The following is a 72089-nucleotide window of genomic DNA, read 5'->3' on the forward strand; positions in this document are numbered from 1 at the left end:
TAGGCTTCTAGATGGCCCATCTCTGTGCAGTATGGTCTCAGATGGTCTTCACATGCGTGCAGAATATAATCTACACAGTAATGAAACTGGTCTTGGGCCACCCTGATGACCCAGAGAGTACAAAGGGGGGTTCTCAATCTGCAGCCCTTGTCACTCTACCTAGTACCCTGTGACATGGGACCCTAAGAAATGAGGAGTGAGTGGTGGAGACCCCAGATTTGCCACATGGAGCTAGAAAAGCATTCACTGGGTTACTAAGAATGGGGCATTATTTCAGGGCTAAGGACACCAAGGTCATCATCTCAGAAAACCTAAGGGAGACACTTGATCCACAAGAAACTGATTGTTTTGAAAAGAATATGTGTTTTGGAGGTAAATACTCCTCCAATACACAGCTAACTGTGTGAGCTTGAGTAAGTAACTTAGTCCTTCTGATTCTCAGTGTTATCTCAAAACAGGGGTACAGCACAGGGAACTACATTCAACATCTTATAACAATCTATAATGGAAAAGAATCTGAAGAAAAATAAAAAATATATATATATATACACATATATTATGTAGAACTGAATCAATTTGTTGAACACCTGAATCATTGTAAGTCAACTATACTTCAATTTAAAAAAACAGGGATGAAAATATCTACTAGGCAGGATTGTTTGGAGAATAAAACAAGATCTCACAGTTTCCCTCATACACACCTAATAAATGTTAGAGGTACTGATCTCAGACTTCTAGATTTTGGAGTACTGGTCTGTCTGGCTCCTGGTTCATCAAAGGAAAGCAGATATGGAACTCCATAACACAGCCCCGAACTATAGAAAAGCCGTGATTTTTAATGAGCTTGTAAATTACTTTCAAAAATTAATGATGAAGCTGCTGCTGCCCTACCCCTCACCCCCACCTCTGCACGCCCATCTCCATTTGGTTCTGCAAACTGTCTCTCCCTTCTTATTCACAGTGAGAAGATTCGCCAGCACAGACCCTAGAAGTTGCATAGTGAGTTTCTGGGACCCCATGGGGGAACTTCTTTTACCCACTTATTCACTAAGTCCTGCATTTGTAGCTAGAGGTGTTTTTTGTTTATGTTTGTTTTGTTTTGGCTGGTAAAGCCCCCTGTACAAGTTTGCGAGAGCTGCCCACAGCAAACTGGGTGCTTAATCAATGGAAATGTGTTGTCTCACTGTTCTCTGAAATCCAGGTGCTGGCAGGATCTCACATGCAGCTGGGGGCTGTGGGGAAAGGATCTGCCCAGGCCTCGCTCCGTTGCTTGTAGTCGGCCATTTTCTCCCTGTGCTTTCACGCTGTCTTCCTCTTTTCAGGATGCCAGTCCTATTGAATCAGGAACCACCCTAATCACTTCACGTTCACTTGATGACCTCCATGAATCCCTGTCCCCAAATAAGGTCACATTCTGGAGAACTAGGGGGTAAAATCTCAACATAGGAATTTGGTTGGGGGACACAGTTCAAGCCACAACCCCGCTTACATGCACTTGTACCAAATGGGGGATGTGAGTGCAAAGTCACCTGGTCCAGTTCCCCAGAAAATGACACGTTTCCACAGTAAAGGGGAGAAATCGATATATTGATAATAATCACCCTCAGCAGAGCCCACCCGGGGTAGGTAACCAGCCAGACGTGCACTTGGCCTGGCTCAGCTGACTTCCTGTAGGCCTGCCAGTCTTTTCAGAGTCTGGACCTATAGGCTAGGCCTATTTTCATGGCATCCTCAAACAAGGACCTTCGCTGCAGTGGCAGCCATGTGTCTGCGGGCCTCACACGTGGGAAACTCTATATAACCAAGGGGTCAGTATCAAGGTTTCTCACCTCTCCTTCTGCCCAGCTAGCTACAAAATGCGGCAACTCCATTAAATCTCAGGAGAAGAACTGCTGGAAGGTTCTCCTCCTGCAGGAGGAATCGGGAGCAGCTGGAGAGGTAAAGGAAATTCAGCGTCGTATGTAGAATGTGGAGAGAGGATCCGCAGGCTCCTTCCGCTTACTTTCAGGTTGGGTGACTGGAAGCTTCGGAGGAGCCTCCCCAGGAGCCCCTCCACATCAGGGATAGAAGAGGAGGAGAAGTGAGGGGCTCAGGTGCATTCAAGGGTTACACATAGAGAAAATAAGAAAGCTAAAGAGTCATGAATTGCAAATTCTGCTCTGAGTCTCTTAGGCAAATCTGAAGCACTAATATCAGGGCTGGGTGGACAGCACGCCCAGAAGGCTGCCAGATCCCTGCCCCGAGCATCTCACCACCTTGCTGCGCAGGGTGGAGACGCTGCTTCCGCCAATGGCCATCTCAGCCACAGCAGGAAGTTTCCCTTTGGCCTTTTTGGACAAAATGAATTTTTCTTGGCTCAGCTTTAAAATTAATCCAGGGGACACCTCCTCAGAGCCATCCTCTCTGAAGGCTCAGCTCAAGGGCTGCCCAGTGCCCAGGGGGTGTTCAGGGGCCCCCTGGCAGGCACTTTTCACCTGGAAGAGCCCTGACCTTCCCCGTCTGGGCAGCAGTGGGCCTCCCTCCATAACTCTTCCGGCCCCCTTCATTTTCCATATTCACGTTTATGAAAATTAAAAGTCCTGAAGATTTGATTAGGGGGCCAATTTGGAGAACGAATGACAGAGCTTGGTGGGCAGCCGAAGGAAGCTGGCAGGCTCTGGGCGGGGTCTGTCTGAGCATTTAAACAAAAGAGCTCAGTGGATGAGCCGAGGAGTCACTTCAGCAAAAATCTGAAGCACTTTAAGAGCAAAAAAGACCCCTCAGCTATTTCTTTTTTTAAAAAAAAATTATTTATTTTACTTATTTATTTTTGGCTGTGTTGGCTCTTCCTTGTTGCGTGCGGGCTTTCTCTAGTTGCGACGAGCGGGGGTTACTCTGTTGCAGTGCACGGACTTCTCATTGCGGTGGCTTCTCTTGTTGTGGAGCACAGGCTCTAGGCATGCGAGCTTCAGTAGTTGTGGCATCCGGGCTCAGTAGTTGTGGCTCATGGGCTTAGTTGCTCCACGGCATGTGGGATCTTCCCGGACCAGGGCTTGGACCAGGGCTCAAACCAGTGTCCCCTGCATTGGTAGGCGGATTCTTAACCACTGTGCCACCAGAAAAGCCCCCCTCAGCCTCATCTTACAACAGCCTTCTGAGCAACGGGCTTAGCCATTCCAAAGAATTAAAACTCCAAATACCTGGAAGGGACCCAGTACGAGAATTCAGTGGAACGGTGCAGAGAAAGCATTCTGTGGGCACTCAGAAACGAAGCAGGCATGATCCCTTGTTACCTTGCAGAAGTGCCCTCCAACGAGAAAGACTCCGGGACCCGGGACCCGGGACCCATCGAGTTCTGTAAGTAATGGTGAGGAAGCTGTTTGCATTGGACTCTGAGCTCCCCTCACAGCAAGAGCATGTGAGCGTTTCTAGCTTGACCACTGGTTATTAGCTGTGTGACCACTGACTATTAGCTGTGTGACCTCAAACAAGTTCCTTAACCTCTCTGGTCTCTACCTCATGGGACTATTATGAGATTGAATGTACACATGACAATGGATTAACACCATTCCTGGCAGGCACGTAGTAATTGCTCAATAACTGTTAACCCTTCCAATTATCGTATGGGGAAAGTGGCTTGGTCTCCCTTCTTCCCATTAGACACCTCTGTAACTAGGTTCTTTCCACCCACAGCCCTACAAGTCAGGATTTACTGGTTTCCAGTTTTAAAATCCAGGTGCTGTGAGTCAAAGTCAGCACCCACCTGTTTCCAGCTCATTTGGATTGATTTCCTGCTGTGGGGTTGCTGGATGGTCTGCTGTAGGCAGCCTGGAAGGAGGGGAAGGTTTCCCTTGTCAGGAAAATCCAGGGGGTGATGATGCCAGAGGCGAAGTTGTGGCCTCTGTACAGGACCAGTTTGTGGGAAACGGCAACGAGCTGGCAAGTAAAGGCCTGATTCCTCGGAGTCCTGGGCCGTGGCCATGACTGGCTGCTCCTATAAAGGGGGAGAAAGACCCATTTGGCCACAGACTGTATTTGTTTGCTATGGCTGCTGTAAACAATGACCACAAACTTAGTGGCTTAAAAGCACACAAATTGATTATATCTTATGGTTCTGCAGGTCAGAAGTCTACAATTAAGGTGTCAGCAGGGCTGCATTCCTTCTGGAAGTTCTAGGCAAGAATCTCTTCCCTTGCCTCTTCCAGCTGCTAGTGGCTCCAGGCATTGCTTGGCTTGTGACAGAATCTCTCCAACCTCTGACTCACCTTCACATGGCCTTCCCTTCTTCTCCCTGTGTCCTTTCCTCTTCTGCCTCTTAGGAGGACACTTGTCATTGGATTTAGGGCCTACCTAGTTAATCCAGAATGATCTCATCTCAAGATTCATAACAATTACATCTGCAAAAACCCTTTTAATAAATAAGGTCACTATCACAGGTACTGGGGGTTAGGACCCCCTCTCTTTTGGGAGGTCACTAACCCACTGTGGAAGGAAGTGTTGGATAAATGAATTAATGAATGGGGTACTTGCCTGCTCCTTAATTACCAGAATCCCATTCTGTGGGGAGGTACGTACAGGGATGGTCCTTGGGCCTGAGGGACCCCAGGGCATCCCCAGCTCAGTCCTAAAGTTGAAGCTGAGCCCCCAGAGGAATGGGTGATCCCTTGGGTGTCAAAAGAACACACACCATGGAAAGCCCTGGATTTGGGTGTGGGTGACAATTCAAGGGAAATGGAGCTGCCATTGACTGGGGCAGCCCAAAGTTTGGGTGACAAAAAGTAGTAAGAGAATAATGCTGAGGGAGTGTCCCAGGGTGGCCGTGTCTAGGGGACTAGGGTGTGGTTACACTGGGACAAACGGGGTCAGAGCCAGGCAGAGATAGGCCCAGGAAGCGAGGACAGGAGGGGGCAGTCAGCATCCCCCTAGAGCTGCTGCTCAGATCGGCCACTGGGGAGAAATACCCTGTCAGGGTTCCTGGACCAGCTTCACCTTACAGGTGAGGAAATAAGGCCCCGGGAAAAGGAACCTCCCCCATGATGATCAGTGGTACAGCCACAGCTAAAGCCCGGGCTTGGCTCCTGGCCCGGTGCCTCTCCTCTGTGTAGACAGCTAGAAAGCACGGCTGTGTCCGGTTTGGGGAGTCAAGCCCACGTGACCGCCCAGAGAGTCGTCAGGCCCGTGATGGTAGAGAACAGACGTGATCGGAGTTCAGTGCAGAGCTGGAGGGCCGCCTAAAATAAAACAAACCTGAAACGTGAATAATAAGTGGGTGGTGAAAAACGTATTCCGTGTAACCTTCTGATGGAACAGGCTGCCCTTTTCGGGGAAAGGTTGCTTGCTGCATGTCTGTTGGAGCCAAGGCTTCAGAGCAGGGGGACCTGCCTGGGGAGACTGTAAAAGGCAGAAAAGGAGGAAGAGGGGAGAGGTAGGGGCCAGCGGATGAGCTGAGGAGGGGCCAGAGACGGAGCGGGTGGACGTGACACACCCTCGGGGGACAACGAATGCTGTGAGAAGAGGTGACCGCTGGCTGCCCTGATGCATGCTCAGCCTAGCCCGTCTCCTCTACGACCCTTCAGAGAAGCCTGCACTGCCTGGGGGTGGATGAAGGGGGCATGGGGTGTCTCTGAGGAGCCCCAAGGGGAGGCTTATTTTGTGTGGTTGCAGAAACCAGCAGTGTCGGGAGCAGAGAAGGCGTGAACAGCCCATGTCCGTACGTCTGCAGACAGACGGGAGAGCCTTTGGACTCCCACAGACCATGCAGTTGGGGTGGGCTTGAGCCCATCTCACCCAGCTGACCCTTGGGTTACATCTTTTTATAGCAGTCCATAAATGGTCGATAATCGTCATAACAGCTGTGATCAGGGGCAACTTTGTCTCAAACAAGGTGTGATTTGAATTGCTTTTCCATTTTTCATCTCATCTCTGCACAATGACCCTGGCCAACCCCATTTAGGCTTAGCCTCTGCCAGCTCACGGTCACACACAAGGGGCACACAGGTGCTCACAACCAGGTTCACCCCCAGACCCAGTGCACTGAGTCCCCACTCTCTTGGCCTCTCACCTGGGCCTGGGACTGGAGCCACCACAGCAACTCCTCCCGCCACCAGTGTTGGGACCACCGGAGCCAACCCCTACCCCCGCCCAGTCCCTCTGCTCACTTTTTTTTTTTTTTTTTGCGGTGCGCGGGCCTCTCCCTGCTGTGGCCTCTCCCATTGTGGAGCGCAGGCTCCGGACACGCAGGCTCAGCGGCCACGGCTCATGGGCCCAGCCGCTCCACAGCATGTGGGATCTTCCCAAACCGGGGAACGAACCCACGTCCCCTGTGTCGGCAGGCAGACTCTCAACCACTGCGTCACCAGGGAAGCCCCCCCTCTGCTCACTTTTGCACCCCAAATTCCTGCTTCCTCTGACTCCTCCACCAAAGCCCACAGTTCTATCGAGTTCTCCTCAGCCTTGGAAACTGGTCCTTCCCTGACCCTCCTGCAGCTCACGTCACCATCCTGCTTCCCTCCTTCCCTTCCCTCCCCAGGGGTCTTCATGTCCTCAGCACCCACTCCGGGTGTCCCACAGACTGCATTGCCTCCCCTCCAGGGGCACCTCTCCTGTCCTGGGTGGTGATATGTTCGGCCACAAACCCAGCTTCTCTGTGGGTGGCCAGTTCTGGCCTACGCTGACATCTGCTGCATCCTGGGGGTCCTCCCAGTCTCAGACTTTTCACCAGCCAAGTAAGCAATCAGTCCTCCATACAAGAGATGCAAAGGAAAGACATCTTCTTGCTGATGTCTCCATGGGAATAAAGTGGCCTATGTTAGAGGCTCAGAACCTGGGAAATAGACAGAAACTGAACAGGACTGGTTTCTAAACCCCACACCATACTGGTCCCTGAAATGTACCAGACATCACAGCCCTCCATCCTGTACACAGTTGGACCTGACTTCCCTTGCAAGGCTCTTTGACAAGGGGCCTCCCGACACTTTGCCAAATGTTCAGTGCTGGGATGAGGATTCCCCAGCTGTCCATGGATGGTCCCCTTGGGAATGCTCTCCACACAGAGGCATGGGCCTTCTTCTCCTCTGATATGAACCTGAACTCAGGAAAGCTGGAATGTATAAGTGAGAAAGTACTGCTAAGAGATGCCACCCAGACCAGGAACACTTGAAACTGTCCTAGGGGTGCCAAGTGGAGACTGTCCCACTGGGCTGGGCAAGTGCCCCAGCACAAAGGGCTCGGTGACCATCCTGCCCCTGCACGGGGCTCAGGCCACCCGTGGACTACACGTGCAAGCCTTCCTCCAAAGCAGGGGCAATTGCCCCTGCACTGTCCCTCAGAGGCAAAGCGGGAACTCACTTTGTGCTATTTCTCTAAACGTTGCATTTGGGGACACGCGAAGCACCAACCCTGTTGTCATCAAAAGCTCAGACAGCCAGATGAGCTTTCAACATACAGCTCCTTAGCCACAAGTATCGGCTATACGGGGAAGTTACCAAAGCTGGGGCTCCTCTCAGGATCTTCTCCGCAAAGGGAGCCAAGATGAAGGAGGGGAGGGGGCAGAAGCTGAGATGTGGCCCCAGCCACCGAAGAGGCACCTTGAGTGGGGCTGGGGGAAACTCTGCCGCGTGGAGAGGTCCCAGCCCCAAGCAGCCTGCACCGGAGACTGAAGAAAGGGGCAATCTCTCTCCGCTTAGAGGTCGAGTCAGCTTGGAGCAGCCCTGCAGCTGCCCTCAAGCCAGATTGTTCTGTGCATACACTATGGAGGACATTACCCTTCATCTCCAGCCTCCTAGAGATGCCCTCTGGGAGCTGAGATGCTGACCACCTGAGGGCCTCCATTCACAGACTCTCCACTAGAGGGCAGCCCTGGGTGAGGGCTAGGCTCTGCCCCTTCTGGGAGCTGTCGGGCCTCCTGGGCTCAGGGCTGACCGAAGGTCCCAGCTGGTAGAGGATGAGGCACTCCCCTCCCCTCCCCCTTTGTACCTGCTGGGTCCTCCATAAATCAGCTCTCACAGGCCACATGGCCCAGTACCCTTCCTCTGAGCTCAGAATAAGCTGACCTCACACCCAGCTGCCCAACAGGCCCCATGTGTCCTGGCCATGATACCCACGGTGAAGAGGGAGCCAGGGTGCAGTGGAGATCTGGCGAGGAGTGTCAGAGTCACACATACAACCCGCTTGTGGTCTGCTTTCTCCAGACCCACAGGGCAGGCAGGGAGGATTTGAGGGGCTGAAAGCTTGCCTGTCCCTAGTTAAGAGTCAAGGGGGAGGGTGGCCTAAAGCCTTTTTTGAGAAGACAAATAAAAATGTGTGCTGCTCAGCCAAGCTCTTAGAAGGAAACCCAGTTTGCAGAACATAAAACCAGGGCTGCCCTGGTCAGAGGAGGATAAACAGACTCCCATCCCCTGAGTATCCATAACTAACCCCCATCTCCACCCCCAAGTTGAGTGGTCACTGAAGCACCTCATGCAGAGGCTAAAAGTCTCGAGGATACAGTTTGAAAATGTCCAAGCTAGGCATCATGGGCCTTGGGATGGCCAGAAGCCCCAGGTAGGTGCACCTGGGAGAGCGACCAGATAGAGGGGAAGGGCTAGGATGCAGGAGGAGACCCTCCTCATGCTGGGGCAGCCCTTCTGTTGACAAGATGAGCTGTGTCCTTCACCAAAACCCTGGAAGAAAACTCTGACCTTCTGAGTACATTCCCGATGGGCCAAATGGGTGGCCCCGGGTCTCTGCGCATGAGCCCCGTTTCTCCCGTGGCGGTCACAGGGTCACAGGCCCAGCAGGGGCAGCCCTGGGACACCAGAGGACCAAGCCTCGAGGAGTCCTTGAGGCTAAGACACAACGTTGCCCACCCGGCCCGGCCCCAGTCACCATGCAGTGTGGTGCAGGACGCCAAGGCAGGCAGGGGTGTGATCCAGCCTGGAAGGGGCCTTGCACCCGGCAAGTCCTTTGGGCTCAGAGGTGCTATTTTGTCACATTTTCAGTTAAGCCTAAAAGGGGTGCATGAGCAGCACACATAAAAACACCCCCTACACGTGTGCACATACAACCTTGCAGATACTCAGCTCTGAGCGTGCACACCAGTGTGCGGTTTGCACACGTTTGTGGCTCACACCACAGTGCCCCAAGGCAGTATTGCAAAGTGGTTGGGAGAGAGGACCCTGGGCCAAGAGCGCTGCTGTCTAGCTCTGTGTCCACAGGTCAGTTACCCTACCTCTCTGAGCCTTTGTTTTCTCATTTGTAAAAGCACATGTGTCAGAACCATCTGCCCCCAGGGCTCACTCTGAGGGCAGAATGGGAAACTGGCCCACAGAGCCCTGGCCTGAGATCCGTCCCATAACCCCGAGATGCCGGCTGTGTGTGGGAATCCAGAATGACAGTGCTGAGTGGGTGCTCTCAAAGCCAAGAGGACTGGCTCCCTGCCCACCGGGTATCACTGGCTTTAGGGCAGTTTTCCATCGCCTGTGGTCCATGGGGAATGAGGGTCCCTAGCCAGCATCAGAAGACCTACAGCCTGTGACCGTCGGAGGGGTGGAGTTTGGGGACTTTCAGCCTGCTAGCTGTTTTTCTGGAAGACCCAGCCGTTAATAAGTCCCCATGGAGGGAAGCTCGGACCGCAGGGAGACAATGAGGGGAAAGAGAGCTGGGATAAATATAGAGAAAGAGAAACTGTAAATAGAGCAGTGACAGATGCAAAGGGAACGAGCAGAGAGGGCCTGTATACAGAGCTCAGCTTAGGAAGACCACACAGAGACAGCCAGCCAGAGACCCACCGACAGAAGGACAGACAGACAGAAGGACCGATATCTAGGATCACAGGCTTCAGTAATCACGTATGCCCAGACCCCACCGCTGAGGACTGAGAACAAAGGATGGAACACAGAGCCCTGTCTGCTGGTGACCTTGGCGCCCACTTCGTGCCTGGACTCCCCAGAGGCCCTTCCCTCCCCACAGCTGAGTTCCTGCCAGGCCGCTGGCCACCAGGTCCGTGTCGTGCCTGGGCAGCAGTAGAGCCTGTGGGGCGGGCGGCAGGGGGGCAGCGCAGGTCACCGGTGAGCCCAGGCAGCAGGAGGAAACAGCTCCTGCAGCCACAGGCAATCGCCAAGGACCTTCACTGTCAGTCCTGCATTTTAATGGCATTAATGAAACCTCCTGCAATTTTCTCTCCTGAGAAGGTGCCTTCCTTCTATGTGTTCTGGCCCTGGGAAGCTGCCCCTCTCCCCTGTCCTAGCTTCACCCGCTCTGTGGAGGAGTGTGGCAGAAATTCTGTCTTCTTTTTATGACTGTAATTAATTCTTTCCAAGGGAAATCAATGAACATGCTGTCCATGTACCTAATCGTCTGCCATCCCTCCAGTAATTTGCCCAGAAGGGGAGGTGGCTGCTGTCCCACCACTATGGAATGTGGGCGGAGGAAGGGGCTGGGCCATGCCTGCGGGGCAGAGCAGGAGATCCCAGGTTAGAGGGTGCTGGGCAGGATCCACCTTCCTTCTTCAGGCTTCCCTCCCCTTGATGGGAGGACATGGGTCACATCTCAGGCTTACAGCCCCTATGTGTTTTGTTTTTTGTAATAGCTCTTCATTGGAGCATAATTGCTTCACAACACTGTGTTAGTTTCTGTTGTACAACAAAATGAATCAGCCACATGCATACACATGTCCCCATATCCCCTCCCTCTTGAGCCTCCCTCGCACCCTCCCTATCCCACCCCTCTAGGTGGTCACAAAGCATGGAGCTGATCTCCCTGTGCTATGCGGCTGCTTCCCACTAGCTAGCTATTTTATGTTTTGTAGTGTATATATATCCATGCCATTCTCTCACTTTGTCACAGCTTACCCTTCCCCCGCCCCATATCCTCAAGTCCATGCTCTAGTAGGTCTCTGTCTTTATTCCCGTTATTCCCCTCTTACCCCTAGGTACTTCATGACCTTTTTTTTTTTTTTCTTAGATTCCATATATATGTGTCAGCATACGGTATTTGTTTTTCTCTTTCCGACTTACTTCACTCTGTATGACAGACTCTCGGTCCATCCACCTCACTACAAATAACTCAATTTCATTTCTTTTTATGGCTGAGTAATATGCCATTGTATATATGAGCCACATCTTCTTTATCCATTCACCTGTCGATGGACACTTAGGTTGCTTCCATGTCCTGGTTATTGTAAATAGAGCTGCAATGAACATTTTGGTACATGACTCTTTTTGAATTACAGTTTTCTCAGGGTATATACCCAGTAGTGGGATTGCTGGGTCATATTGTAATTCTATTTTTAGTTTTTTAAGGAACCTCCATACTGTTCTCCGTAGTAGCTGTATCAATTTACATTCCCACCAACAGTGCAAGAGTGTTCCCTTTTCTCCACACCCTATCCAGCATTTAGTGTTTCTAGATCACCATGTTAACAAAATGAAGGAGAAGAACCAAATGATCATCTCAATAGATGCAGAGAAAGCTTTCGACAAAATCCAACACCCATATATGATAAAAAACCCTGCAGAAAGTAGGCATAGAGGGAACTTTCCTCAACATAATAAAGGCCATATATGACAAATCCACAGCCAACATCATCCTAAATGGTGAAAAGCTGAAACCGTTTCCACTAAGATCAGGAACAAGACCAGGTTGCCTACTCTCACCACTCTTATTCAACATAGTTTTGGAAGTTTTAGCCACAGCAATCAGAGAAGGAAAAGAAATAAAGGGAATCCTAATCAGAAAAGAAGAAGTAAAGCTGTCACTGTTTGCAGATGACATGATACTATACATAGAGAATCCTAAAGATGCCACCAGAAAACTACTAGAGCTAATCAATGAATTTGGTAAAGTAGCAGGATACAAAATTAATGCACAGAAATCTCTGGCATTCTTATACACTAATGATGAAAAATCTGAAAGTGAAATTAAGAAAACACTCCCATTTACCATTGCAACATAAAGAATAAAATATCTAGGAATAAACCTACCTAAGGAGACAAAAGACCTGTATGGAGAAAACTATAAGACACTGATGAAAGAAATTAAAGATGATACAAATAGATGGAGAGATATACCATGTTCTTGGATTGGAAGAATCAACATTGTGAAAATGACTCTACTACCCAAAGCAATCTACAGATTCAATACAATCCCTATCAAACTGCCACTGGCATTTTTCACTGAACTAGAATAAAAAAATTCACAATTTGTATGGAAACATAAAAGACCCTGAATAGCCAAAGCAATCTTGAGAACGAAAAATGGAGCTGGAGGAATCAGGCTCCCTGACTTCAGACTATACTACAAAGCTACAATAATCAAGACAGTATGGTACTGGCCATTTGTTTATATTTGTTTTTATTTTCATTCCTCAAGATGTGGGTCAAAAAAGATCTTGCTGTGGTTTATGTCAAAGAGTGTTTTCCTATGTTTTCCTCTAAGAGTTTTATATTGTCTGGTCTTACATTTAGGTCATTAATCCATTTGGAGTTCGTTTTTGTGTATGGTGTTATGTAGTGTTCTAATTTCATTTTTTTATATGTAGCTGTCCAGTTTTCCCAGCACCACTTATTGTAGAGGCTGTCTTTTCTCTATTGTGTGTTCTTGCCTCTTTTGTCATAAATTAGGTGACCATATGTGTGTGGGTCTATTTCTGGGCTTTCTATACTGTACCATTGATCTATATTTCTGTTTTTGTTCCGGTACCATACTGTCTTGATTACTGTAGCTTTGTAGTGCAGTTTGAAGTTGGGGAGCCTGATTCCTCTAGCTCTGTTTTTCTTTCTTAAGATTGCTTTGGCTATTTGGGTACTTTTGTGTTTCCATATGAATTGTCAAATTTTTTGTTCTAATTCTGTGAAGAATGCCATTGGTAGTTCGATAGAGATTGCACTGAATCTGTAGATCGCTTTGGGTAGTATTGTCATTTTCACAATATTGATTCTTTCAATCCAAGAACATGGTATATCTCTCCATCTGATTACGTCATCTTTGAATTCTTTCATCAGTGTTCTATAGTTTTCTGAGTCTTTCACCTCCTTAGGTAGGTTAATTCCTAGGTATTTTTTGTTGCTGTGGTAAATGGGATTGTTTCCTTAATTTCTCTTTTTGATTTTTCATTGTTAGTGTATAAGAATGCCAGAGATTTCTGTGCATTAATTTCATATATGAAACCTTATCAAATTCACTGATTAGTTCTAGTAGTTTTCTGGTGGCATCTTTAAGATTTTCTGTGTATAGTATCATGTAGTATCATGTCAGCTGCAAACAGTGACTGTTTTACTTCTTCTTTTCCAATTTGTATTCATTTTATTTATTTTTCTTGTCTGATTGTCATGGCTAAGACTTCCAAAACTATGTTGAATAAGAGTGGCAAGAGTGGACATCCTTGTCTTGTTCCTGATCTTAAAGGAAATGCTTTCAGTTTTTCACCATTGAGTATGATGTTTGCTGTGGGTTTGTCATATATGGCCTTTATTATGTTGAGGTAGGTTCCCTCTATGCCCATTTTCTGAAGAGTTTTTATCATAAGTTGGTGTTGAATTTTGTCAAAAGCTTTTTCTGCATCTATTGAGATGATCATATGGCTTTTCTCCTTCAGTTTGTTAATATGATGTATCACATTGACTTTTTTGCGTATATTGAAGAATCCTTGCATCCCTGGGCTAAATCCCACTTGATCATGATGTATGATCCTTTTAATATGTTGTTGGATTCTGTTTGCTAGTATTTTGTTTGGGATTTTGGCATCTATGTTCATCAGTGATATTGGTCTATAATTTTCTTTTTTTGTGATATCTTTTTCTGGTTTTGGTGGCTTCGTAGAATGAATTTGGGAGTGTTCCTCCCTCTGCAGTTTTTTGGAAGAGTTTGAGAAGGATTGGTGTTAGCTTGTCTCTAAATGTTTCGTAGAATTCACCTGTGAAGCCATCTGGTCCTGGACCTTTGTTTGTTGGAAGATTTTTTTTTTTTTTTTTTTTTTTTTTTACGGTACGCGGGCCTCTCACTGTTGTGGCCTCTCCCGTTGCAGAGCACAGGCTCTGGACATGCAGGCTCAGCAGCCATGCTCACAGGCCCAGCCGCTCCGTGGCATGTGGGATCTTCCCAGACCGGGACACGAACCTGTGTCCCTTGCCTTGGCAGGCAGACCCTCAACTACTGAGCCACCAGGGAAGCCCTGTTGGAAGATTTTTAATCACAGTTTCAATTTCATTTCTTGTGATTGGTCTGTTTATATTTTCTAATTCTTCCTGATTCAGTCTTGGAAAATTGTACCTTCCCAAGAATTTGTCCATTTCTTCAGGGTTGTCCATTTTATTGGTGTATAGTTGTTTGTAGTAGTCTCTTATAATCCTTTGTATTTCTGTGGTGTCAGCTGTGATTTATCCTTTTTCATTTCTAAATTTATTGATTTGTGTCTTCTCCCTTTTTTTTCTTGATGAGTCTGGTTAAAGGTTTGCCAATTTTGTTTATCTTCTCAAAGAACCAGCTTTTAGTTGGTTGCTATTGATTTCTTCATTTCTATTTCATTTATTTCTGCTCTGATCTTTATGATTTCTTTCCTTCTACTTACTTTGTGTTTTCTTTGCTCTTCTTTCTCTAGTTGCTTTAGGTGTAGGGTTAGATTGTTTATTTGAGATTGTTCTTGTTTCTTGAGGTGCGGTTGAATTGCTGTAGGCTTCCGTCTTAGAACTGGTTTTTCTGCATCCCATAGGATTTGGGTCATTGTATTTTCGTTGTCATTTGTTTCTATGTATTTTTTAATTTCTTCTTTGATTTCTTCAGTGATCTCTTGGTTATTTAGCAGCACACTGTTTATCCTCCATGTATTTGTGTTTTTCTCAGTTTTTTTTTTTCCTGTAATTGATTTCCAATCTCATAGCATTGTGGTCAGAAAAGATGCTTGATGCAATTTCAATTTTCTTAAATTTTCTGAGGTTTGATTTGTGATCGAAGATGTGATCTATTCTGGAGAATGTTCTGTGTGCACTTGAGAAGAAAATGTATGCTGCCACTTTCAGGTAGAATGTTCTATAAATATGAGTTAAATCTATCTGGTCTATTATGTCATTTAAAGCTTGTGTTTCCTTATTTATTTTCTGTTTGGATGATCTGTCCATTGGTGTAAGTGGGATGTTAAAGTCCCCTACTATTATTGTGTTGCTGTCGATTTCCCCTTTCATGGCTGTTAGCATTTGCCTTATGTATTGAGGTGCTCCTATGTTGGGTGCATAAACATTTATAATTGTTATATCTTCTTCTTGGATTGATCCCTTGATCATTATGTAGTGTCCTTTCTTATCTCTTTTAACATTCTTTATTTTAAAGTCTACTTTATCTGATATGAGTATTGTTACTCCAGCTTTCTTTATATTTCCATTTGCATGGAATATCTTTTTCCATCCCTTCACTTTCAGTCTGTATGTGTCCCAAGTTCTGAAATGGTCTCTTGCAGACAGCATATATATGGGCCTTGTTTTTTAATCCATTCAGCCAGTCTGTGTCTTTTGGTTGGGGCATTTAATCCATTTACATTCAAGGTTATTTTCAATATGTATGTTCCTATTACCATTTTCTTAATTGTTTTGGGATTGTTTTTGTGGGTCTTTTTCTTCTCTTGTGTGTCCTGCCTAAAGAAGTTTCTTTAGCATTTGTTGCAAAGGTGGTTTGGTGGTGCTGAATTCTCTTGGCTTTTGTTTGTCTGAAAAGCTTTTGATTTCTCTATCGAATCTGAATGAGATCCTTACTGGATAGAGCAATCTGGTTTTTCTCTTTCATCACTTTAAGTATATCTTGCCACTCCCTTCTGGCCTGAAGAGTTTCTGCTGAAAAATCAGCTGATAACCTTATGGGGATTCCTTTGTATGTTATTTTTTGTTTTTCCCTTGCTGCTTTTAATATTTTTTCTTTGAATTTAATTTTTGTTAGTTTCATTAATATGTGTCTTAGTGTGTTTCTTCTAGGGTTTATCGTGTATGGGACTCTCTGTGTTTCCTGGACTTGGGTGACTATTTCCTTTCCCATGTTAGGGAAGTTTTCCACTCTAATCTCTTCAAATATTTTCTCAGACCCTTTCTTTTTCTCTTCTTCTTCTGGGACCCCTATAATTCAAATGTTGGTGTATTTAGTGTTGTCTCAGATGTCTCTGAGATTGTCTTCAATTATATTCATTCTTGTTTCTTTATTCTGCTCCTCAGCAGTTATTTCCACCATTCTGTCTTCCAGCTCACTTATTCACTCTTCTGCCTCAGTTATTCTGTTATTTATTTTTTCTAGTATATTTTTCATTTCAGTTATTGTGTTGTTCATCTCTGTTTGTTTGTTCTTTAGTTCTTCTAGATCTTTGTTAAACATTTCTTGAATTTTCTCAATCTGTTCCTCCATTCTGTTTCTGAGATTCTGGATCATCTTTACTATCATTACTCTGAATTCTTTTTCAAGTAGATTGTCTATTTCCTCTTCATTTATTTGGTTTTGTAGGATTTTACCTTTCTCCTTCATCTGTGACATATATATATATTTTTTTTTATTTTAATGAGTGGGACTGTGTTCCTGTCTTACTCGTTGTTTGGCCTGAGGCTTCCAATACTGGAGCCGGTAGGCTGTTGGGTAGTCCTGGGTCTTGGTGCTGAGATGAGGACTTCCAGGAGACCTCACTGCAATGAATATTCCCTGGGGTCTGAGGGTCTCTGTTAGTCCAGTGGTTCGGACTCAGAGCTCCCAGCACAGGAGCTGTGGCCTGACCCCCAGCTCATGAACCAAGATCTTGCAAGCCATGTGGGGTGGAAAAAAGAAAAGAACAATAACAAAGTAAAATATAAAATTAGACTAGGAAACTAACATTTATGTTAGAAAGAATATAAAAATTAAAATATAGATGAAACAACAACTAGAAGGTAAAACAGAACCACAATAGTAAAAAAGAGGAGGAGAAAAAAAAAAACAGTGGAAAAGGCCTTGGCTGTGGAGGGTGGGCCCTAAGCAGGGGCACGGCTTGGGTGGTGGGTGGGACCTATGCTTAGGACAGGGCTGGAAAAGGCCCTGGGAGGTGTGGGGGAGTGGGACTTAAGCTCAACAGAACAGAAGGGGTCCAGGCATGCCTCCAGCCTCTGGTCTCAGAAGACAGGGGACCCCACTTGGGAGCTCAGCAGGCTTCCTGGGCCCAAGTGGGTGGGGCCAATGCTCTCCGCTCCTTCTCCTGGTCCTCTGGTCCTGGACAGCCCCTCTTGCTTGCCTCTCCTGTCCTCCCTCCACCTCCCTTATAGGCCCCCAGGACCAACATGGCCCAGAGGGGGCCTCTAAGGGCGTAGGACCTAGCAGACTTCCCCAGCCGATTGGTCAGGGAAACACTGGGCAAGCTATCCTCTGATCCAAGCCCCCAAGGGTCCCTCCAGGCATGGGAACTCCTCCCCCCTCTCAGCCACCCCTCAGGTGCACCAGTCCTGTCTGGCCTCTATTTCTCCTCCTGCCTCAGTCCCCCCATGTCCTACCAGTTTACTTGGGGGTTCCTCCCATCTCCTTGGGCATCGAGGACCCCCACCAACATCCGGCAGGGGCCCTAGTTGTGGGGGGATGGGAACTCTGTGTCTTTCCACACTGCCATCTTGACTCTGCTCCCCCCATGTGTTGAGCACTTACCTTGAGCATAGGGCTGGTTGCAGTGATGGTTACATCTGATATGGCCTCTGCCCTAGGGACTTGTGCTCAAATGTCCACAGGCAAGGTGTTCTTGGGATGAATTGCCTCATCTTAAAATACCTCCCTTGTGGGTTCCCTTTGGTTCCTCCCTACCTCTCAGCGATTTTCTTGATCTATTTTCTTGATTATCTTTTTTCCACCTGCCCTTAATTGTCATGTTCCCCAGGTACCACTCTGGGCCCTCTTCTCATCTCACTCACAGAGTCCGTCACCCTCAGGACCCACTGGACAAGTGTGCCAAGCCCTGTGCCAGGCCCAGGGAAACAGAGCGGGAAGAGCAACCCCTGCCCTCAGGAGCCCAGTCTTCCAGGACAGTGGCCAGAAACAAGCAACAACAATATCAAGGAGCCTTGTGCCTAGGGGATATAGATGTGCCAAGGGAGCCCAGCACATTTTTCCTTATATGGATAATGAGGATTTTCATAGAACCTCAGAGGGTTGTTGGGATGATAGAATAGTGGAAAGTGCTCAGAACAGTGTCCAGGGAGATGATAAGTTAAGTTAAGATGCATTTGATGGCCTGAGACGCTGATGAGGCCCGCTTCAGCCTCTAGCCTAGACTTTCCCTGTGGATACAGGTGAGAACACTTAGCCCTTCCCCCAGGCATGTCCACGTGGGCATCCAACAGGCACTTCAAATCCAACAGGTCTCAGTGGAACTCATCTCCCACCATTGGTTCACAATCTCAGGAGTTCCCCATGTGAAATCTGAAACTGGCCCCCATACATGGAGTGCAAGGAGAAACAGAGAAAGAGGCAGCCACTCCAGTTTTGTAGGCAGCAGGTTTAACCAGCAAGGGAACTCACATAAGAGGCTTGTCTTGGACAGTAGACAAGTAGATCACTATACCCTCCAGCCAGGATCTTAAGAGTTTATGTAGAAGCCCTAAGGGTGTTCAGTCCAGATAGTCTCAGCATCACATTGCTCTCTGAGGGTTGTGTCCTTGAAACACATCCTAGTGTAGGAACAGTGGACAGAACATACATCCCAAGGACAGGGGAAGGAGAAGGAGCCTCTTGTTGTTTGGGTCCAGCTCTCTGGTCAACCAGCAATAGTCATGTCCTCTTGATGACCTCCTCCAACAATGCGCTCCCCATAATGATGGCACCACTATTCACCCATTGGTCCAGTTGCCCGAGCTAGACCCTGGGAGCCACCTCCCACCCACACCACAACAATCCCAGTATTCTAGGAACTGTGAGGTATGGGTCCAGATGAGGTAGGAAAACCCCTGAACTACAAATATGGCTCCTCAAAAGTTAAACAACGAATTATCACATAACCCATTCCAATAAGTCAATCCAACTCATAGGTACATACCCAAATAATTGAAAACAGGTACTCAAACAAGTCTTTGTACCCAAATATTTGTTGCAGCACTATTCACAATAGCCAAAATGTGGTAACAACCCAGAAGACCATCGATGGATGAATAGATAAATGAAATGTGGTATATCCACACAATGCAAAACTAATCAGCCATAACATAGAAGTACTGATCCATGTGGATGAGCCTTGAAATAACTATGCTAAGTAAAAGAAACCAGACACAGAAGGTCATATATTGTGTGATTCCTCTGATTCTAACTCAGTTCCAACATGTGAGGGTTTTTCCCCCTGTTCCACTGTGCAATTCTCTGACATCAGCTGGGTGTCCTGGAATTCAAATCAGTTCTAATGCTATCTACCCAGAGATAGGATCAGATTCCACAGGTTAAAGGCTCAGTCCCACCAGACTGCCCTCCACTTCAGATGTCAATCGCAAGTCCAGGGGGTTACCTGTACTTCTGACCGACTAGCTATATATTAGATGTTCCCACGACTCCCTCCTTGGGTTGGATTAATTTGCTAGGGTGGCTCATGGAATTCAGGAAACCAATTTACTCACTAGATTAACAGTTTATTCCAAAGGATACCAAAGGGTGAAAATCAATAGCCAGAGGAAGAGATACATATGGCGAGGTCCCGAACAAAGGAGCTTCTGTCCCCATGGAGTTTGGGGTCTTGCAAAGTGGCATGTGGAAGAGTTCTGATTCACCAGCCTGGAAGGTCTCTGAACCCCTTCGTTTTGGGTTTTTATGGAGGCTACTTTACATAGGCATGAGTGATTAAATTATTAGCCATTGGTGATTGAACTCAACCTCTAGTCCCTTTCCCCTCCCCAGAGGTGGGGGGTTGGGGGTGAGACTGAAAGTTCCAACCTTCTGATCCTGTGGTTGGGTGCCCTTGTCCTTAGGTAACCTAGGAGCTTTCCAAAAGTCATCTCATTAATATAACAAAAGACACGTTTATCACTCTCATCACTAAGGAAATTCCAAAAGTTTTAGGAGCTCTGTGCCAGGAACAGGGGAATCCTGCTGCCCTGGACTCAGGAGCATCTACCCGGACTGCTGGGTAGCCCTGCTCTGCAAGTTCCCAGGTCAGGAGCAGCAAGGGTGGACTCTGTGGGGCCACTCCTCCAGGAGGTACCTACAGGGGCGGGGACATTTATTAGCAGAGAGGGAGGGGCTCTGTCCAAAACCACAGCAGAGGCCCCACCCCCTCACATCATACAGCCTTGGTCAATATCTGGCCTGGTCTTGGATAAAAATGCTGCGCTTGAAGGTGCCCGGAAGAGCTCACACTGGGACTGCTATTCAGGGGCTGCTACTGGTGATTTAGTCTCCAGAGCCTTGCAAGCTGCAGGATCTGGGGAGAGCAGCCCACCTAAAGCAGGTGAGATAGTAAAGTGTTATCTGGCTGAGTGGAGCCCTTGCTTATGTGTCCCCTCCCTCCAATGCCAAGCTAGTGTCCTGCAGCTAATGGGAGCAAGGGCTTAATTAACCACTGGGAGACTGGACCTGCCACAGAGCACCTTGACCTTAGCATCTCGGGGCACACACGCCTCCTCCAGCGGGGCCCAGGGCTGGAAGCTCTGGTCTGTCTGTCCATCCTCTCCCCTCCACCCCTCCGTCTGCCTGGCTCTCCTGGTCTCTGGCTTGCAGCTGGCAATCGATTCGCTGCTCATCTCTCCTTTTGTTTTATCATCCCACTTTATCTTCCTTGTGGCATTTTTTTCCTTTCTTTGTACAGTTTCTGTTGCTCTTCTAACTAGGAGGGGAAGGAGGTGGAAGAAATAAAGGGAAGGGAGGGTCTGTCTGCTTCTCTATACAGTTCTCCCAGCTGGACACCCTGACTCCTGGTCTGGAGATTTTGAAATGGTGATAAGATCCACTTGGATTTTATATTATCCTTTCCCCAAACCACAGAAGTTCTGTTGATTCTTCTTAACATTTCTGCTTCCCATCCTGCTGTCTCCATCCCCACACGCCTGGCTCAGGCCCTTTCAGCTCCCTGTTGAATCACTGCAGCAGCCAACAGCCTTCTAACCCACTTCGCCCAACTAGTCCCTCTGCAGTCCATCTCAGTGAAAATCTGAGCACTTCACTTCCCTACTTCAGTGCTTCTCAAAGTGTGGCTCCCAGACCACCAGCATCAGCATCCCCTGGGAACTAGATAAAAATGCAAATTCTTAGGACACATCCCAGACCCACTGATTCAGCAACTCCGGTGCAGGGCCCAACGTTTTGTGGGTTGTTTTTTTTTTAGCATCTTTATTGGAGTATAATTGCTTTACAAAGGTGTGTTAGTTTCTGCTTTACAACAAAGTGAATCAGCCATATGCACACACATGTCCCCATATCCCCTCCCTCTTGCATCTCCCTCCCACCCTCCCTATCCCATCCCTCTAGGTGGTCACAAAGCACCAAGCTGATCTCCCTGTGCTATGCGGCTGCTTCCCACTAGCTATCTATTTTACGTTTGGTAGTGTATATATATATGTTCATGCCACTCTCTCACTTCGTCCCAGCTTACCCTTCCCCCTCCCCATATCCTCAAGTCCATTCTCTAGTAGGTCTGTGTCTTTATTCCCGTCTTGCCCCTAGGTTCTTTATGACCTTTTTTTTTTTTTATTCCATATATTTGTGTTTTAACAAGCTCTCCAAGTGATTATGATGCCTGCTAAAGCTGAAAACCACTGACCTACTTAAAAGCCCTCCGTGGCTCCCGCTGCCGGGCCTGGATTCCTCGGCTCGGCCTGCAGGACCTCTGGGACCTGCTCTCTGCCTCTCCCGCGTCCAGCCTCCTCCCGACACACCTGCTTCAACTCCTCTCACCTGCCAATGGTGCCCTGAGCAGCGCTGTCCCAGGCCTCTGTGCTGTAGACTCCTCCCCTCAGAGCACACCGCCACTCCCTCTTGGAGTGTCCCCTCTGGCCCTGACTAGCCTACGTCCTTCTTGTCGTTAGCTGACAGCCTGTTGCTGTCACCCTCCGTAGACTAGGAACTCTTGGAGGGCACGGCCATGCCTTGGCACACGTGAACCCCAGCACCCTGCACATATGTGGCACCTGATTCAAAGCCACGACTTAAGTACTGTCCCCTGGGTCGTCACAAGATCCCTGGACACACGTTGGCACAGAGTCATGGTTATTTCATTTACTATTGAGTTTACTATTAACTACAGAGGGGTTGGTGGGCTCCTGGAGGATTCACAGCAAGCCCCCTGCAGCTCTCCCAGACCCCCTGCTCTTGAAACATAGCTTCTGGAGGTACCTAGAGTGTGTGGGAAGAACAAGGGAGCTGGGGTCCAGTAAGCTGTGCTTGTACCCTGGCTCTGCCACTTTCCAGCCCTATGACCTCAGGAAAAGCTCCAAGACTCATTTTTCTCATCTGTAAAATGGGATTGTTGTATTAAAATTAGACACGCTATGTCCAAATCTGAGTCCCTGTGAAAGCAGAGTATGAGACAAAGCCTTGGATGCAGGGAATTTATTTAGGAAGTGATCCCAGAGAGTGAGCTTGAAAATTTAGGAAGGACAAGGAAAGAGGAAACACTATGTAACTATTGCCGCAGGTGGTGAGAGGCTTCATCCTGTCGGGACCTCTGAGGAGCACACAGAATGTGCCCCCAGAACAGTCCATCCAGAGGACAGGAAGTGGGTCATTTAGCAAAGCTCTCATGTCCCATGGTTCAGGGCTGACAAGTCCCTCCCTCTTCCATACTGTTGCTGAGGTGCTCCTGTCTGCAGCTGTGTGGGTTATGAAGCTTGAGGGAAGGCGGGAGGCAGAGAAGCACAGAGGTGGGACTGGCTCATGTGGAACTTTCTACCACGGCTGCCGGTGAAGGCAGAGGTAGGCCAAGGGGATGCGCAAGGGGCCCTGAGAGCATTCGATCCAGTCTGTGAACACGCCTGCCCCATCTGCAGAGACTGTCTCTCACGCGGCCCTGTTGCTCTGATCTGAGACGGCCTGTTTAGCCGTCTGTGTCCCTCCCTTGACAAGGGTTTCCTGGAGGGCAGGGATGATGTCTGTCTCGCCCATCACTGTACCCCCAGTGCCAAAGTGAGAGCACTGCACAGAGCACATCCTCAGTAATATCTGTTGAGTGACTGGATGAACGGAAGCACCCCTCTCATAACGGATACTCAGGACCATCCACCATGGCACTGCTCAGACTTCTGAAATGAGGGAGAGAATGCACTGCTTTCTGACCCAATTGCAGAGAATCATCCAATATGAGTGGGTTGGAATTCCTTTCTATTCAAGATGGAATAACAGAGACCAGGTCTACCCCCTGACCTGAAACTACTACAGGCCCAGACAAAACATACTAAACAATGGTGCTCAAGACATTGGGCATGGGGCAAAAAAGAAGGCTCATCCCTGAGAGACAGGAAATGAATGAGGTGAGCCTTATGACTGCCCCAGCTTAATGCTTAGAGACAGTTTCCAGGCAGCCTTGGGAAGCAGGGGGGTACAGGATGGAGGGACAGATTACAAAGGGGCACGAGAAAGTATGTTGGGGTGATGATAGGTTCGCTATCTTGATTGCAGAGATGATCTCACAGGTGTACAGAAAACATACCAAAACCTAACAAATTGTACACTTTATGCCATTTTATTGCATGTAATTATATACTTGGATAAAGCTGTTTTTTTAAAAAAAATAAATGAGAGGACTAGTATTTCTGCTAGGTAATGGAGAATAATCTACATTAGGAAAACACATGCAGAAACTCATTAAAGTGTGTATAAGTAGTCAATATCTTTCTGGTAAGATCCTTATCTCTCTGCCTTTTGACAAATAATCTTTGTCTAAAATCTGGATCTAGTTTCCAGTGGGTGTTCAGAATTTTGTCCAGCAGGAACACAGATTGAAAACACATTTCTAAATTTCACATGAGTCGCTTCTCCCATCCAGATCAGAGCCAGTTGCCATGGGAGGGGCATGCCTAGTTCACTAGGCCATACGCCAGGCTGTTTCCTCTGGGGGATTCAGAATTGTCCCCCACATTCCACTGCTTCCACCAGAGAAGCCCCAGGAGGCTCCCTCCTGAAGCTTCCCTGACACACCTGGATCACTGTCACCACCTTTGAGAGCCCTATCCTTTGATGCCCTCTGCACTTGCCCACTATCCTGCTCAGAGCACATCCTCAGAGGTCTGGCTCAGAGCCAGACCTCTCAGGCTCCCAGCTGGAGGCTGGACCTGCTGGCTCCTCCACTGACCACTCCCCACCCCTCTTCCTTCCCACTGCTCTGCTCTGGGTGAGGAGAAGGGGGCCTGCAGAATGATTCCTCCCTCTCGATTCACCACCCATTTCCCTAGCAGAATAGCTTCAGTTCTTAAAGACACAGTGCTTTCACTTTGAGCTCATAAGCACCTCCTCCCAAGAATCGAAGGGCGTCCCCAGGGGACTATGCTGGGGTGTATTCAAAGGGTTCCCCTTTCTCTTTGGGACCTGAGGCTAAGTCTGGACACTGCACCAGACCAATCTGTATTAATGTGATCTTTTTTTTCCCTTAGGTCCCGTGGTCCTTCCTGACAACCTGGTGTCAGTCTACACAATACATTCCTCTTCCACACACCCAACCTGCCATCAAGCTCTATGCAACTGAATCTCCAATGTGGACAGGGCTCTGGTTATTTCCCATTGGGATGCTGAGCCCAGGTAAAGTCAGCGCAGGTAGCTGGGGTGACCATCACACTCCCTGAGGACCCCCAGGATGGTCCACATAAAGCTCTGCAAGAGGACTCTGCAGGGGCTTATCTTAGAAAGTCTTGGACCCTGGAAAAGGAGAACGTGCTGCGTTACAGCTGGCATTGTTGATGCAAGTGTGTCAGGAGGAAAGGAGAGTTTGGGAGGACAAGGTTGTAATGGGGAAAGCAGCCTTTGCCAGGTTCCTACTGAGGCAGATATGCCCAGCTTTTGAGATGCGTGTCAGGAGCGAGTAAAGGAAGAGGTCTGGTCTAATGTCATAGCTGGCACCCTGTTGCCAACTGCTGTCGCATCCTGTGACACTCCAGGTAGGACGTGAAGTCTCAGGTCCTCCCCAGGGGCTCAAGGAAGTAAGTCCAGCAGTATATAGCGCTCACAGTGGAGAGAATCCTAACTCAGATCATTCTAGGAGCTCCAGCATCTCCCTTATCTCTGTCTAATGGCCTGGCCCAACCCCATCTCTCACTTGGTTTCCTGCAGCAAGATTTCTGTCTCCAGTCCTGGGCCCTCCCAGCCAGCCTTTTCCACTACGCTACCCAGGGAGGATTTTCTAAAACAATTGTGCCAACATTTCCCTCTGCTCACACTGGTCCCTGCCGGCTCCCATCCACCTCTTGGTTGCATCTCCTGGTATCTCCCACCCACCCAGCCCCACGTGTCTGCCACTCTGGACTTGTAGCCATCCAACCTATGTACTTGACCCTTCCACCCTATGTACTTGACCCTTCCATCTTCTTTGGAGGACAAGATTCAAAGGACAGGGAGAAGGTGGAGATGCAGGAGAGAGGGACAATGGCAGACAGAAGGAGACCCAGCGGGTGATGAGAGGTGAGGAGGTGGGGGACAGAGCATGGTACTGACCGGCCAGAGAGAGACATGGTCATGGGTGAGAAGGGAGAGGATGGAAGTTGAAGGAGGTCATGTCTTAAGCCCCATGATCTAAGTTAAGTAGGACATGGAATTAAGTTAAAACTGCAACTGCAACCCAATGGGCCACAGCTCCTCAGAACACACACACAGGCACACATACACACACACACAGGCACGCATACACACGTACTCTCCACGGGCAACGTGCTCACTGTCCCCCACCCCTCCTTGGAGTATTTGGCTTGTCCCCATGACAAGCCAAATACTCAGGCAGAAGCACAGATTTCCTGAGGGTCCCTTCAGAGAGGCAAGGCCAAGCCCCCGAGGGTCTAGGGAATGCATGGCAGAAGGGAGCAAACAGTCCCAGAAATAGACACAACCACTCATAAGTATTTAGTTTATGATAAAGTTTGTGTTCCAAAACAATAGAGGAAATAATAGGCTATTTAATAAACTGCCTTGAAACAATTAGAAAAAAGATACTCACATGACACACCGAAACCCATCCAGATGGGTTTAGTGGAAACAAAAACCATGATACAACTGGAAAAAATAAACATGTTTTTAAAAAATCATTTGGTGATGAAGGCTTTCCAAGCAAAGGCAGAAACCATAAAGGAAATGATTGTCAGATTTGACTAAGTGAAAAATGATTCTAATCCCCATTTTGCAGACAAAGAAGCTGAGGCCTGAAAAGATCAGAGGACCAGCAAGTGTGGATGGTGACAGCCACCAACACCTGGGACACATTTTCCTAAGAGATGAAAGTCTTCCAAGGCCATTGGATCAGAGTCTCAGTGCCAGTGTCCACCAGGCTAGGCTGCAAGGAGGGAAGCAGGAGAAGGGGCCGTGTGTAGGCGTGTGAGGGAGACACCCTGGAGAAGGGGTGAGATAATGTCCCAGCCAAAGGGGACAGAGTACCCCTGCCTCCCCAAGCACTGTGAACTGAGGCTGGGAGAAAAGGAGGACCAAGCTGTCAGATCTTCAGAGGCTCAGAACTGAGTATTAAACCTCCTGTTTTATATTTTCAGAGAGGGAAGGAAGCAATGTGTAGGACCACACATTGTCCACACACATCTTCAGGCCAGACTGGGGGCCTGTTTCCTCTGGGTTAGAGATACACAAAGTCTTGACCTGCAGGGCAGAGAGGGTGAAGGAGGGCAGGGGGCAGAAGTGGAGACCTCTAAAACTGAGGGGAGACACAGGAGCACACAGCTACCAGACATCAGTTGAGAGGGCTTTGATGTTTTGATGTTACAATATGTGAACTGAAACTGGGAACTGACCTTTTTTTTTTTTTTTTTTTTTGTTGCAAACCATTGTATTACCCGGGCTCTGGTAGCCTGTATACAGCAGGTACCCAATGCTCTCTTAACAGATGCAGCCTTTTATCCCACAAATTTATCTTACGGATATTCTCAAAGGAGTAGGTGGAGAGGCACATAAAGTTTGTGAGCTTGGTGGTGGAGACAGTGGCTGAACAACCAGAGAGATGAAAGAGCTTAGGGCTGGCTAAGTGGGGAAGCAAGAAGGGAGTAATGAGGTTGTTCATTTAATGAGTTTCCCCTCCACTCCGCCAACATCCCATCCCCTCCCAAACAAGTCATTCAATAGTAATCATGCACTCATTTCTCCGGTGAATAAGGTAAACTTCAGATTACAGAACCAAGGTAAACAATGTTGCAGAATTAAAATGTGTTCAAGAAACCAGTCACAATTCAACGCCCCCCACCATTCTTCCCCAAACAGCAGAGACGGTTGATGAGTAACACCCAAATAGGAACCAGTGTGGGTCCTCAGCAGAGTCCTCCAAAACCTGGGTGAAAGGTATAAAAAGTGCCACGAAGGTGATGTCAAATGTTAAATTATGTATGCACCCCTTCCCTTCTCTGGTATACCCGCTGGGCCTCTTCCCTAAGGCCAACCCTTAGCTCTTGAGGGGAACTAGCTTGGAGGGACCAGAGGACAAAGGAGACAAAGTGTCAGCTTGTGCTCTAGGACACTGTTACTCAACTTGCATGTGCAAAGGAATTACCTAGGGTCTTGGTAAAAGGAAGATTCTGGTTTGGTAGCTCTGGAGTAGAGCTGAGCCTCTGCATTTCTCACAGGCTTCCAGGCTGCTGCTGGTCGACACACCACATTTTGAGTAGTAAGGATCTAAGGTCCAGATGTAAGACAGGAAAGGGGAGTAAGAATGCGTAATCCACACTGACCTCTCAAGAAAATAGATACAGGAGAGAGGGGAAAGCAAGATAAATACCGGTCTCTGCAAGGGGGCATTGGGCTGTGCACCCTCAGCACCCAGAAGGTGGAAAAGATTAGAGACCCCCAGAGGGTAACTTGGAGATCTAAGCATTAGATATTTATAGGTTTTTGTGATGTGAGGATGAAGATCATATGCTCCCTCCTTAATCTGTTAATGTAGTGATTTTGTAAATAGTTTTATAACATTAAGTCAGTCATGCACTCCTAAGGTAGCACCAACCTGATTATATGTTTTATTTCCCTGTTGGATTCAAATTTCTAGTATTTTGTTTAAATACTTAATCTATTTTCCTGAGTATGATTGTCTAATCATTCACCTGTTGAAGGACGTTTTGGTCATTCCCAGTTTGGGGCTATTACAAATAAAGCTGCTATGAATAGCCACATGTAGGTTTTTGCGTGAACATAAGTTTTCATTTCTCTGAGATAAATGTCCAGGAGTGTGATTGCTGAGTCTTGTGGTAAGTATACATAGAGATAGTTTTACCTCTTTTCCAATTCTTATACCTTTAAATGTCTATTCTTATCCAATTGCATTGGTTAATACCTCAAAGGCAATGTTAAAGCATACTAAAGATAATGAGCATCTTTGCCTTAGTCAGAATAGCTCTAGTGTTTCCCCATCAGGTAGGACTCTGGCTTTAGGATTTGAGGTTTATATATTTTGTCATGTTAAGGAAGTATCCATCTGTATTAGTTTCCTAGGGCTGCTATGACAAAGTACCACAAACTGGCTGGCTTCAAGCAACAGAATTTGTTCTGGAGGCTAGAAGCCTGAAATCAAATTGTTAGCAGGGCCACTCTCCCTCTGAAACCTGTAGGCGAGAACACTTCCTTGCCTCTTGATAGCTTCTGGTGCTTTGCTCACAATCCTTGACATTCCTTGGCTGACAGCTGCAGCACTTGAATATTTGCCTCCATTGTCACATGATGGTCTTCCCTCCTGTGTCTGTGTGTCTGTGTCTCTTCTCTTCTTATAGGGACACTGGTCATAGTACTCCAGTATTACATCTTCTTAACTTTACTAATTATATCTGCAATGACTATTTTTCCACCCCCGCATGCAAAAAAATCATTCCATTGCTACCTTCCTTTGTATGTTGTTCTGGAGAAGACTGATGCAAGCTTAATTTTCTTATGCATTTAAGTAATTTCACAGTTGTGCCTGGAATCCCTGAGGATTTTTCTTTGTCTTTAAAGTCTAGTAGTTTACGTCTCAGATTTGAGCATTCTGGGACAATTTTCAAAGTATATGTGTTGGGAGACAACTCTCTGAGTCACTCATATTTCTGTATATATTGCAAATATATACAGAATATGTATACAGTATATACATATATATATTAGTATATGCAGTATATACAGAATATACACTCATTGTCTGGTTCCAGACTACATTTTTAAGGGAGCTTATATAGCAAACAGTCTCAGAAGATAGATAGAGATAGTTTTGTCCTCCAGGACTAAAAGAAGACATGCTTGGTGTTCAGCATAATAAAGCAAAAGGAAGGGATGTTATCTACCCATTATGAAACACTCAGGTTCCCTAAGCTCAGAGTACCTCTCCTGTTACACTGTATGTGCAGACATTGTCTAGCCCTCTGCACATCCCCCTTGAATATTGGGGCTGAGAGAAAAGGACAATACATTGGATACTGATATTGCTGTGAGTAATAAACTATCTTTACTCTCTGACCTAGGAGTCTCATGTTTTCTACTGGTAACCATAAAACCATAAAATATAAGACTCTTCAGAGTTCTGGACAACATGATGGGCCATTTTAATATGATTATTTACTTTTCTCTCATTTCTGGAAAGTTTTCTTGAATACAGTTTTAAATATTTGTTTTGTCCCTGTGTTTGCCCTTTTCTTCCAGGGATTCCTACTATATGTAGGCTGAACCTTCTTTGCCCATCTTCCATTTCAACCATTTTCAGAACCATTTTACTTCTTTCATTTTTATTACTTTTGTTGGTTTCATTGTTTTCTGCCTTTCTTCAGTGTTCCTTTTCAAATTTTCACTTCAATATATTCCTCCTTGTACAGCTTGTTATTTATTCTGTATTTCTGAAATTGTTTTGCCTTTTTCTTCAATTTCCTTCCTGAGTTTGGTCAACTCTCATTGCATTTCTTCTCATTGCATTTCAAAACAAAATGTTTTGTTCATTTTTGTTTTTAGATTTTTAATTTCTGATTCTAATTTTTTAATCTTCAAATGCTTTTTTAAGTGTATTCAATTCATATTGCAACATGTGTTATCAGTTTCTTCCATTTTGGGGATGTTTGCTAGGGGAGAGTTTTGATTAGCTACTAGTCTTATATGGACTTCGTTTGATTTATTTTTTATTTTTCCTATTCCTGAGCACTGTGTGCACAGAGTTCATAGTTTAAGAGTACCCTCTTCTGCAGTTTTTTTATGGATGACAATGAGGGGAATGAAAAGCATTGGCATATCTTATCCCTTTTTCATTTCTGCAGAATCAGTATTTTTCCTCTCTTACTTACAACTTTCCCTTCACTGTCAGTCCACAAAGGACATAACTTATCTCTATTTATTTTATTATCTCCTAGAAGCTATGCTTTTCTGAGGCTGCCAATTCCAGTCCTGTTCACTTTCAAGCCATTTTCCCTTTGGTTGATGCTGTGAGCTACCATGTCCCAGACCTGTGTTCAGTATTTTGACGCTTACTGTTGCACTTTCTTTTTCTGGGTGTGATTTTGTACGGGTTTTGTCTATGCCCTTTTCTCCTAATTTCCTTTTTCACAGATTCTCATAAGCCTCTACTCTCCTACCAGCAACAGCAGCAGAAGCTCTGTTGAAACATGGTGTTTATTTCTCAAGTTGTAGTTAGTTTAAAGTTTGTGGTGGTCTCTGTATCCTAGTGGTGTGAAGGTGTGGATCAGGGGTGATTTTATTGCTCTTCCTCTTGACTTAATTGATTTTGGAAATGATGCATAGAACTAAATAGATGCAGGAAGCTGCCATTATTTTTCAGACCATTCCAAGTATTGTAAATGTCTGCTTTTATTTCTCTTTTGATCTATAGTTATTTAGTTTGTTTTTAAATTTCATAATGTATGGATTTTTAAATTATTTTTATCTATTTGTTTCTTCCTTAATTGCACTGGAATTAGATATGTGGTCTCTATGTTATTAATTCTTTAAAATGTACAGAGACCTAATTAACAGCCTACTTTTGGGTTAGTTATTATACATGATCCTTATGTTCTTGAGAACAATGTATATGCTCCAATTTCTTTCTATAGGGGTATATATATATATATATATATTCATTGGATCAATTTTGTTAATTATATTGTTCAAATACCATGAAAGATTTGTTGTCTGCTTGATCTACTAATTACTGAGAGAAGTATATAAAAAATTTCCCAGTGTGATGTGTGTTTCCCAGTGTGATGTGTGCTTATCAATGTATCCTTATTGGTCTGTCAAATTTTGCTTTATATATTTTGAGACTATGTTATTAAGTATATTTAAGTTTATAATGAATTGAAGATTTAATCAGCATATCTTGACTGGCCCTCTTCATCTTTTTAAAAAATCTGATATTAATATAGCTATGCAAGCTTTGTTTTGGCAAATATATATTTTCCATCCCTTTATTTTCAGCCTTTTCATGTCCCTTTGCTTTCATGTGGCTCTTGCAAGCAGAATATGTTTGGATTTTTCAATTTAATCTGATAATTCTATATTTTAACTAGAGAGTCTGGTACATTTATATCATGATTATAGACATGTAAAATAATTTTCCTATGTTATTTCATTTTTTATATTTATCCTGCTTTTACTTTTTTTTTTAATTTAGAGTTTTTATAAGGAACTGATTTATCTTTCTGTAAAACACGTATTTATCTAGAGTTTAGTAATTCTATCATTTACACCTTGATATTCTTCTGTCAAATTCAAGTAAAATTAAATGTATTGTTACATACTTGTGTATATGTATACATACACACAAATCTATTTATATCTATTTTCCTACAATGAATATATCTTGTTTTTGTAATCCAAAAGTTATTTAGGTATAGCTTAATACATAAATGGATAGATAAATAAAATATTTGTTTGTTTGTTTGTCTGTTTTATAGGGAAATGGTGTTGTTACAACCAGGTAGACTTACCAACAGCCATAAAATGGAAGTCATCTGAAGGCAGAATCTCTTCAACACCGCCTGTCCTAAATAGTCTCACCTGAGATTAGTAAATACCTGCAGAAAAAGAATAGATGCTGTCAGAAAGGTGTGAGCTGAGCCCCTATGGTGGGGTTACAAGATTTAGCAAATAAAAACCTTACATGGGATGTACTTATACTAAAAATTTACACAATGTTTATCTGATAGTCAGATATAACAAGGTGTCCTATATTTTATCTGGCAACCCTACCCTATGGGTCACCCTCACCCATGTATTACACTGGGGAGTGGAGGAAAGCGAGACGGCTCTTCTTTGTACGCCCATGACCTGTCTCTGCTGAACAGAGCTAAGAAGAGTTAGAAATGTCTGCTCTCTATTTGGACACCCAGACTCATTGTCTCTTATTTGCTAGCAGTATTTCAGGGGCCCCTTTAGCACTTAATCTAAGGAATAAGGACACTATTAACATTAGTTCTCAGCTTGCTAGAACTCCCATCTCACCCCTTGCCAACAACTCCAACATCTGCCCCACCACACACATACACACACACAAGCTTTTTGCCAAGGTCAGACCTCAGAAGCTAGAACCGACCAGGGAAACCCCACACTGAAGGATTATGGCCAGGCACTGCATCCTCCCGAGCTCAAGAAAAGAATGCTAACCTATTGCCCACTCAGAACTTCCTTTATTGAAAACCAACAAATTTCTTGATTCCAATGGGTATGGATCCCTCAAAATCACTGCAAAGTCCTCCTGGATCTTTTGATCATCGCCTCCCCAATCCTTACCCATGAGTTTTCCTGCTCACAATTATTCAGAAGTTTCCACTCTTTCTTCTGCTATGCCTAAATAATTATAATAAGCTAATCATTGACCTTTTATACAAAATTCTAAGTTCCCTGTATATTCTTATAATAAATCTGTGACGGTTAGTTCTCAGTCCAGCTCTGACTGAAAAAGCATGGGCTCTGACCCTGACAGGCTTGAGTTTGAGGCCTAGATCACTCATTTACTAGCTTGTAACTTTGGCCAATTCACTGAGCCTCTCTGAGGCTTCTATTCCTCATCTATAAAATGGGACTAGGACAAGTGACTCTGAACAAAATCTTACTCTGTTGAGTTGGCCAAAATGTTCATTTGTTTTTTTGTTCTGTAAGATGGCTCTAGTAGCACTTAGTTATCTTTAACTTCATTTGAAACAATTCTGTTAGATTGTATGTGACAGCTGCCCTATCAGCGTGCATTTAAAAAAAAGACATCAAAATTGGTGAATTTTTGTGTGGACATTTTACTATTGAAGATGCAAGAAAAAAGCAACATTTTTGTCATATTATGTTTCATTATTTCAAGAAAGGTAAAAACGCAAAAAAATAAAAAAGATTTGTGCAGTGTAAGGAGAAGGTGCTGTGACTGATCAAACGTGTCAAAAGTGGTTTGCGAAGTTTCATGCTGGAGATTTCTCGCTGGACGATGCTCCACAGTTGGGTAAAACAGTTGAAGTTGATAGCGATCAAATTGAGACATTAATTGAGAACAATCAACATTATATCACGTGGGAGATAGCCGACACACTCAAAATATCCAAATCAAGCACTGAAAATCACTTGCACCAGCTTGGTTATGTTAATCGCTTTGATACTTGGGTTCCACATAAGTTAGGATAAAAAAACCTTCTTGACCGTATTTCCACATGCGACTCTCTACTTAAACGTAATGAAAACGTTCCATTTTTAAAACAAATTGTGACAGGCACTGAAAAGTGAATAATGTACAATAATGCGGAACAGAAGAGATCGTGGGGCAAGCAAAATGAACCACCACCAACCACACCAAAGGTCAGTCTTCATCCAAAAAAGGTGATGTTGTGTATATGGTAAGACTGGAAGGGAGTCCTCTGTTATGAGCTCCTTCTGAAAAACCAAACAATTAATTCCAACAAGTACTGCTCCCAATTAGACCAACTGAAAGCAGCACTCAACGAAAAGCATCCAGAATTTGTCAACAGAAAATGCATAATCTTCCATCAAGATAACGCAAGACTGCATGTTTCTTTGATGACCAGGCAAAAACTGTTACAGCTTGGCTGGTAAGTTCTGATTCATCTGCCATATTCACCAGACATTGCACCTTTGGATTTCCATTTATTTAGGTCTTAAAATTCTTTTACTGGAAGAAATTTCAATTCCCTGGAAGACTGTAAAAGGCACCTGGAACAGTTCTTTGCTCAAAAAGATAAAAAGTTTTGGGAAGGGACTTCCCTGGTGGCACAGTGGTTGGGAATCCACCTGCCAGTGCAGGGGACACAGGTTCGATCCCTGGTCCAGGAAGATCCCACATGTCTCGGAGCAACTAAGCGCATGTGCCATAACTACTGAATCTGCTCTCTAGAGCCCACGTGACACAACTGCTGAGCCCATGTGCCACAACTACTGAAGCCTGCACACCTACAGCCCATGCTCTGCAACAAGAGTAGCCCCCGCAGAGAAGCCACCAAAATGAGAAGCCCATGCACCTCAATGAAGAGTAGCCCTCACTCACCACAACTAGAGAAACCCCGCATGCAGCAATGAAGACCCAGTGGAGCCAAAAATAAAACAAAATTAAATCTTTAAAAAGAAAAGTTTTGGAAAGATGGAATTATGAAGTTCCCTGAAAAATGGCAGAAGGTAGTGGAACAACAGGGTGAATATGTTGTTCAATAAAGTTCTGGGTGAAAATGAAAAATGTGTCTTTTATTTTTACTTAAAAACTGAAGGCACTTTTTGACCAACCCAAAATTAGACACCATTCAGACTCATAAGGGAAAAAAATTTTGCAAACTCCTCATTTAAACTAGATCTTATCCTTTTAGAAGCACACAGATGAATAGGAAAAAATGCAAACTTCATTTGCAGCAGAACTAATTAGTCAGATTTCAATGTATCCACACAGTGGAATATTTTGCAGGCATTAAAAATGAGGAAGTTCTTTAATCCTCACAACAATAACAGGTAGACTTTATTTTAGTGAGAAAAGCAAGATGGGAAATAGTATGTATAACGTGCTGTGTTTTGTATAAGAAAGGAGGAATATAAAAATATGTTTATTGTATTTGCTTACTTTACATAAGTAATACACAGAACTTAGTAAAAGTGGTTAAATCCGGTGTGAAGACCCATCTTCACACCAGTTAAATCTGGTGTGAAAATGGTGGTGCAAAACACAGTGGTTCAGGGCAGGGATATTTTTTCACTATATATCATTTTATATTTTTTGCATTTTGGAACCATGTGATTTGTATTTTGGAACTTATTCAAAAATAAAAACAGGAAGTTGAACATTTTTAAAAATTAAAAATAAAGTCTACCACTAAAAGTTGTCAGTTAAATGAAACTATGTATGTAGCATGTATGTGTGTGTGTGTGTGTGTGTGTGTGTGTGTGTGTAGTGCCCAGAAATTTACATGGCATATAATAGGCATTCATTAAATGTAGCACGCTTCCCTTTTTATTGTTATTTTTTCTAATTATAGACTTATGTATTTTGATAGAGAAAATTTTGCAAGTTAGAGAAAAGTCTAAGGAAAAAATAATCATGCATTATCCCAATGCTCAGAGATAAATCTGTTAATATTTTGCATATTGTTTATCAATATTTATATTGTTATTTAAATATTTTTACATAGGGCAGTATGTACAATTTTTTTTTTTTTTTTTGCGGTACGCGGGCCTCTCACTACTGTGGCCTCTCCCATTGCGGAGCACAGGCTCTGGACGCGCAGGCTCAGCGGCCATGGCTCACGGGCCCAGCCGCTCCGCGGCACGTGGGACCTTCCCGGACCAGGGCACAAACCCGTGTCCCCTGCATCGGCAGGCGGACTCTCAACCACTGCGCCACCAGGGAAGCCTGCAACTTCTGTTTTTAATACCTGCAGTATAGTCCATTATATAAATGGCCTTTGTCACCTGTTTACTTTTCCATGTTCCCATGGCCCTATCAACTCCCTGAAGACAGGGGCTGTGTCTTATTCATCTTTGTGTCCCCTCGGTGTGACTTGTAGAGGGATGTTGATAAGTATCTGTTGAATAAATGCAGAAATTAATTATCCAAAGTTATCTAAGGAGTCACTTATTGTTGGATGTTTGGGTCATTACCAATTGTTCTCACTCCTCTAAATAATGCTAGCACAGTCATCTGCATACATGAATCACAGATCACTGTGCAGATCTTTACTTGTTTCCTTAGGCAAAATTCCTAGAAATGGAATTACTGGCTCAATGGATAGGAAAAACTCAAGGTTGTTGAAATCACACTGCTAATTTGCCTCCAAAGAGTTGTCCCAGCATGCGCTCTCTGCAGCTAGCCCTGACATTCACTGAAATTAGAGGCTCCACTCTTGAAACCTTTGCTCATTGCAAGGGAAGAGGAAAGGCATCCTATTGCTTGCATTTAAATTTCTTCAATTGTTTTAGTGAGTTTGAAAAGGTTTTCAAATTTCCTTAGACATGATTTTTTTTTTTAACCAGTTGCCGGCTCATACACTTTGTCCATCTATCTGCTTGGGCCTTCATGTTTTTCTTCTATATCTTCTCTTTTTAAATTGTGAATCTCTCTGCTTGTCTCTTGCGTCAAAGTTTACCTAATTGTTTCCAGGGAATTTTTTAGGGGTTTAGGGGAGATTTATATTGTGGAAAATTTCCAACATACATAACAGTAGAGAGAACAGTGCAATAAACTCCCATGTCCTCATCACCCAACTTCAACAATTCTAAATACTTTGACAATTTTATCTGTTTATATGTTTCTTCGCCAACACACACATACAGACATTTGAAAAACATTTTTTTCCTAGAGTATTTTAGGCAAATCCTAGACATCACAGCATTTTACCCATAAATAGCCAAAGAATTTTTAAGCTGCCATATGAGTATTTCTATTTCAGAAGTACACGTATTGACTTCCACAGTAAGGAATTTATTTATAACAGTTCAAAATCCTGCCCTCTGTTGTTTCTCCAAATTCAGTGACTCTTTCTTTACATAAAATATGGCCTTTGTCCTTCTTCAGCCTACCTGCACGTACTCCATGGAAGATCATGAAATATTGCAGCCACACACTTAGCCAAATGAATGGCCAAGGTCAAAGTCACACAGGTCCGTAGGAGAAGAGAACCATCGATTTGCATTTGCTGAGCATGTAAACAACTCATCTTCAGTGTTTGCTAACTAATCACCCACCTTAGTCAAACTCATAATTCAACAGCATTAACACTGTTAAATCTTAATTCATCTTCATTAAATAGTAGCTCATGTTGAGAGGGGAAATGCGTTGATTCCTCTCCCTGAAACAGGAGGGAAGTGGGCAGGGCACAACCTTTGAAAGAATGACATAGCCTGAGGACATGACATAAATGGATTAGAACTAAATGGGTCCAAGATGGTGGACAAGTCGACTTTCACTAGACACTGAGCCTCAGTATGTGTTCACTGTAACACATCGGCAAGCTAAATGACACACCCACAGGCGCCATGACAGTTCTAAGGCGACAATAAGGATCAAAAAGTGGGCAGTGGCCCAATTCCTGGAAATCCCCACCCCTTCCTGAAATAGCTGGAATACTCCTCCCACTCATTAGTCTATGAAATTACCCACCCCTATAAAAACTGACAACCCCATACCCTGGTGCCTTTCTCACCTTCTGAGATGGCCCACATTCTGTCTGTGGAGTGTGTTTCTCTCTAAATAAATCCACTTTTTACCTACCATTTTGTCTCTCACTGAATTCTTTCTGCAATGAGACCTCAAGAACCTGAGCTTCATAAAGTCCTGAAATCATGTGTGTGAGCTCGGTTGGAAGACTGTGGGTTTTGGCCGGGTTCAAGTCCCAGTCTGAGGTGCATGGTTTCATCCCCTCCCCTCCCCACTAAACGGCGGCTTCTTTGCCAGGCTGGAAGCAACAAACCCCTCTGCAGACTGGGCTTCCTGTTTTAAGGAGAACTCAAGATGGTGGCAGTATCTTTATTTCCTCTGTTGGAACCATTTTATCCAACTGCAAAAATCTGTAGAAATCAGAGTCCAAGGAAGCTGCCTCAAATGTGAGGACTATAGGTGTGCAGGGTGGAAGGGGAGAGGGAGAGAGAGCATGAGAGCATGCCTGCAAGACAGCAAAAGCCGTTTTTAAAAAATAAGTGCTTGCAAAGACAGAACTGCAGCCAGGCTGGAAGAGGAGAAGGCCACGCACCCCCGTGCTCTGGCCTTCCGTTCCCTGTGCTAATCCCGGTGACAGCAACAGGAGCCGCTGGAATCTGAGCCGCCAGCCTGACTTCAGCATCTGGCGCTGGAGGCCGGGACTATAGATCTGGGGAAGTTATGCTGTGGGAGTGAAGAAATCCCAGCTTGTCAAGGCCGGACCCACCATGGCCGGGATCCCAAGGCTGCTTCAAAGAAGTCTAAATGCCCTTTATAAACCAGCGCTTGCATGTGGCTCAAGATTTTGTTCTGCGCCAGCCCTTTCGCATCTCCTGGCCTGGTGTGCTGTAGGGAGAGGAGCCTGCCCCTAAGATCAGGGAACATTCTTGCTGTGTGTGCACGGGCTTGTGTATGTATGCACATGCTTGTGCATGTGCATGAGTGTGTGCAGGCGTGTGTGTGTGTGTGTGTGTGTGTGCGCCTGTGTGTTGCTCTTGCTTCAGGAGCTGGAAGTTACAAAGCACCGCCCTCAAAATGAAGCCTGCTTTCAAGCGGTAAACAAGGCAGATTCTGGGGATTAGAATGTCAAGCCCGACCCAAAGCCAGGTCTTTGCTAACATGCACGGTGGCCGGGTGGTTCCCAGAAAGGTTTCTAAAGGCTGGAGGCCGGCACGAGGTGTGTGAAACCAGAGCTTTGGCTTTCCGTGGAAAAAGCAAGGGGAGAACGGGAGGAGACAGGCTCTCTCACACTGAAACGTGTTTAAAGAAAAATCTTTTGAATTAAAATAGATGGCAGTCCCAAAATAATCTTGTTTTGAAACCTCAGAAATCTTAGGAAGAGAAAAAAGCTATCAATACACTTACCCTTTGAATCTGTTATGGCCCTTGCTATTTATAATTTATTTTTCCTCCATGTGGCTTAAAATAATCGACAGACATTATCACATTAACTCTTAGATTCCCCCTGCCCTTCCACAAACTCCTGTCCTGCAGGGCCACAGAGGACACAGCCCCAGCTCTGTAGATGTGGTCTCTGCTACCCTGGCTCCTCTGAGCCCCCTGGCCTGCCCGGGCCTTGGAGAGCATCCTGGCCACCACGGTTCACAGTCGTTCCTCATCTGCACCAATGCCAGGTAGTGGGCAACCTGCTGGAGGGAGACACCGGAGCATCAGAACCGGCCAGACCCTAGAGACTCCCTAGGCCCTGTGCCCGCTGCAGTGTCCTGACCTACCCGTGCCACCACAAGGCCCATGGCAAGTTATTGTTGCAACAGTAAAGCTCTGGCGTTTACAAGTGGTTTACTTTTTAAGAAACAAATTAGAGAAGGGCAAAGTTATCTCAGGAGAGGGTGAAAAATAGCAGCTCACATAGTATGTATGTGTTAACTTTAAAGAATTCACATAAAAATTCATATTATCAGCTTCTCTTGGAAAACCCAGGGCTGGTGTCAGCCCTCAATGGGAGCTGAGTGTCCTCACCCCTTCAGCAGGGGGCAGGGCTCTCTCTTCAACTGACACTGTGAGTCCCTGAGTGCGCACACCACTTCCCCAGTGAAAGTACTCTTGGCCCCTTGCAGGCATTTGGGGTGCGACCTCTGGAAGCTAGGAGTGCAAACAGGTTTCCTGGGGGCCAAAACATGTAAAATTTGGGGGGCATATTTTAAGAAAAACATACAAAATTACAGATACAAAGTTAAATGCAAAACAAATATTTATTTAGAGTGAGAAAAGAAATGATAGCAAATTACAAATTTGATGACAAATATCAGTGATGACAATTACAACTTATACAGTGACGACAATACACACACACCACAAGATCCAGAAAAATGATATAATTTTAAAAAGTAATACTTCACAGCATGACATACCTCTATAATGCTCTTTTTTATATAGTTTTTGGCTGCATACTCTTTGATTAAGCCTCCATATGAAAATGATTGTATAATATTTTCTCTAGAGACAATAAGTAGAAATTTACTCTTTCCCTTAGATCAGTTTGTTGAAATTTGGTTTAAGTTATTGATGGCTTAGAAGAGTTTCTTCTAGCTTCACCACTTGTTATTGGTAATGTCGCATGAAATTTTAGGATTGTTGTCAAATTTAAGCAAACTTTTATCAAATTTCTTTCACGTATGAGCTGCTGCAATTGTACTTGAGGTGTGAAATACTGCTATAGGCCTGTGCCTGTAACATAGCAATTCAAATCAGTTCTATTTTACATGATTCCCATTGAAAAAGGGAAAAAGGATATATAGTACAACTATATTTGTCTGTTCTGCCTCATTGAGTATATTCTTGCGTAAGTGGACTTCCGTTTTGACTAGGCATTGATGATGAGAATTGAATCCATTGCTTACAATTTTATATGCCTAATAATCAGAAGATTATCCTACTGTAGCCTCTGTACATTTCAAGCCTCATGTCTCCTGCATCACCCACATATTTTAGGAGCTGGATACCTGGGGTGTATTCATGTCATGATGCTGAGAGAGTTTGCAGAATGGGCAGTAGGCACATTCTTGGAAGTCATTCCTGTACCAGCATGGTCAACAATGAGACTGATGCCAACCACAGAAGTACATTCCACTAAACCCAAACTCAATACATCCCAATTCAAACCCCTGTAACAGATACCAGAAAGGTCCTTGGCCACTTCAATGCCACCAATGATACAAAGAGAAGCTTAACAGAGCAGAAGAGAGAATGGACAGTGATAGTGGTTTCACTATTGCAGTTCAAACCCTTCAGCTTTGCAAATTTTACAAAAATGTAGAACCATATACATACATTGTGAAGGCCCCTCCCAGGATTCTTGAAAGGGGCCTGGAAAGTGAGGGCCCTGAAGTCCGAAGCTTCACTCATTTACAGGCAAATTGGTCTCTGGTGGATAATAACAACCTCACTCTCCCACTTTCTTCAATGGAAAACAAAGAGGTTAAGTAACCTGTAGAGACACTGGACTTTCGCTTCACCCACAGCCCCTGGGACCTGAGCCAGAACCTTGTGTGAGTGCCCTTTACTGCCTTCCCATGAGTTGTCATGATGCTTGTCAATTGTTGAAGTGACTTACTTCTCCAAAACTATCTTTTAGAGTTTTATCAAAATCTGGATCCTGTGGAGGAGATGCATCTTACAGATGGCCTTGCCCACCATAGAAAAATGGGACTGAAAAATGGCAGAGGACTGCTGTGCTGGTGGGAGGCCTATGTTGCAGGTAGACAGACATAAGAGCTGCCCGAGGGTGCTGGGACTAGGATGAGATGCCTCCAGAACCATCCTTAGCCCAAAGCTCTTTCCACTGAGACTCAGCTTTAAGGTAGCTCTACCATCCCTCGTCACACCTGCTGAAGCACTACACGCACGGATGGGTTTTTCTTAGTGTATTGGACAGGTACTGTGCCAATGTTGCGTAACCATCCACCTCAAAACCCTATGCCTTGAAACAACCATCATTTATTCTCAGAGATCTGTGGGTTGGCTGGAGAGGCTCTGCTTCCTGCCATAGGCTTGTGAGCCTAGGTTTGTCCCACACATTTCTCACCCTCCTTGGACCAGAGGACTAGCCTAGGCACGTTCTTCTCAAGGTGATGGCAGAGGTAAAAGATGATGAGCAGAAACATGTGAGGCCTCTTAAGACTTAGGCTTGGAACTGGCACCCTGTGGCTTTCATCCACATGCCATTGGCCAAAGCAAATCCTATGGCCAAAGTCAAAGTGCAGGATGTAAAGGGTACTCAACTCCTAAGGCTGAGGCAAGGGTGTGAATGCAGGGAGGAGTGAAAACTGGGGCCAATAATTCAATCCACCACACCTAGAAAGGAGCACAGATGACAGATGGGCAAGGCCAGCAGCCTACTGCAGAGATGAGAGAATTGGGGAGTGCCACAGGCAACACAGCTTTAGCAGGGCATTTGGCAGGGGCCAATGTGGACAGCTGGGTAGATTTATTGCTGAACCACTGTGCCCAAAGAGCATTGACTAATGGATTGATGTCCATCTGGAAGAGGTTTGCAGTGGCATACCGTTAGCTTCTGCCCTGCTCCACTCTTTTCATCTACATCTTGGATATAGGCATTGGAATTGTGTTTTACCAGATTTGCCAGTGATACCCAGCTGAGTAGCATGACTAATATGTTTTGATGGCAATTTCAAAATTCAAATTTGTATTAACAGGCTGGATTTATGGGTCCAAAACAAGAAGAATGAATTTAAAAAAGGGAACTAACATTTATTGAACACTTACTATATGCCAGACACATGTTTTATTTAATCCTTTCAACAACACTTTGAAGCAAATATTATGCTTTTTTTTAGATTAAAAAACTATATCCTAGAAAAAGAAGAACAAACTACATCCAAATCAAGCAAAAAGAAGGAAATAAAAAGTAGTATGGAAATTAATAAAACAGAGAATAGAAAAACAATAGAGAAAAATCAACAAAACCAAAGTTGGTTCTTTAAAACATCAATAAAACTGACAAAAGTTTAGCTAGGCTGGTCAAGGAAAAAAGGGAGAAAACTTAAGTCATTAAAATCATGAATAAGAGGACATTACTACTGACTTTACAGAAATAAAAAGTATTATAAGGGAACACTATAAACAACTTTACATCAACAAGTTAGGTAACTTAGGTGAAATGACAAATTTCTAGAAAGACAAAAATTACTAAAATTGTCTCAAGAAGAAACAGAAAATCTGAATAAGCCTATAACAAGTAAAGAGATCAAACTAGTAATTTAAAAATTTCCCAGGGGACTTCCCTGGTGGTCCAGTGGTTAAGACTCTGAGCTCCCAATGCAGGGGGCCCAGGTTCAATCCCTGGTGAGGGAACTAGATCCCGCATGCCACAACAAAAAGATCCCACGTGCCACAACTAAGACCCGGCGCAGCCAAATAAATAAATAAATATTTTAAAGAATTTTCCCCATAAAGATAAGCAGATCAGGCCCAGAGGAATTCACTGGTGAATTGTACTAAACATTAAAGAATTAATACCAATCCTTCACAAATTCTTAGGAAAATTAGAAGCGGAGGAAATATTTCTCAACTTATTTTATTAAGCCAGTATTACCCTGATATCAAAACCAGATAAGGACATCACACTCACACACACACAAAATCCCTACAGAATTTCATGACTAAAGATACAAAAATCCTCAACAAGATACTAGCAAACCAAAACCAGCAACATATAAAAGAAGCATATGCCATGAAAAAAGGCATTGTCCCAAGAATGCCAAGTTGGTTTAACCTTCAAAAATCAATTAATACAATATACTATATTAATGGAATATAGACAGAAAACATAAGATCATTTCAACAAGTGCAGAAAAAGCACCTGACAAAAATCATTACACTTTCATGATAAAAGCACTGAACAAACTAGGAACAGAAGGGAACTTTTTCTGTCTGCTAAAGGGCATCTATGGAAAACCCACAACTAGCATCATACTAAAGGGTGAAAGACTAAATGCTTTCCCCTAAGATTAAGAACAAGATAAGGGTGTCCATTCTCACCAATTTTTTAAAACATGTACAGGAGGTTCTAGTCAAGACAATTAGGTAAGAGGAAGAAAGAAAAGGCATGAAGATTGGAAGGGAAGAAGTAAAAGTCTATTTTCAGAAGCCATGGTCTTGTTTATAGAAATGCTAAAGAATCCACTAAAATACTGTTAGAACTAATAAATGAATTCAGCAATGTGGCAGGATACAATATCAATATATAAAAATCAGCTGTGGGCTTCCCTGGTGGCACAGTGGTTGAGGGTCCGCCTGCCGATGCAGGGGACGCGTGTTCGAGCCCCGGTCCGCGAGGATCCCACATGCCGCGGAGCAGCTGAGCCCGTGAGCCATGGCCGCTGAGCCTGCGTGTCCGGAGCCTGTGCTCCGCAACGGGAGAGGCCACAACAGTGAGAGGCCCGTGTACCGCAAAAAAAAAAAAAAAAAAAAATCAGCTGTATTTTTATACTCCAGCAATTCAAAATTAACAATTTTTAAATTAGAATTAAGAAAACAATTCCATTTACAATAGCATCAAAAAAATAAATAGTTATAAATTTAACAAAAGAAATACAAGACTTAACTTGTTGAAAGAAAGTAAAGAAGAGCTAAATAAATGGAAAGACATATCATGTTCATGTTTTGGAAGACTTAATATTGTTAAGATGGCAATACCCCCCAACTTAATCTACAGATTCGATGCAATCCCTATTAAATTGCCAGCTGCCAGTTTCTGCATAAATTGAAGAACTGATCCTAAAAATCCTGTAGAAATTTAAGAGATCCAGAATAGTCAAAACAATCTTAAAAAACAAAGAACAAAGTTGAAAGACCCACACTTCCCAATTTCAAAACCGACTACAATACTACGGTAATAAATATTGTGTGGTACTGGCATAAGGACAGACACATAGATCAATGGAATAGAATTGAGAGTTCAGAAATAAACTCTTAGGTTATGGTCAGTTGATTTTTAACAAGGGTGCCAAGTCCATTCAATGGGAAAAGAAGAGTCTCTTCAATAAATAGTGCTAGGACCACTGAATACCCATACCTCACCTCACTCCACAGACAGAAATTAATTAAAAATGGATCATAGGCTTAAATGTATGAGCAAAAACTATAAAACTCTTAAAATAAAGCATAAGAGTAAATCTTCATGACCTAAGATTTGGCAACAGACTCTTAGCTATGACACCAAAAGCATGAGCAACAAAAGAGAAAATAGATAAGTCAGATTTTAGCAAACTTTAAAACTTTTGTCCTTTCAAGGACATTATCAATAAAGTAAAAATACAATGCACAATGGAAGAAAATATTTTCAAATCATATATCTGATATGAGACTTGTATCTATAATCAATAACGAGTTCTTAGAACTCAATGGTAAAAAAGTAAATAAAAATAACCCAATTTAAACATGGGCAAGGATTTGAATAGACATTTCTCCACAGAAGATACATGGCCAATAGGTACATGAAAAGATGTTCAAAATCACTAATCATTAGGGAAATGCAAATCAAAACTATAATGAGATACTACTTCACACCCCCTAAGAAGGTATAATTTTAAAAGACAGACAATTTGTGTTTGTGAGGAACTGAAGAAAGTGGAACTCTCATACACTGTTGGTGAGAATATAAAATGTAAAAGACATACACAAATGTTCATAGCAGCATTATTCATAATACCTAAAAAATGAGAACAACCCAATGTTTGTCAACTGATGAATGGATACACAAGAATGATACTTCCATACAATGGAATATTATTTGGCAATAAGAAGGAATGGAGTGCTGACACGTGCTAAAACATAATGAACTTTGAAAACATTACACTGAGTGAAAGAAGCCAGACACAGAAGACCACATATTGTATGATTCTACTTATAGGAAATGTCCAGAATAAGCAAATACATAGAAAGTAGGTTAGTAATTGCTCAAGTCTAGGGCTTGGGCGTAGGAGGGGAATGCAAATTGACTGTTAATAGGTATGGGACTTTTTTTATTAAGGGGGGACAAAAGTTGTCTAAAATTATGTTGTGGTAATTGTGGCACAACCCTGTGAATATACTAAAAAGCAGTGAATTGTGCACTTAGATGGGTGAATTATGTGATACGTAACATATCACAATAAAGCTCTTTTTGAAAAAATTGACTGCACAGGTGAAAAAAAGTCTGTATCCTAGAAAAGTGCTTCTTATACTTTAATGTGTATGTAATTCCCCTGGGGATTTGTTAAGATACAGGTTCTGAATCATAGGTCTAGAAAAGAGCTTAAGATTCGATGTTTCTAAAAGCTTCCTGTAACACACCTTGAAGAGCAAGACCCTAAGGTAGTTGAAAAAGTTTTCTCAGGGTTAGACAGCTAGTAAATGGGGAAAGCCAGGATTCAAGTTTGTGTGAGAGCAGAGTCCATAACTAGTAGTTAAGTGAAGAGTGGGTCAGGCCCAGCTTCTCACCAACTGTTGTAAAATACCATCAGAGGCTTTATAACCACAACTAGCCACTGAAAATCTGATCAGAGTCTTAAACTGAATTAATTGAAGTAGAGGGTCCATCCCAGTACGGAAAGGGTAGCCTTGTGTACTCCGATCTGATCAGACCACCTCAGGAATCCCAGGTTCAGATGTGAGAGCCACATTTAAGAGGATCATTGGAAAGCCATAGTTGGTCTAGAAAAAGGTAACCTGCATAGTGAGGGGATTAAAATACTTGTCATAAGGACAATAGATAAAATGATTGATGAGGTTTATACTCCGGAAGTAACGATTCAGGCAAGCTATAGTATCTTTAAATAAGAGCTAGTTTAAAAGAGGAAATGGATGTTTTCTATGTAATGCAGAGGGCAGAACAAAGGTTAAGAAAGGAAGAGTGTAGGAAAGTCACTCCAATAAATTTAAAAAGTAATAAAATTCTAGTAATTAAAAGCTTTCTATATCATTCAGGACTCAGAAACCAAACACAAATTGGCTTAAGCCAAATGGAAAGTTTATTTTTCATGTAACGTAACGTCTAGAAATAGGTTTCAGGCACTCCATCATTCCACACTGTTTTTCTCTATGTTGGCTTAATTTATGGACATATTCTCTTTCAATGGTGGCAAAATGGTCACTAGAAGCACCAGACTTAGATACTATCAGTTTAACAACCAAGAGAATGAATATAGCTCCTTCCTGAAGGCTCCATCAAAACTCTCAGGGCTGACGTTCATTGGATAGCTTGGGTCACATGCTCATTTCTGAAACAATCATTATGGCCATAGTGTGAAACAGGATGATTCACCAGGCTTGGATCATTTGCCCACCACTAACACTGAGAGCTGGGCTAAGTCCTGCCCAAACCACAAGGACTGAAACTCGAGGAGGGGTGGTTCTCCAAAGGAAAAATAGCCTGGGTGCTCCCTGCAAAAGGGAGAATAGAAGTCTGTCAGGGAAACCAACAGATTTCCACAAACTGCCTGCAGATTAGAGGCTGCAGGACAGAGGGAGAGGGCTTCTCACCTCTGGAGGCATTCAAGCAGAGGCTGAATGACCCCCATCTCCCCTGCCCAGTAGGGAGCAGTGGATGGGAGTCAACCACTCTTCCAAGGACAGTGGTTCTCCACTGCATGCATTCTTGCTCTCGGGTACTCGCTTCTGCCTCAAAATACCTTTCATCGTAAAGAAGCCTCTAATTCATAGCACATAGACTTTTTCAGGCTTTTTTGGAAACAGACTTATTTCCTTTTGTCTTCCCACCTAAACAAACCTTGTGGCCTGTATGTACGCTCACTCTCTGTCACTGGCCTTGGCCTTCTGTCTTTGCCCTAATTAAAGATGCTCTTTCCAAGGACACATTGGAGCATTATCATGTCTCCTATAGATAGTACTCTTTGGCAAGTCACCCCTTATTCAAGGCGAAGTATTTTGTTTTGCAAGAAAATAAGATCACTCGAGCTAACTAAAGAACAGTGTGTGTGTGTGTGTGTGTGTGTGTGTGTGTGTGTGTGTGTGAAGCAGGTCTGACATTGTGAGGATACAGCAGTGCTTGGGGGCATCTGGGACAGGAATCACTGCCATCCCTCAGACCTCACAGAAGCTGGAAACCTTCTGAGTTCCGGCCATCAGGATGGCTGGGGACTTGGGCAGCAAGTGTTCACACCGCTTCACCCAGCACTCTACCATATTCACCTGATGAGCCACTGGCCACGTGTTTGGATCTTCACACTCCACCAACCAACTTGCCTTTCACTGTCCGTTCTAGAGTCCTGGAAGAGGAAAATCACTGGACCAGCTCTCATTTAGCTTCAGACAATAGGCCAGCCCTTGTCTAAATCTCATCACTTTTCCAAATACTCACAGCCAGGAGGGGAGTCACAGCCATGGCAGGCTGCTTTCAGTAAGTCTGCAGAAGGCATCGTAGGGACATTGTACTCACCTAACCCACACCCCGAATTTGTCATGTCTGAGTATCGCAGAGAAGATTTGGGTGCCCAGCCTCATGTTCTCCTATAAATAAGCAACCAGCTGGATGTAAAGCAACCAGACCATCAGGCAACAGCATAAGTGTCTCTCCAAATGGTAGAGGCACAGGAGGTTGGGGTCTATCGCCCATGGCTCTGAAGACAGTGTCATATGACAGTGCCAGGAGATGGGTTCAGATTAAGGAAAAGGAAGGAATTCACTAAAGCTCAGGTGTCCTCCCCACCTCTGGTTTATGGCAGGGGGAGGTAGGCTCCTGCATGTGTGCCAGTGCTCTACGCAGGGCTGCGGCCACATGGATGGCAGACGGGACCGACCCTAGGAAATCCCAGCTACGCACAAAAGGAATTGTCACATGAGTCCCACGTGCCCCTACGCAGAGACTGATACTCCTTTGAGCCTCACATCCCCTTCCCTGCAGGGTTTTCAGGGGATTCACCAGGGGAGGGGCCAGACCTAGAGGACTAAGGTTTCAGGAAGGCCCTCTGTGACTCAGCCCCCTGCTCCTTGCCGGATATAAGCCTGAAAACATCTGATAGCATAAGCATCTGAGGACTCACCAGCCTAACCTGAAGACACCATTGCCATGAAAATCTGCAGCCACAGAGCCTGGAGGGAATTCAAAGAGACTGAAGGGATGTGCGGGTTGCAGATACTGCAAAGGAATTGGACACAGTAATTAATGGAATCTTATAAAACAAATTCAAATTGATGGGTCAGTAAATGAGAGTATTGCCACCCAGACTGAAACTGATTTAAAGGAACATAAACTGAGTCAATAATAAATGTGGAAGGAGATAGAAGTCAGGGGAAGTATCTAGTGTAGCATTATTGGAGTTGATGTTATTTATTATAGGGGATTAATACTAATTAAAAAAAAAGTTCCCATGACAAAGCCTTTGAAAGAACCTACAATATAAAACTTAGATCTATAAGTAAGATCTGGCTTTAGGAGCTTAGTTGAAAATATTAAATAGGGGACAGCAATTTAATTAAATATAAAAATGATGATATGTTGCTGGGATTGTATCTAATCATGGGAGGAGGGATCTTGAACAGAGGGCCCTGGTGGGATCATAGGTTGGGAAACAGAGACATTTTTGTAAAGAGGAAATTTGCAGAGCATCGAATGTGAGCTTCCTTCCACCCGTCCCCACAGGGCTCCCTGCAGGATTCTGTACCAGGACCTCTTTAAGTGGCCAAGGCCCTCTGGGGTCTGCCTGTTTCCCATCCCCTCCAGAGAGAGACACCCCCCTTTCCTGGCTGCCCAGCCCTCCTGGCATCAACACCAACGCTGAATATGTACACGGGCAGCCCTGCCCCATGTCTATCATACACGGAGCAGACAATCCCAGAATCACCCGTGTTCTACACATAAACCAGGAGAAGGGGAAACTCCTGGAGCTGAAGGAGTGTGATCCATCACAGATGACTCTGATTTATAGGGAGGAAATTCAGGATGGAGAGTTGTGATGCTGCTTAATCCCAGAGCAGCTACCTCTAACGCCTCCCAGAGCACTCCCCCAGCCCCACACGGGCTCACACGAGAGAGGCCGCAGCTGGGCTCAGGCTCCGTGTGGAGGGGGAAGGACCCCGGTGCCCTCACGATTGGACTTGGAGCTTGCACACAGATTACAGGAAGGAAGCATGGGCTGACTCTAACAGCGAGAGACAGACAGCCCACCAACGGAGTGGCCAGGCCTTCTCCACAGCCCTTGAAGACCTGCTCCAGCATCAGCAAGTCAGGAGGGCCTCCCTAGATTTCCTGCCTCCCCATAGGGTTGGGACATCCTCCTCTGTGCTCCCAGGACACTTTCTGCAGAGGCTTCTTCCCCGGCACTTAGCCTGTTGTCTGTGGTCACCAGTTTAGTGACCCCTCTCCCCACTGGAGTGGGTCCTGTTCACTGCAGCCTCCCAAGCACCCAACAGAACCAGGCACAGTGTGGTGGATGGAATGATTGGCAGGGGACCGGCATTTTTGGAGGAGAGCTAGTCTTCAGACTGACGGTTACAGCCCCCGAGGCCTTAGCCATCCAGCTGAGCCGCTGGCCGGGGACCGTCTTCGGGGACCGCCTCAGCTGCCCACCCATGGTGGGGATGGAAAACATTTGAGGGTGACAGGGGGGTATCAAGAAATGCCCAGCCACGGCATTTCTCCTCAGAGGCAATCTGACTTAGTCATCCCTCCATGCAGCTGGGCCCCAAAGATGTGGCCTCTTTCTGAGCCCTGGAAGGCAGGCCAAGATGGGGCCAAGGCCCCTGCTGGTGCTGTGGGGAGAGAAAGGGAGCCCATTCAAAAGACATCTGTGAACTTAAGATGGGACACGAGTATATGTTGAATCTGAGTGATGGGTATATGAGGGCTCACTATACGACTCTCATTTCTCCATAATAACATAATTTTTAATAAAATAGATTTTAAAAAGACATCAACCTCACATGATTTTCCCTCATGCTGTTGCTCTCTCCCCGCCTCCTCTAACACACCGGTCCTCAGACTGTGGTCCCCAGACTAGCAGTACTGGTATCATCCAGGGACTTCCTAGAAATGCAAGCCCACCCAAACCTACTGAATCAGAAACTCTGGGGTGGGGCCTGGCAAACTATGCTTAACAAGCCTTCTAGATGATTCTGATGCACACACATTTTTGAGAACCACTGGGCTAATGTATTTTATTCATAATCTTCAAAATCATGACTTCCACAGTGGTGGTATTTCAAGTTGTTGGAAGATCCCTTCCCATTGCCTTTGGGAGAAGGTATCCTCTCCACAGCTGGCACCCTCTTGGCCCCACACCAATTACACCCTGGAGCTGGGACTCAGCATCCCTTATGCAGAGGATGCGATGGTGCCCTGGCTCTGCACTCAAGGGGTCCAGCCTCTGACAGTTATGGGCACAGTTCTGAGCTCTTAATAGATATCTCATTTGACAATCTCAACAACCTTAGAAGGAAGTTACTATGATCACTTTCATTTCATAAATGAGGAAACCAGGTTTAGGGGCATGAAGTAGTTCACCAAGTTCACCTAGCAAGTAAGTGGCAAAGCTGGGATTCCAGAGCCTGAGCCCTAACCATTAGGCATCACCACCTTACATTCCTGTCCCTTGTCTGGCTCTGACTGTGTGGCCCAGGACATCTCACTCCCTAGATCAAGCCTGCACTCGGCTTGGACCCTGAGCATAACTCCCTGTTTTAATTACATATCCAGGACCTGGAGGCTGGGGCTACAATTTACTCACCCCCAAGGATGCTCACTTTGTCAGTTAGGAAGCTTCTGGATGCAAGGAACAAATTAATGGCCCTAGACAACAGGTAAAATCTATCACTTCATCTAAAAAGGGGCTCCCAGGTAAGGTGGCTGTCTGGTGGGTTAATGCAGTAGTTCCGTGGTGACATCAAGGACCCAAGCCCTTTCCTTCTTTCCTCTCAGCCATTCTCAGCATATACCTCTCTCCTCAGAGATCAGCTCACCTCATGGTCACAAATTAACAGCTGTAGTTCCTAGCTTCATGATCAGACAAGAAGAAGAGGGGCTATTTCTTCCAGGTATCTCCTATTTCAGAGAGAGGGGTCCTTTTCCAGCAGACCTCCCCTCATGTCTCATTAGCTGAAAATAGGTGACACGCCCATCCCTAAACCAACTGCTGGCAAGGGGAAAGGAGAATTACTTGATGAGATCAGCTTAGGTGGCTGAATGCCTGAGTTACCCAGTACAGGTGTGGACACCCCAATACAACTGGGATTCTACAAAGGGGAAGAGAAAGGAATGGCTGCTCTACGTCCTTCCCCAGGAGCCCATGCCTGGACCTTGTGGGAGAAGGAACTCTCCTAGTAGGCAGCCCCAGAGGGGATTTTGGTATTGTTACCAAAACCTACCCTGACTGATAGCAACACAAAATCCCTCCCCTTGCTACACAGACATGAAACTAGAGGTGTTTGCTTCAGAGAAATTGAATCAGACATGCTTTGGATGAGAAGACACCAGGGGTGGTGATGAGTAGGGGAGAGGCATCATTCTGAAAGTTCCAGCCCTCTCCCTACCTCACAGGCTGCTGATGGCCATGTTATATCCAGGCAGGAAACTGGAGAATATTTTGGAAACTGGAAAACTGCCCCAAGAGAAAACACTCTATAATTTGAGTTCCCCCCAAAAGACATCCCAGTCCCTGCCTGACCTCCTTAGAGTAAAGCCCAATCCCCAAGCCTTATGTAGCCTCTTAAATGTGAGCAGACAGCCAAGGATGCCCAGAATGGCAAAAGTCAAGATGGGGTCAGATAACCACAAACAAACTAAAGCAAAAAAGAAGATTTAAAAACTTGGGAGAAACAGAATTCAGGGGGAAGAAAAACATTTTAAATAAATATTTAGAGAGTTAAGAGAAAATACTTCACACAGTACAAGAATATGAGAAAATAATGACATATTTGAAGAGGGAAGAGAGAATAAGAGTTTTATGAAATTTTTAAAAGTTGAAATTTAAAACTCAATTTAAAAAATAAAAGATAATTTACCAGAAGTTAGAAATTTTAGAAAGATGACAATTAGGGAGAACAGATAAGGAATAAAAGAATCAATTCAGGAGTTCCAAAGTCCAACAGAGGAGTTGCAGAAAGATCAGAGGAAACAGAGGAGAGGGAATTACTAAAGAAATAACACGAGAAAATTTCCTGGGGCCGAAGGACATGAGTTTCTGCACAGAAAGGGCCCATCAAGTGTCCACCACCATGGAAAGATGAAAAAAAAGGCACATGATCATGAAGGTTCCTAACACTGGGGCAAAAATTTCCAGACAGAAACAAATCAAAGTCACATATAAATGATCAGAAATGAGAGTGGCATCAGACCTCTGAACAGAAACTTCTAAGTGCAGCAGAAGACAAGAGCGCAGTTCCTTCAAAGTGATGAGGAAAAATGATGTTTAAATGAGAACTCCAAAAATAGTCAAATTATTAATCAGGTGCCAATAAAGACATTTCTGAAATTCAACAAATATTCAAGGTCCTGGAATCATGCACCCTTTGTCAGGAAGCCACAGGAGATCATGATTCACCAAACCAGGGAATAAACTAAGAAAGAGAAAGAAATGGGACCCAGGACTTGGGAGCTGCTGGGATGACAGTGAAGGGAGGTCATAGAGTGACAGTCACAGGTATGCGGAAGGCCTGGAGAGGAACCAGGAAGGATGGAGAAACCAAGTTTGATGTCCCCAAGCAAATGTGAAGCTGGTAGATACCAGCTGGTTTGGAAAAGAGCTCTGGGAAATTGAGTGATAGAGACATGAAGTTAAAGCAAATTAAAAAATGAGGCAATTAACCCACTTCCCCACCCTCACGGAAAACGATAAACAATAAGTTGTTAAAGAAAGGAAATGTAATCCTAGAATAATAGGCTGCTTAATGGTCAATTATTTTTATAGGCATAGTATGGCAAACGCTGAACATTTATTTAATCAAATCTTGTGGCATAAACAGTTTGGGAGAAGGGAGGTGTAAAAGTGTGTGTGTGTGTGTGTGTGTGTGTGTGTGTAAAAGGGTTAAATCCTAACCTTGAAATAACATGTTAATAGATAATATTAAAGCTGGAGAATCAAGAAACTGAAGTACAATTATGTATCACCGAGAGATGGGGATAAACAGAGGAAACAGGTGAAAGGGTCTCTTGAGAATGGTACCCGGGTGGTCAGGAGGAAGACAGGCACCACTGTTGTCCACATCAACCTAACTGCACTGTTTGAATTATTATTAAACTCTGGTCATGCTATTTTTGCAAAAATGTCTTTTGAAAACGTAAATGATTCTCACCTGCTCCAAGAGAACGCCCCACAGCCTGGGCTTCTCACTGCGACCCCGCTGGTGACCCTGCATACTTCCAGGTCAAGAGTGGACGTGTCCTCGTTGGAAACAGCACGTGGCCTCACCTTGGTTGCTACAGAACTCTTCATTTTTAACAAACATGACTTAAGCCTTTGAAAATGTCCAGGGAGAAACCAACCAGCCATTTTCCAAGTTGGTCTCAAACCTCCAGTGTGAATTTTCTGCATCCCTGAGACCAATGGCAGCAGCGAGCCCATTGGAACGGGCTTCAGTGTTGTGAGGCCAATCCTAGGACTTCACAGCAGCTCTGGGGCCTTCAGACTGATGCTAGACGGCATGGTTCCCACCATCCCGTCCAGCCCCAGACCCCCTCACCCCACCACTACACGGGTTTCAGCATCATGCCTTCTTCTCCCAACCATACTTCTTAGAATCACCTGCAACCGGGGCAGTAGAGTGGAACAAAAAAGAATTTAGACAGAAAAGACCCCGTGTTCAAATTCATACCCAAACCCAACTAGATGTATCTAATATTTATTTCTCTGCCATCAATTGATCACCAGTCATAGTCCAATAATGCTGGTACAACATGCTAAATACCTTACCTTTCTTAGTCAGGGAGGCTAAATGACTCGACCAAGGCCACACAAGGTAGTAACTCAGCTCTGTGGGCTCCAAAGTCTGAATTCTTTCCGTTATTCCAGACTATCTCTATAAGTGAGGTGGGATACATTTTATCCCCAGGAGGGGTGTGAAGCCTCACTGGGAGAGTATTTATAAACAAGTAAAGCACTACACAAATGTCATTTGTTAATTTGAGAATTGTTTATGCCAGGGCACAGTCCAGAGTGGGAGGAAGATGCCAGAACAAATAGCCACAGCTCTGTGATGAGAGTTTCCCCCCTTCACCCCCCTAGTCATTTCTGGGAGCTCTCAGATACCTGTCACATGCCTCTGGATGGGTCCCCTGACTGACCGTTTCACAGCAGTCCTTGTCCTTCACTCTAGCCCTTCTCTTTCAGGGCTACATGCTGCTGAGGCCTCGGGTATCTCCAGGCACCCCAGTGCCCACATCACAGCCACCCTCACCATGCAGTACCTCCACGACCACAGCAAGAAGGCTCCAGAGCCCTGAGCTGCCAAAATGGGACTGTGGCTTCTGGAGCCACAAGGCTGAGGCCTGAAGCAAGAGGATGCTTTCCTTCCCCTGCCCCACTTCCTGTGGGAAGCTCTGCCACTCGGTGTCAAAGCAAGGTTGTTCCTGAACCCAAAGTCTTTCAAGATCGCCACTGAAAAATCTCCTTTCATCTGTACCCTGGGTCTTACACGTGTCCCAGGGACAATGAACTGGGCACAGATCCAAGTGACAGCTCCTCTAAAGACAGAGGGTTTGTTCCTGAGCCTAACTGCTGCCTGACTCCCTCTTCCCAGGAGGCTCCCCAATCCCTCATGAAAATAGCCTACCCCACCTCAGCTACTCTTCCAGGCACACGCTGACATGGCTGAGGGCCTACGGTGGGCTGGCTCCCCAGCACACATGTGTGCACACACACGTACAGCTACCCCCAGCCCACCCTGGATCATCTGCCTGGGCACCCTTCCATGGTCAAGGTCCAACACTCTTGAACCTCATCATTTGAGGACAGAAGGCAGCAGGAGGACATGTGTCTCCCCACATTTCACAGCACTGCCCTGAAATTTCAAGGGATACATATATTTAGCAATTGACGGCTACGTAATAGAGCATAGGACCTGATCATCTGGGAATAAAATGTACAAACGGGAGAGATTTGCCAGAACTTTGTGCTGTGATGGGGTAAAATGCACAAAGTTTTCAACCAGCCAGACATTGCCGAACAGGGCAAAGAGGAGAGCCATCCCAAGCCTGGAGGGGTCTCACTCATGCAGCTCTCCACACCCACTTAACTCATACTGAGCCTCAAAATCCCCAGACTGCTTGATCATTCCCTCAATGACCCATCAAGATAATGAAAACCTCCCTTTTTGTGACCTATTCCCTTGGGGCCTGGGCCCCTGCAGGCCAAGCTTTGTTGTTGTTGGAAATCCCTGACCAATCGGGCAAATTAATCTCTGATAAAAGATTAATGCAAGGATGGCAAATGGATTTCATTTCTGCTGCCAACCGTGATTGATCGGTAGCGCTACCCAGAGTGCTCATTTCATGAGGACTGTGGCCAGAGCTTAGCTCAGCAAGCAAGAGTGCCGGGATCAATTCAGGATGTCTGCCTTGAGCCCTCTAGGGACAAGGGCATCATAAGTGCTGCTTGTCTGCCATCCAGGTATCAGTGGCTGCCCTAGGTGACCCTGTCCCTTTCTCTCTGGGTACATATCTGCATTTTGGCATGGTCCCTGAGGGAAGGAAGACTTATTCCAGATAGTGAAAGACCTTGAGCCCATGTAGAGGTCTATAGAGCAGGGGCACCCCGCCAGCTCTCATGTGACAACCCTTTTCATGTGCCAGGAGGACCTGACCTCACCAACAGCATCTCAGAGGGCCCTCAGCACTGCTCCAGCCCATGGCAAAAAGATGGTTGAACAGCCATCTATTCCAGCTCATGTCAATGAACATCATTAACCTGTCCCCGCCAGGGCAGTGTCAACCACCGTGTGTGACTATCGTGAGCTGCCCATCAGTGGTCAGGCCCAGGTACAGGTGAGCAGCCACCTGCTCTAGAGACTCAGGTCCCCAGGAGGTGGGTTGGAGTCTGGTCAGGCTCTTCCAAGGTGAAGAGAAAGTGGATCAATCTTGTAAATAAACCCTGGGTGCAATGAGACCCTGCACATTTAGGCCTCACAGTAGATCCAAAAGGAATGAGAGAGTCCCTGCCTCTGAGAGGTTATTTTTGTTTGAATTTGTTTGCTTTTCCAGGGCTGCATATGCACTGGCTAAAGTGTTAAATATAAAGGAGTCTGAAAAGTTAGGCAAACCCTGGAGATGGGACCCCTGCTTCTCAGAGACTGGATATGAGACCTAGGATGTGAGAGGAGAAGCAAGCTGATTCTGCTCTGTTTCTGTGTGTCTGGCAGACCCTGGGCTGTCTCCCTCCAAAGAGAGTCTAGAAACTCCAGCTAGGCCCCACCTCTCCAGCGAGCCATGGCCCTTCCATTCTGGGATCCACACACTATTTGCAGAAGTTTCCAGCTCACCAACAAGTCCCAGCTTGTCCAGCTCATCCAAATAAAGCACATCAGGACCATGATGGCAGATTGGCTCATCAGAGAGTTGCACTGGGAACAGATGCCTGCAAATAGCAGGTGTGAACTAGCCTTGGCTCCAGAGGAGAGAGGCTTCCAGTAAAAATGTCTTCCTATGGGCAGAGTTTGGGTTAGAGGGACTCATAATCACGATGTTCTGTGGATTCAACAGGAACACACTTCTTAGTTGAGCTTCCATCATTTTCTCTCTCTCTTTATTCTTGTTTTTCTTTTTCTTTCTCTATGTAATTCTTTCTGTCTTCTTCTTTTTCTCTTTCTGTTTTCATTCTCCTCTCATTCTACAAGTGTAAATGTCTACCGGATGTCAGGTGTGGTCCCAGGTGCCGGGGACACAGACATGAACAAAACTCAATCCTTCTTCCAGGAGTTCCCAGTCTAGAAAGGAAGATTTTAAAGCTACCTATGCAGAAGTACATGGCGGCATGGAAGCACAGGAGAAATTCTTTGCAAACCTGCAAAGAATTTAGCATTTGAGTTGGAATTTGCAGGATTAATTGATGTTACGTGGAATGTCAGGTAAGGACACTTCAAAGACACTCCAAGAGGCAAAAGCACCCAGGTCTGAAAGAGTATGCAGTGTTTGGGAAAGTGCAGACAGCAAGGTGTTGCCATGCCAGTGAATAGCAACTTCAGACCCGTGGCTAGACGCAGATGCAACAGCCTTCCATGGTCTTCCCCACCAGCTGCCACAACTGCATAAGGTCTAATCCAAATAATAATTATTCCAGGTCATTCATACTTGTTCTGCTGCTCTGATCAAACTCTAACTGATACACTAGAGGTCAGCAAACGTTTTATGTAAATATTTTATTTTTTTAAAATAACTATATGTTTTAATTTTTATATTAAATATTTATATACTTGCCTTGCAGACTAAGAGGCAAACTGAGGATATTATAAAGGTACTTAAATTTAAAAAGAGAAAATAAATTTTCACAAATTTTTTAATAAATTCAAAACATAATAATATTAATTGAATACAATTTTTTTGGTAATACAAGTCTACTTATGAGAAAAACAGAATTCTTTCAGACAAGATAACATTTCACTTAATAGCAATTCAAAGTTAGTGCTCCCAATCATCAAATACATTTCAAATTTTCATTTGCAAAACGATTCTTGGCTTGTGGGTCACACAAAAACATGCAACAGGCAAGATTTGGCCTGGGAGCTGTCGTGTGCTGTTCCTGTGATACACCCTCCAAACAGGAAGAACTTTCAGGGCTGAGGAGATAGAGAACCTGCAAGCTCTTAATCAAAACTTCAGAAAGATTTCACCCAAGGAACTAAAGATGAGCTAAGTCTTTTTATTTATTTATTTATTTATTTTTTATTTAAAACATTTTATCAAGAAGGCACATTTATTTTTTTTTATACAGCAGGTTCTTATTAGTCATCAATTTTATTCACATCAGTGTATACATGTCAATCCCAATCGCCCAATTCATCACCCCCCACCCCCACCCCCCCACAGCTTTCCCCCCTTGGTGTCCATAGGTTTGTTCTCTACATCTGTGTCTCAATTTCTGCCCTGAAAACCTGTTCATCTGTACCATTTTTCTAGGTTCCACATATATGCGTTAATATATGATATATGTTTTTCTCTTTCTGACTTACTTCACTCTGTATGACAGCCTCTAGATCCATCCACGTCTCAGCAAAGGATGCAATTTTGTTCCTTTTTATGACTGAGTAATATTCCATTGTATATATGTACCACATCTTCTTTATCCATTCGTCTGTCGATGGGCATTTAGGTTGCTTCCATGACCTGGCTATTGTAAAGAGTGCTGCAATGAACATTGGGGTGCATGTGTCTTTTTGAATTATGGTTTTCTCTGGGTATATGACCAGTAGTGGGGTTGCTCCTTCATATGGTAATCCTATTTTTAGGTTTTCCATACTGTTCTCCATAGTGGCTGTATCAATTTACATTCCCACCAACAGTGTAAGAGGGCTCCCTTTTCTCCACACCCTCTCCAGCATTTATTGTTTCTAGATTTTCTAATGATGCCCATTCTAACTGGTGTGAGGTGATACCTCACTGTAGTTTTGATTTGCATTTCTCTAATAATTAGTGATGTTGAGCAGCTTTTCATGTGCTTCTTGGCCATCTGTATGTCTTCTTTGGAGAAATGTCTATTTAGGTCTTCTGCCCATTTTTGGATAGGCTGTTTGTTTTTTTAATATTGAGCTGCATGAGCTGTTTATATATTTTGGAGATTAATCCTTTGTTGATTCATTTGCAAATATTTTCTCTCATTTTAAGAGCTGTCTTTTCATCTTGTTTATGGTTTCCTTTGCTGTGCAAAAGCTTTGAAGTTTCATTAGATCCCATTTGTTTATTTTTGTTTTTATTTCCATTACTCTAAGAGGTGGATCAAAAAAGATCTTGCTGTGATTTATCTCAAAGAGTGTTCTTCCTATGTTTTCCTCTAAGAGTTTTACAGTGTCTGGTCTTACACTTAGGTCTCTAATCCATTCTGAGTTTATTTTTGTGTATGGTGTTAGGGAGTGTTCTAATTTCATTCTTTTACATGTAGCTGTCCAGTTTTCCCAGCACCACTTATTAAAGAGACTGTCTTTTCTCCATTGTATATCCTTGCCTCCTTTGTCATAAGTTAGTTGACCATAGGTGCATGGGTTTACCTCTGAGCTTTCAATCTTGGTACATTGTTCTATGTTTCTGTCTTTGTGCCAGTACCATATTGTCTTGATTACTGTAGCTTTGTAGTATAGTCTGAAGTCAAGGAGTCTGATTCCTCCAGCTCCATTTTTTTTTCCCTCAAGACTGCTTTGGCTATTCAGGGTCTTTTGTGTCTCCATACAAATTTTAAGAGTTTCTGTTCCAGCTCCGTAAAAAATGCCATTGGTAATTTGATAGGGATTGCACTCAATCTGTAGATTGCTTTGGGTAGTATAGTCATTTTCACAATATTGATTCTTCCAGTCCAAGAACATGGTATATCTGTCCATCTGTTGGTGTCATCTTTAATTTCTTTCATCAGTGTCTTATAGTTTTCTGCATACAGGTCTTTTGTCTCCCTAGGTAGGTTTATTCCTAGGTATTTTATTCTTTTTTTGCAGTGGTAAATGGGAGTGTTTCCTTAATTTCTCGTTCAGATTTTTCATCATTAGTGTATAGGAATGCAAGAGATTTCTGTGCATTAATTTTGTATCCTGCAACTTTACCAAATTTGTTGATTAGCTCTAGTAGTTTTCTGGTGGCATCTTTAGGATTCTCTATGTATAGTATCATGTCATCTGCAAACAGTGTCAGTTTTACTTCTTCGTTTCCAATTTGTATTCCTTTTATTTCTTTTTCTTGTCTGATCGCCGTGGCTAGCACTTTCAAAACTATGTTGAATAATAATGGTGAGAGTGGACATCCTTGTCTTGTTCCTGATCTTAGAGGAAATGCTTTCAGTTTTTCACCATTGAGAATGATGTTTGCTGTGGGTTTGTAGTATATGGCTTTTATTATGTTGAGGTAGTTTCCCTCTATGCCCACTTTCTGGAGAGTTTTTATCATAAATCGGTGTTGAATTTTGTCAAAAGCTTTCTCTGCATCTATTGAGATGATCATATGGTTTTTCTCCTTCAATTTGTTAATATGGTTTATCACATTGTTTGATTTGCGTATATTGAAGAAGCTTGCATTCTTGGAATAAACCTCACTTGATCATGGTGTATCATCCTTTTAATGTGCTGTTGGATTCTGTTTGCTAGTATTTTGTTGAGGAGTTTTGCATCTATGTTCATCAGTGATACTGGCCTGTAGTTTTCTTTCTTTGTGACATTCTTGTCTGGTTTTGGTATCAAGGTGATGGTGGCCTCGTAGAATGAATTTGGGAGTGTTCCTCCCTCTGCTATATTTTGGAAGAGTTTGAGAAGGATAGGTGTTAGCTCTTCCCTAAATGTTTGATAGAATTCGCCTGTGAAGCCATCTGGTCCTGGGCATTTGTTTGTTGGAAGATTTTTAATCACAGTTTCAATTTCAGTGCTTGTGATTGGTCTGTTCATATTTTCTATTTCTTCCTGATCCAGTCTTGGCAGGTGGTGCATTTGTACGAGTCTGTCCATTTCTTCCAGGTTGTCCATTTTATTGGCATAGAGTTTCTTGTAGTAATCTCTCATGATCTTTTGTATTTCTGCAGTGTCAGTTATTACTTCTCCTTTTTCATTTCTAATTCTATTAATTTGAGTCTTCTCCCTTTTTTTCTTGATGAGTCTGGCTAATGGTTTATATATTTTGTTTATCTTCTCAAAGAACCAGCTTTTAGTTTTATTGATCTTTGCTATCGTTTCCTTCATTTCTTTTTCATTTATTTCTGATCTGATTTTTATGATTTCTTTCCTTCTGTTAACTTTGGGTTTTTTTGTTCTTCTTTCTCTAATTGCTTTAGGTGCAAGGTTAGGTTGTTTATTCGAGATGTTTTCTGTTTCTTAAGGTGGGCTTGTATTGCTATAAACTTCCCTCTTAGAACTGCTTTTGCTGCATCCCATAGGTTTTGGGTCGTCGTGTCTCCATTGTCATTTATTTCTAGGTATTTTTTTATTTCCTCTTTGATTTCTTCAGTGATCACTTCATTATTAAGTAGTGTATTGTTTAGCCTCCATGTGTTTGTATTTTTTACAGGTCTTTTCCTGTAATTTATATCTAGTCTCATAGCGTTGTGGTCAGAAAAGATACTTGATACAATTTTAATTTTCTTAAATTTACCAAGGCTTAATTTGTGACCCAAGATATGATCTATCCTGGAGAATGTTCCATGAGCACTTTAGAAAAATGTGTGTTTTGTTGTTTTTGGATGGAATGTCCTATAAATATCAATTAAGTCCAACTTGTTTAGTGTATCATTTAAAGCTTGTGTTCCCTTATTTATTTTCATTTTGGATGATCTGTCCATGGGTGAAAGTGGGGTGTTAAAGTCCCCTACTATGAATGTGTTACTGTTGATTTCCCCTTTTATGGCTGTTAGTATTTGCCTTATGTATTGAGGTGCTCCTATGTTGGGTGCATAAAGATTTACAATTGTTATACCTTCTACTTGGATCGACCCCTTGATCATTATGTAGTGTCCTTCTTTGTCTCTTGTAGTAGTCTTTATTTTAAAGTCTATTTTGTCTGATATGAGAATTGCTACTCCAGCTTTCTTTTGGTTTCCATTTGCATGGAAAATCTTTTTCCATCGCCTTACTTTCAGACTGTATGTGTCTCTAGGTCTGAAGTGGGTCTCTTGTAGACAGCAAATATATGGGTCTTGTTTCTGTATCCATTCAGCCAATCTGTGTCTTTTGGTGGGAGCATTTAGTCCATTTACATTTAAGGTAATTATCGATATGTATGTTCCTATTCCCATTTTCTTAATTGTTTAGGGTTCGTTATTGTAGGTCTTTTCCTTCTCTTGTGTTTCTTGCCTAGAGAAATTCCTTTAGCAGTTGTTGTAAAGCTCGTTTGGTGGTGCTGAACTCTCTCAACTTTTGCTTGTCTGTAAAGGTTTTAATATCTCCATCAAATCTGAATGAAATCCTTGCTGGGTAGAGTAATCTTGGTTGCAGGTTTTTCTCCTCAACACTTTAAATATGTCTTGCCAGTCCCTTCTGGCTTGCAGAGTTTCTGCTGAAAGATCAGCTGTTAACTTTATGGGGATTCCCTTGTGTGCTATTTGTTGTTTTTCCCTTGCTGCTTTTAATATGTTTTCTTTGTATTTAATTTTTGACAGTTTGATTAATATGTGTCTTGGCGTGTTTCTCCTTGGGTTTATCCTTTATGGGACTCTCTGTGCTTCCTGGACTTGATTAATTATTTCCTTTCCCATATTAGGGAAGTTTTCAACTACAATCTCTTCAAATATTTTCTCAGTCCCTTTATTATCTCTTCTTCTTCTGGAACCCCTATAATTCAAATGTTGGTGCGTTTAATGTTGTCCCAGAGGTCTCTGAGACTGTCCTCAGTTCTTTTCATTCTTTTTTCTTTATTCTGCTCTGCAGTAGTTATTTCCACTATTCTATCTTCCAGGTCACTTATCCGTTCTTCTGCCTCAGTTATTCTGCTATTGATCCCATCTAGAGTATTTTTCATTTCATTTATTGTGTTGTTCATCATTGTTTGTTTCATCTTTAGTTCTTCTAGGTCCTTGTTAAATGTTTCTTGCATTTTGTCTATTCTATTTCCAAGATTTTGGATCATCTTTACTATCATTATTCTGAATTCTTTTTCAGGTAGACTGCCTATTTCCTCTTCATTTGTTAGGTCTGGTGGGTTTTTATCTTGCTCCTTCATCTGCGGTGTGTTTTTCTGTCTTCTCATTTTGCTTATCTTACTGTGTTTGGGGTCTCCTTTTGGCAGGCTGCAGGTTCGTAGTTCCCGTTGTTTTTGGTGTCAGTCCCCAGTGGCTAAGATTGGTTCAGTGGGTTGTGTAGGCTTCCTGGTGGAGGGGACTAGTGCCTGTGTTCTGGTGGATGAGGCTGGATCTTGTCTTTCTAGTGGGCAGGTGCACATCTGGTGTTGTGTTTTGGGGTGTCTGTGGACTTATTATGATTTTAGGCAGCCTCTCTGCTAATGGGTGGGTTTGTGTTCCTGTTTTGCTAGTTGTTTTGCATAGGGTGTCCAGCACTGTAGCTTGCTGGTCGTTGAGTGAAGCTGGGTGCTGGCACTGAGATGGAGATCTCTGAGAGATTTTCGCCATTTGATATTATGTGGAGTGGGGAGGTCTCCTGTGGACCAGTGTCCTGAAGTTGGCTTTCCCACCTCAGAGGCACAGCACTGACTCCTGGCTGCAGCACCAAGAGCCCTTCATCCACACGGCTCAGAATAAAAGGGAGAAAAGGCAGAAAGAAAGAATTCGTAGAAGTAGAAAGAAAGAAAGGAAGGAAGGAAGAAAGCAAGCAAGCAAGAAAGAAAGAAGAAAAGAAGGAAAGAAAGAAAGGAGGGAGGGCGGGAAGGAGGGATGGAGGGAGGAAGGAAGGAAGGAAGGAGGGAAGGAAGGAAAAAAGAATGAAAGAAAAAAATAAAGTTAAATAAAGTAAAGTATAATAAAGTTATTAAAATAAAAAATAATTATTAAGAAAAAAATTAAAAAAACAAAAAACAAAAATACAGACAGATAGAACCCTAGGACAAATTGTGCAAGCAAAGCTATACAGACAAAATCTCACACAGAAGCATACACATACGCACTCACAAAAAGAGGAAAAGGGGAAAAAATCATAAATCTTGCTCTCAGAGTCCACCTCCTCAATTTGGGATGATTCGTTGTCTATTCATGTAATCCACAGATGCAGGGTACATCACGTTGTTTGTGGAGCTTTAATCCGCTGCTTCTGAGGCTGCTGGGAGAGATTTCCCTTTCTCTTCTTTGTTCTAACAGCTCCCAGGGGCTCAGCTTTGGATTTGGCCCCACCTCTGCGTGTAGGTCGCCGGAAGGCGTCTGTTTTATGCTCAGACAGGACGGGGTTAAAAAAGCCGCTGATTCGGGGGCTCTGGCTCACTCAGGTCAGGAGGGAGGGGCACGGAGTGCAGGGCGAACCTGCGGTGGCAGAGGCCGGCGTGACGTTGCACCAGCCTGAGGTGTGCCGTGCGTTCCCCCAGGGAAGTTGGCCCTGGATCCCGGGACCCTGGCAGTGGCGGGCTGCACAGGCTCCCCGGAGGGGAGGTGTGGATAGTGACCTGTGCTCGCACACAGGCTTCTTGGTGGTGGCAGCAGCAGCCTTAGCGTGTCCTGCCAGCCTCTGGGGTCCGTGCTTTTAGCCGCAGCTCGCGCCCGTCTCTGGAGCTCTTTTAAGCGGAACTCTTAATCCCTTCTCCTCGCACACCAGGAAACAAAGAGGGAAGAAAAAGTCTCTTGCCTCTTCGGCAGGTCCAGACTTTTCCTGGACTCCCTCCCGGCTAGCCGTGGCTCACTAACCCCCTGCAGGCAGTGTTCACGCCGCCAACCCCAGTCCTCTCCCAGCACTCTGACCGAAACCCCCGAGCCTCAGCTCCCAGCCCCGCCCGCCCCATCGGGTGTGTAGACAAGCCTCTCGGGCTGGTGAGTGCCTGTTGGCACCAATCCTCTGTGCGGGAATCTCTCCGCTTTGGCCTCTGCACCCCTGTTGCTGCACTCTCCTCCCCGGCGCCGAAGCTCTCCCCCCTCCGCCACCCGCAGTCTCCTCCCACGAAGTGGCTTCCTAGTGTGTGGAAACCTTTCCTCCTTCACAGCTCCCTCCCACTGGTGCAGGTCCCGTCCCTATTCTTTTGTCTCCTTTTTTTCTTTTGCCCTACCCAGGTACGTGGGGAGTTTCTTGCCTTTTGGGAGGTCTGAGGTCTTCTGGCAGCGTTCAGTAGGTGTTCTGTAGGAGTTGTTCCACGTGTAGATGTATTTCTGGTGTATCTGTGGGGAGGAAGGTCATCTCCGTGTCTTACTCTTCCGCCATCTTCCCCCAGTCCTGTTTGTTGGAAGATTTTTAATGACAGTTTCAATTTCATTACTTGTGATTGTTCTGTTCATATTTTCTACTTCTTCCTGGTTTAGTCTTGGAAGGTTATACCTTTCTAAGAATTTGTCCTTTTCTTCCAGGTTGCCCATTTTATTGGCATAGAGTTTCTTTTAGTAGTTTCTTAGGATGCTTTGTATTTCTGAGTTGTCTGTTGTAACTTCTCCTTTTCCATTTCTAATTTTATTGATTTGAGTCCTCTCCCTCTTTTTCTTGATGAGTCTGGTTAATGGTTTATCAATTTTGTTTATCTTCTAAAAGTACCACCTTTTAGTTTTGTTGATCTTTGCTATTGTTTTCTTTGTTTCTATGTCATTTATTTCTGCTCTGATGTTTATGATTTCTTTCCTTCTGCTAACTTTGGGTTTTGTTTGTTCTTCTTTTTCTAGTTCCTTTAGGTGTAAGGTTAGATTGTTTATTTGAGATTTTTCTTCTTTCTTGAGGTAGGCTTGTATAGCTATAAACTTCCCTCTTAGAACTGCTTTTGCTGCACCGCATAGGTTTTGGATCATCGTGTTTTCATTGTCATTTGTCTCTATGTATTTTTTGATTTCCTCTTTGATTTCTTCAGTGATCTCTTGGTTATTTAGTAACGTATTGTTTAGCCTCCATGTGTTTGTGTTTTTTGCACTTTTTTCCCTGTAATTCATTTCTAATCTCCTAGCGTTGTGGTCAGAAAAGATGCTTGATAGGAATTCAATTTTCTTAAATTTACGGAGGCTTGATTTCTGACCCAAGATGTTCTGGAGAATATCCTGGAGAATGTTCTGTGCGCACTTGAGAAGAAAGTGTAATCTGCGGTTTTTGGGTCGAATGTCCTATAAATATCAATTAAATCTATCTGGTCTATTGTGTCACTTAAAGCTTGTGTTTCCTTATTTATTTTCATTTTGGATGATCTGTCCATTGGTGTTAGTGAGGTGTTAAAGTCCCCCACTATTATTGTGTTACTGTTGATTTCCTCTTTTAGAGCTGTTAGCAGTTGCCTTTTGTATTGAGGTGCTCCTATATTGGGTGCATATATATTTATAATTGTTATATCATCTTCTTGGATTGATTCCTTGATCATTATGTAGTGTACTTCCTTGTCTCTTGTTACAGTCTTTATTTTAAAGTCTATTTTATCTGATATGAGTATTGCTACTCCAGCTTTCTTTTGATTTCCACTTGCATGGAATATCTCTTTCCATCCCCTCACTTTCAGTCTGTATGTGTCCCTAGGTCTGAAGTGGGTCTCTTGTAGACAGCATATATATGGATCTTGTTTTTGTATCCATTCAGAAAGCCTGTGTCTTTTGGTTGGAGGTTTAATCCATTCACGTTTAAGGTAATTATCGATATATATGTTCCTATGACCATTTTCTTAATTGTTTTGTGTTTGTTTTTGTAGGTCCTTTTCTTCTCTTGTGTTTCCCACTTAGAGAAGTTCTGTTAGCCTTTGTTGTAGAGCTGGTTTGGTGGTGCTGAATTCTCTTAGCTTTTGCTTGTCTGTAAAGCTTTTGATTTCTCCATCGCATCTGAATGAGATCCTTGCCAGGTAGAGTAATCTTGGTTGTACGTACTTCCCTTTCATCACTTTAAGTATACTATGCCACTCCGTTCTGGCTTTTAGAGTTTCTGCTGAGAAATCAGCTGTTAACCCCATGGGAGTTCCCTTTTATGTTACTTGTTGTTTTTCCCTCATTGCTTTCAATAATTTTTCTTTATCTTTAATTTTTGCCCATTTGATTACTATGTGCCTTGGCATGTTTCTCCTTGGGTTTATCCTGTATGGGACTCTCTGCGCTTCCTGGACTTGGGTGGCTATTTCCTTTCCCGTGTTAGGGAAGTTTTCAACTATAATCTCTTCAAATATTTTCTCTGGTCCTTTCTCTCTCTCTTCTCCTTCTGGGACCCCTACAATGCAAATGTTGCTGTGTTTAATGTTGCCCCAGAGGTCTCTGAGGCTGTCTTCATTTCTTTTCATTCTTTTCTCTTTATTCTGTTCTGCAGCAGTGAATTCCACCATTCTGCCCTCCAGGTCACTTAACCGTTCTTCTGCCTCAGTTATTCTGTTATTGATTCCTTATAGTGTAGTTTTCACTTCAGTTATTGTATTGTTCATCTCTGTTTGTTTGTTCTTTAATTCTTCTAGGTCTTTGTTAAACATTTCTTGCATCTTCTCAATCTTTGCCTCCATTCTTTTTCCGAGGTCCTGGATCATCTTCACTCTTATTATTCTGAATTCTTTTTCTGGGAGGTTGCCTATCTCCACTTCATTTAGTTGTTTTTCTGGGGGTTTATCTTGTTCCTTCATCTGGTAGATAGCTCTCTGCCTTTTCATCTTGTCTATCTTTCTGTGAATGTGGTTTTTGTTCTACAGGCTGCAGGATTGTAGTTCTTCTTGCTTCTGCTGTCTGCCCTCTGGTGAAAGATGAGCTAAATCTTATTAAAACTGCAACCCATCTCTAACCTAGCTCAATCCCTGGTTGGATTTAGATGATAGTCTTATCTAACAAAGAAAAAAAGGAATCCTGGCTGATTTAAGATATCACCCAAAGCCTCTACAGTTCTGTTACACACAATGACAAACATGTAATGAAAAATTACTAGATATGCAAAGAAACAAGAAAATGTGACTGATAATAAAAGGAAAAACAAATAATAGAAATAAGTTAGAAGACTTTAAAATAGCTGTGTCTAATACATTAAAGTGGACACAGCTGAAGAAAGGATTAGTGAAACCAAAGACAATTCAGTAGAAAATATCCAAAGTAAAGCATAGAAAGATTTATCTGAGAAAAAGATCATTCTGCCTGCAGAGTACAGGATTGCTGGAAACAAAAATTAAAGTCAAAATACCTTGAGGGGAAGAGTAGAGATCTTTCAAATCATCTAAAAGCAGCCAGGGTGAGGTGCAAATAACACCCAAAGCATTCTTCTCCACCCCCTTAAGGAAAAAGGGACCTTATTCAAATTTCTTTTCCCCTGTATAGCCTTACTCAGCTGAATTTAAGTAAAATCAGAAGTCTCTTGTAGAAGCATCCCCATAATAACGTCAAACTAGGTCTCTTCATTTCCCTTCAATGATGGCTGAAGCTGGAGGAAGAGAAAAGGAACAAAACCTTAAGATTCCCCAGATTCCTGGCTTTTCCTTAGGTAGGGGAGGTAAAGAGTCCAGGCTCCAAGCCAGCCTGCCAACTGTCTCCTCTCTGACTGGTTCCCAGAAGGTTAGCAGAGATTCTGCACCACCTACAACCCTCCTTGGAAACCAGAAGTTTCTATCTGATCAGAAGTTATCACATACAACCAATCCAGATCTTGTCAGAAAACCAGTTTACATGAAAATCAAATAGTGAGCTGGGAGTAAAGGTGGGGAAGTAGTCAAGCAAATTCCCTTTCAGAGGGAAAGCTCTATGTGATGTTCATTCATTCAGTAACAGGAAAGCTCTACTGTGTGCCAGGTGCAGGTCTAGGCCTGGGAACACAGCAGTAAACAAGACAGGCAAGGTTACTGCTCACAGAGCTATAACCTTCTAATATATCAAAGGCACTTTAATAAGTGGAAATTAAAAGCAGGAAACTAAAACAGGATGATGTAATATAAAGTGGTAATTTGGGTGGTCAGGGAAGGCTTCTCTGAGTTGGTGACATTTAAACTGAGATCTGAATGATAAGAAGGAGCCAGCCCTGGGTTAAGAGCATTTCAGGCAGAAGCAACAGCTCCAGCAAATGTCCCGAAGGCTAGTGCGGCTGGAGGGCCCTGGGTGCTGGGGAGACTGATGAACAGTGAGGTGGGGAAGGCAGGAGGAAGCCAGTATGTAGATTCTTCGTCATTCTGACACGGAGCTTTGTGTTATGTGCAATGGAAAGTCACTGGGGATTTTAAACTGCACCAAAGGGTCTTCTGGGTTTTCTGTGTGATTCCTGCTACCTTTAGGCTTGATTTCCTGGCTCCAATTCTCTGGCTCTTCATGAACCTCCCCCCAAATTCCTCTACTCCTCAGCCTTTGGCAAAAGGCTCAGGCCAAAACTCTTAGAGTCATTCTTGACTCTCCTATTTCTCTCACACTCTATTTGAAACCTGAAGAAAATTCTACAGGTTTTAGCTTCGGTGTATGTCCAGTGTCTGACACTTCTTGCCACCCCTCTGCTGCCACCCTCATCTAAGCCCCTGTCATCTCACGCTGGGTGGTTGAAAGTGTCTGTTTCTCCTCTCGCCCCTACAATCTATCTGGTGCCCACAGTAGCCTCTTAAAGAGCCAACCACATAAGATCGCATCTCAGCTCAGAGCCTCCACCTCACTCAGGGTAAAATCCAAAGTTCTTACAAGTGCTTGTAAGGTATCTATGGCATCTGCCCCTCATCATTTCTCTGCCTTCACCACCTCCCACTGCCCTGACTCCCTCTCTCCCTGGGACACCACTGTCCCGGCCACCAGCATGCTTACTCCTTCTCCTCCAGTGGGTCGCGGCTCAAAGGCCACCTCCCTGTGAAGTCCTGCCTGCCTACGCCATTGAGTAAAGCAAGCTGCCCTTACCCCGGCACTCTGCGTCCTCTTTACCCAGCTTTACTTTGCATTTTTTGTAGGTCTCATCACCTTCTAAAACATTCTATGATTTACCCATTTATTATGGTAACTGTTTAGCATCTGACCTCTCCCCCAACATGGATGAATTTCCTGAGGGTAGGCATCATGTTTGTGTTTTTCCCTTTATGCCAAACTCCTAAAGCAGTGCTTATCATGTAGTCAGTGCTCAATATTTTTGAATATTGTTGGATGTATCAATAATTTGTAAAATTTTATACAAGGCCCTAGACCAGCACAGATCATGACAATTTTTATATCTGTAGTATTTCACTCAATCATTCAAGAAAGAAATAGCTTTATGAAAAGAAAAAAATTGAGCACTGTATGCTGAGCACAAATGTACTACTTTGGCTTCAGCTGGACATGGTGGGTTGAATACACATGTCCTCTCCAGACCCCAGCAAAATAATAAAAAAAGAGGTAAAACAGAATTAACCAATAAAAACAAAAAGAATACGAGGCAGATGACTACAGACAAGATACCAACAGAGCATAATGTGGAAAGCCGATGGACAAGGGCAACCATGTTGGCAGGCTAGCTGAGGGTGAAGGATGCTTGTCTGAAGGGAGCGAGCCAGGAGGCAAGCTGGTTCCTGCTCCACCATCTGGAACTGCAAGAAGGGAGGCTGCTCTGAAGTCTTGGGGGCAGGCACGCTGAACACAGGAGAATGGGTTGAAGAGCAGTGTAAGAGAGAGTGAGACCCCCATACCCCTTCCCTCCACGTGAACAGAAACTGCATATGTACTGCTGATTTAACCCAACTTGTGATATAAAGAAATTGGAAAGATGTTATCGGGAAATGTCTGTGTGATGGGTGGGGGGGGGGGGCAGGAGATGAGAGGGATGAGTTTTATTCCATGTTTGAAATTCAGTAGAAAATAGGTAAAGGCTAAAACTCAAAAGCCAGCAGCCTAAGGATGGTGGAAACTGCCAAAAGAGTTGAAAGTGGTCACCTCTGGGGAGTGTAAATTGTGACCGAGGAGGGACGGGACAGGAGCCCGCTGTTTCTCATTATAAGCCTTATAGGATGATTTGTCTTTTTAAACTATGTCTATGTGTTACTTTTATAAAAATAAAATTGAATTTCTGGCTGCTGTGTGGAGAATAGATTGGAGGAGGGCAAGAATGGCAGCAGGGAAACCCATTAAATTGTCCAGCAGAGAGATGATGATATCCAGGACTGACATGGCAGAAATTGAAGAGGAGAGGACAGGATGCATTTGCAAAGTTTCGGAGACAGAGTCCACAGGACTTCCTGAAGGACTGAATATAGGCAGTGAAAAAAATGAGAGGAACCAAATGTAATTTGTAGGCACGTGGCTGGAGCAACTTGGTGCAGGCAGGGTAGAAAACAGGGTGAGACCTGCGAGCCCCAGGGGTTCAACATCCAAGGAGGTCCTGGAGCTTGGGGCCATGCAGGTGCAGGTGGGGCCCTGAGAGCGGGGCCCCTGGAAGGCTGTGCTGGCTCCACCCTCATCCCAGCCTCGACGTGGCAGGTTCTGGTGCTATTTACTTACATGGAGAAATTAGTGGCAAAAGCATAGGGGTCACAGTGGAGGACAGAAATTAAAAACATTTTATTTTGGACAAGTCATGATTGAGTCATCTATTCGTGGTCTAGTAAAGTTGTCAAGCGGTTCAAGTCTGCAGTTGGGGGTAGTCACAAGTGAGAGAGAAATTCGGATGTCTCAGCATAGAGATGGTGCTTAAAGCCATGTTTGGGACGGGGGAACCCAGAAAGAATTGTGTGAAAGTACAGGAGGGGCCAGGTCGCAGACATTCAGGCATGTAACAAGGAAGGGCAGAGGGACCAGCAGGGTAGACAGAGAGGGAGCTGCCGGGCAGGTAGAAGGGAACCTGGGAGAGGCTG

This window comes from Monodon monoceros, unplaced genomic scaffold, assembly GCF_005190385.1.
Source record: "Monodon monoceros isolate NGI ecotype Baffin Bay Population unplaced genomic scaffold, NGI_Narwhal_1 Super_Scaffold_11, whole genome shotgun sequence".
Taxonomy (NCBI): Eukaryota; Metazoa; Chordata; class Mammalia; order Artiodactyla; family Monodontidae; genus Monodon; species Monodon monoceros.